Here is a 72089-nt window from a genome sequence, read left to right as displayed (position 1 = left end):
TAATAAATGCCGGCAAAGAAGCAAAGAAAAACTTAAAATAAGAGAGGACAAAATCAGTCAGCTGAGGAAACCTTTCAACGATGTTGGGTTTGTATATTAAAATTCTTTTTCACGATATACGAGAAGAAACAAGATTGGAAAATAACAACGAAGGGCCAACAATTCTGAAATCTGAAATCATAAATGCAATTAATCATCTTAAAACAAATAAAAGCCCAGGTCCAGACGGAATATACAAAGAAACGTTAAAATTAATCAGCGAAGAAAATATCAAAATATTTGTCCGTTTATTCAATCGCATTTATGATACAGGTAAAATACCCCAAGATTGGCTGGAGTCAATATTCATCCCACTACCAAAAAGGCCAAACCCACAACACTGCAATGAGTTCCGTCTGATAAGCCTTATGAGTCATGCAGTAAAAGTCCTACTAAAAATCGTACATAATCGTATCTATAGAAAGTGCGAAACAATCATCGGAGACGATCAGTTTGGATTCAGAGCCGGCATGGGAACGAGAGAAGCCCTGTTCAGTTTACTAGTTCTCGCCCAAAAATGCTACGACCAACAGAAAGATATAATTATATGCTTTATAGACTTCGAAAAAGCATTTGATAGAGTAAGACACGACCTACTATTAGAACGTTTGCAAGAAGTCGGTTTAGATGGAAAAGACATCAAATTCTTAAAAAACTTGTACTGGAACCAAAACGCCAGAGTTAGGATCGAAGGTTCCACATCCGCAGAAGTAGAAATTAGGAGGGGAGTTAGACAAGGATGTGTTCTGTCGCCTCTGCTGTTTAATCTTTACTCCGAGTTTCTATTTAAAGAAGCATTGGAGGATTCCAAGGATGGAGTCAAGGTGAATGGCGTAAATATCAACAGTATCAGATACGCCGATGATACAGTGTTAATTGCGGATTCCGACGTAGGTCTACAACGACTCATCGACAAGACCAACTCGACCTGTGAGCAATTTGGTATGAAAATAAACATTAAAAAAACCAAAGTGATGTCAATCCGAAAAAATCAAAACGTACCTCAACCTTGCACAATAAATGGGCACATTTTAGAACAGGTCAATAGATTTAAGTACCTGGGATGTTGGATCGATAGCAGCCTAAATCCTGATCTAGAAATAAGATCGAGAATAGAACAGGCCAGAAAATCTTTCGAAAAAATAAAAAAACTGCTTTGTGATTCTCGAATAAAACTCGAAATTCGACTACGTTTATCAAAATGCTACGTCTGGTCGACTCTTCTATATGCAGTTGAAACGTGGACCCTAAAAACATCAACCGTAAATAAATTGGAGGCCTTTGAAATGTGGATCTACCGGAGAATGCTCAAAATTTCATGGACATCGCATACCTCAAACGAAGAAGTGCTGCATAGAAGAGAGGCCTAGGAAGGAAAAGACTATCGTGGCTCAGAAACATCCGACAATGGACAGGGCTAAATTTTGAACAGCTAATAAGAACAGCTGAAGATAGAGAAGATTTTAAAATTGTAGTAGCCAACCTCCATTGAGGAGAGGGCACTTTAAGAAGAAGAAAGGTTTGGATCCACTATCCACGTATATTATGAACAATATTACGGCTCCTGACTGAGGATCTAAACACAAAACTAATTATAAAATTTGGACAAAAAAATACAACAGTGGCTAATATCCAAAGTCTGTAGACAAGCAAAGTAAAGACAAAGTTGTTGCCTTGCTTAAACCTGACAAAAACCCCAACGACCACAAAAGCTATCGGCCAATATATCTATTTATTTTTTCACCTATACACAATACTTCTGCATATGATCCTTAATATAAACCGATAATAGAAGGAAAACTTAAATTTAAAGATAAAAGTGGCTATATATGACAGGGTAGATCATGTTCGTCACACATACTAAATCTTGCCCAACACAACGAAGACGGATATAAAAAATATCAGACATGAGGAGTGGTATTTGTCAATCTAAATTCTGCTTACGACACCTTAAATTAAAGGACATTTCTCCAAAATCTATGTGATATCCCCTTAGGTAATAGAACAACAGAAGATTTTCCGTATCACTCAATGGTAAGAAAAGATGAAGATTGAAAACGTAGAAGAACGGTCTCCTTTGGGGTACCGTAATGGCACCTACACTGTATAACATTTACACAACCCATTCCAGTAAATACTAGGACTTTTATTATGTAGACGATACATCTATTGTTGCAGAACCACAAACTTTTGTTGCTGAAGTGGAGAAAGATCTAAATTATATCTTAAACACAATAAAAATAGATTATAAATTAATTTTAAGACAAACCCTGGAAAAATTCAGGTGTGCTCCTTCAATGTCCCTAACAGAGACGCTTTCACAAATTTGAACATATACCTGAACCAATAGTGTCATGAAATCATTAAACACACTTTGTAATTTACAGAACTTTGTTTAAAACTAAATGGCAAACTAGAACCAGAAAAATAGTACCTATTCTCCGCGAACTTGTCAGCTAAAAACAGGAAGCACATCCTTTCACTCTTAAAACGTAGACGCTTAAACTCTATGCTTCTGCTGCCAAATAGGTATACCTAGCTTGTATGGGTGACATCAATACATACTTGACACGTAGATTTAGCTATAAATTAGTCAGCCAAATTAAGCGGATATTAAGACTCTCATCCATACATAAGCTCTACAATATCGTAGTTATCAATCCACCTAATATCCGAAGATAAGTAGCTAGAGAACAAAAGAAACAAAGTCTAGATTCGTAACATTCACTCCACGAATAACAACCCATTTTATGACTAGAATCGAGGAAAAACTGGCTAGATCAACACATCTGCAAGATATACAAAAAAAAAATAAGCTGCTTCCCGCCATCTGAACCCTCAAAAGGAACTTCCTTATGGTAGTTATCTTCCTTAAATCTGCCAGGAAGACTCTTGCCTACAAACAGCGGTTAACCTGTGTGAATCTGGGGTGATAAAAGATTCATTACACTTTCTTCGTTGACTTTGCCATTCAAATCGCTCTTTTCTGAAGGGACAAGGTTTATTTATTTAAACTCAACATGTAAAGTACAGTCAGTAAGCTATTACTTATAAAGATCATTGCAAATTTAACACTAGCTTCACTTATATTGACTACATATTATCCCTAAATAGGAGATAAAACATTCAGAAGTATCTAATATGGGTGAAGTGGTATAATTCTTGTTAGATAAATTAAGCATTCTTCCCTTTTTTGTGCACTACTATCCATTTTTACACAAAAATATCTATTTAAGCAAATAAATATTTATTTTGAGATAACCTTCTATCCAGAATTATATGTAGTACACAGATAAAACCAGAAATAAAATAATAAAAATCTGTATACAAGATATCATAAAACATTGGATGAAATAAAAAAAGTTCTTATTAATCGAATTCTTAAATAAAACGTATGAAGACATACTCACGTTAACAAAATACATTAGGAAGTTTCCGCATATGAAAAAAATCCAATTTGGTAACGAAATCCTTTTGTATCTATAAAGCTATTTTTAGAAAAGCACGTACCTACCAAAAACAGGTAGTTAATAGTATACATATCTGTTACACACTGTAATGCGTATGAACGATAACAAAAATACGGAGTCCATATCAACCGTTCAGACTATACGCGAGAAGTATACAGCTTAATGGCAGAGTTGCCAAACTATCAGAGCTTACTTAAACCGATATACCTATGGTTCCAATATACAGTGAAAAAGATCTGAACGACCCCTATAAGATATACACGTGAACTATGCAATATACATTCATGATACAGGGGTACTTAAGGGCTCCACAAAATTTTTAAAAATTATGAAACTATACATGTTGACGAATCGACAGAGCCAATATTATGGAATGGTCAAGTGAGCTCCGTATATCGGTGTCCAGTTGACCACGGAGCTCACTTGAACCTGAATTTTAACATGGGCGGAGTCCACTTTATGCCGTAGATATATATATATATATATATATATATATATATATATATATATATATATATATATATATATATATATATATATTGTTGTACTTTTGAATGTCCATAAGCAATAAAAAACCGATATACAAATTTTATTACTTAAATAAAAATTAAAATTATTGATATTTCATAAAGACACGGGCATATAAATTTTCAAACATCCTGTATAAGACAAAATATGTATTTTAAGTTGTTCGAAGAATTGTTCATTAGGCCTCAGAGACAAGACTTTCAAATATTATCGATAAGAAATTTAAATAAGTCGGTTATTGTGGAATGGATTTACCCGGAATAAAAGTGTATATAGAAAGTGTTTAAACAATAGACCGGGATTTGCGGTGGTTTTTCTCCCCGAAAGATTATATCGGTAAAAGTTTATTAACAAAAGACATTGAATTGAGAAACAGGTATCGTTTGTAGCTATTAGTAAGAAATATTTGTAAAGCAGATAGATTTAGTTAGAATAATTAAAGAATGTTGTTTTCTGGAATTACCCGAATGACGTTTAATAGAGAGAGTTGGTTGGTAACGATATACGTCACAGAGGTGGATGAATTTTATTGGTCAAATTTTGGAATGCAAGGAGGTGGTGGTTTTGGCTATGAGATAGGAGAGAGGAAAAAAGTTAGGTAGTCAGTTTTCGTCGTCCAAGAAGGAAGAAGGAAGAAGGAAGGAGCTTGGTGATTTGTGTTTGTTTGAAGTCCCGAAGACGTAATTTACCGGGTGTGTTTATTTGCTGTGTAAAAGCTGACCAGTGTGAGGAACGGGGTACAGAGAGATAGAAAAACCAAAGGGTATAAGAATATTAATATCAGACGAAGCCGGAAACATTTGGAGTTATAAACAGGCGCGGAGATTGGCTCAAAAGGAGGCTGCATCGACTAACATGAGTTGTTGGGTTGCAGATACAAGGACAGATAGGAGAAAGGTGTACGTCATCTGGACCACAATAGGAGCAGAAGCAGAGAAAGGATTTTTTTTGTGGCGTGGCCATAGAATTGCAACGGCAGAGAAGGAAAGGTCAGTCAATTTTTATTAGAGCAGGAGTGTGGTTTTCATTTATTAATTAAATAAATTGAATAAATAATAGAGACAGTTAATTTTGCGATCATTTAAAAAAAAAATTATAAAAAGAGCTTAGATATAACACATATTAAAAATCAATGTAAAATAACATTTGGGTCCATGATAGAAAACAACTTCTCATATATTTAAAGTTAGTATATTGCAAATATTACAGGATTGATTGTTATATAAAATTTCATTAAAGTAAAGGACATCTCACATATAGTTCAGTTGAAATTCTATGTATTTTATTCAGGTCATATTACCTATCCCAATTAGGAAGCCAACTGGAAAATATTTTGAATCCACGATCAAAGGTCAATAGTACAAGTTAAATAGCCTGAGATTGTAATTAATTAATGCTGATTTATTGTGATTAATTGGAGATTAGATCATTTAATAAATATAGACAGGATTTTTTCTAAATAAGCAATATAATACAATTTAAATAGCATAACAATATATATATATATATATATATATATATATATATATATATATATATACATATATATATATATACACTCATGGATAAAAATATCGAATATTTTGGAATTTTTTTTGTAGTTACTATTATTTCAAAATAATTTTAGATTACTGATAATATTCATATAGTAGGCTGATGTACTCAACTGGTCTGAAATATTTTGATGTTTATTTTGACGTTTATTCAGTGGTTAGTGTCATTCGTACATTTTATCATAAAAATCCTTCTTCACGTAAAGGAAAAATCATACTAAGTCGGTTATTTTTAGTTTAATTTATTAAGTTTAATTAAATATTGTTTTGATTTAACTAAGTTTAAAACAAGTATCCCACCAATTCGGCACTGCGATGAAGTCCAAGTAGCACATATTGTAATTTTGTACGAAGAAGGATATGCACAAAAAGGTATCGCACGACGTCTCAGCAGAACTGAATCTATAGTTTTAAATAGTCTAAAAGGTACCACGAAACAGGAAATTTTGTACGAAGGCCTGGTCAAGGACGCTCAAGGTGCACAACCGCAACTGATGACCGTTTTTTGTTTCTTAATTCTACACGAAATCGTTCATTAACATCGATACACCTCAGAAATGAGCTATTAAATGTTAGACAAGGTAATGTGAGTTCACAAACATCAAAAAAAGCAAACTGAAAGCCCATACGCCCCGCCAAAGTTCCACGTCTTCTCCAAAATCATAAAGCTCGTCGTTTGGAATTTGCAAGAATACATATTTAGTGGAATATCGACAACTGGAAAAACGTTCTTTTCACTGATGAGACCAGAATCCTATTATGGAAGCCAGATGGTCAAAACTACGTCTACAGAAGAGTTGGAAAACGGTTCGGCAGCTGCAGTCTCGCCTAGACCGTTAGTTTTGGAGTTGATGGCATAATTCTTTGGGAAGGTATTTGTTGGGAGGTACGTAACGCACTTGTGGAAGTGATTGGCCGGATGACTGGTAATTTTTACATTTAAAACATCCTGCAAGATCATGTTTTGTCATATATTGGTTACATTGGATATGAAGGATTTACGTTAATGCACGATAATACTCGACCACATGCCGCTGCCATAGTGAGTAATTATCTTGATGAGGTCCAAATTCGAAGATTGGATTGGCCACCGTCTAGCCCGGATTTAAATCCAATAGAGCACATGTGGGATCACCTAAAATGTAGCATACGACAAAGAAATCCCGTTCCAAATATGTTAGAGTAGCTTCGGCTTGCTGCACAGGATGAATGGAATGCAATTTCCCAAGGATATGTCCAAAATTTACTTGCAAGCATGCTGAGAAAGATGCAAGCAGTAATAAGAGCTAGAGGGGGAATACTCGTTACGTTACTGATCATGCACTTCTTTCAGTTTAAACTAGTTGTTTAAGCAATTTAAATTATTATTTAAGTTTAGAGTAAAATAACCTAATTTACCTAATATTAAACATTTATTTTTTTCACAATTTTCTCCGCATAAAAACTTAACATTGTTAAAATAAACTCTATTTTACAATAAATGACTTGTTGTCCAGAATTTCTTTTGAAAAAAACAAAAATTTGAAAATTCCAAAATATTCGATATTTTTGTCCATGAGTGTATATATATATATATATATATATATACAAACAACACAGTTTATTAGGGTTGCAGTCAGAAAATTGGCCGGGATGTTAATGTTTCATTAACATCCCGGCCAATTTTCTGACTGCAACCCTAATAAACTGTGTTGTTTGTTTATATTGACAGTCACTAATATCCAGTAATTCTTATATATATATATATATATATATATATATATATATATATATATATATATATATATATATATATATATATATATATATATATATATAATATACTGTTAATATATGCTCCTGCACTAATGTAATATTCAAGATTTAAGAAAAAGAAAAAGTAAAGTTTTAGGTTATGTCTATGTTCTCTAATAACCGTTACACATGTGTTCAATTAATATTCTCAGGCTAATAATTATTATTTAATAAACTTTTTATTACATGGATAGTTTAATTTTTTATTTATCAGGTTATGGTCCCAGACACGGTATTACGAAATTTGAAAACTAGTCTGTCGTTCGCACCGGTGTGGTAAAAATTTTAGTTGTTTCACGTTCAAGTCGTGTGTGGTCCCGTGTTTAGTTTTCGTTACGTTCGAATCGTACAATTATAAAATAAACATTTAGTAAAGTGCAAAAATGGCTTCAGCTATGAAAATTGTTTCTGGGAATATTATTAAGTTTGATGGGTCAAATTTTCAACTATGGAAATTTAGTGTGACCATTTTGTTTAAAGCAGAGAAGCTGCTTTCAATTGTGAATGGGACAGTTAGAGAACCAGAAGACCACACTAGCAGTGACTGGAAAGAATGGGATGACAAAAATTCAAAAGCACAGGTAATTTTGTTATCCACTATATGTCAAGATCAAATACAACATTTGATAAATTGCGAAAATGCTTTAGAAATTTGGTTAAGACTGATCACAATACACGAACAAAAAACAGAAATATCTAGAGAGTTGCTATGGCAAAAATTTTATGAATATAAAATGCATGAGAATGCAAAAGTTGCAGAGCATATATCAACAGTAGAACTATTAGTTAGACAGTTAAAAGATGTTAAAGAAACTATTAGTAATAGTGCTGTTTGGTCAAAAGTAATTAATAGTTTACCTCCTAGATTTAATGCCTTTCGTACAGTCTGGGACTCTGTAACTAGTGATCAGCAAACTTTCGAAAATTTAGCAGCAAGATTGCTTAAAGAAGAAACTAGAATGGATAATAATGACTCTGAAATATCCCGTCTTGCTTTACAAGTAGAGGCTTTACAAAGTAAACTGGAAGCCACCAGTAAAAAGAAAACAAATATACAGGACTTAAAGAAGAATTCCACCTGTAATTATTGTAAACGCAAGGGACATTGGGTTAGAGAGTGTAGAAAGAGAATACATGATTCCAAAAATGAAGATAAAATCAAGTCATCAGGAAGTAATTTAGCATTAAGTTCAGCTTATATATGTGATATTTCTTCCATGTACTTGTCAACCTCCAGTGTAAATAAAAGTGAGTGGATATGTGATCTAGGAGCAAGCCTACACATGACTGGTGAAAAATTGTTGTTTTCAAAATTAGAATCTATATCTGAACTTATGTTTGTTAGAATAGCAAACGACAAGCTGATTCCTGCAGAAGGTAAAGGTGTTATTGAAATATAGGCATTTGTCCAAGGTGAGTGGTATGATCGTACTATAAATAATGTCCTATACATTCCTGAACTTAGTCACAGCTTATTTTCAGTGGGAGCTATGACAGATAAAAACTTTACCTATCATTCTCATAAAAACAGGTGTCAATTTCTAGAGCCAAATGGAAACATTTCATGTGTTGGAGTACGTAGAGATAATCTGTGGGTTATGCAATTTAGAGTTAAGCCTATTGTAGAATGTAATTTAGCTTGCAAATCATCAATAAAGTTATGGCATGATCGCCTAGGGCATATCAACTTCACTACAATTAAGAAAACAGTTAATTTGGTAGACAATATAAGAGTTGACGACAAAGAAGAATTTTTCTGTGAGACATGCCAGTATGGGAAGCAGTCAAGAAAGTCCCATAAAAGTCTTACAAGAAGCAGATCAGACAAACCAGGTGAAATGATTTACACAGATGTATGTGGACCAGTAAACATTTCTTCTCCAAGTGGATCAAAATATTTTGTTTTATTTAAAGATGATTGTAGCGGTTACTGCAGTGTTTATTTTCTAAAGCACAAGTCAGATGTTCTCAACAAGTTTAAAGATTTTAAAATACTGATTGAAAATCAAACTGGCAATAAGATTAAGATTTTAAGAAGTGACCAAGGTAAAGGAGAATATATCAATAATGACTTTCAGGACTTTTTTATTAGGTCTTTGCTTTCAGGTCTTTTGTATTAGATCTTTGTATTCAAATCTTGAATAAGTGGGAGTGTTAATATAAGCTCCCGCACTAATGTAATATTCAAGATTTAAGAAAAAGAAGAAGTAAAGTTTAAGGTTATGTCTATGTTCTCTAATAACCGTTACACATGTGTTCAATTAATATTCTCAGGCTAATAATTATTATTTAATAAACTTTTTATTACATGGACAGTTTAATTTTTTATTTATCATATACATATATGAATGTAGACGATATTATTTATCATTATTATTCACGATACCAATTCGAGCTCTACCATTTTTCTACACGTGTTTCGGGGTTTCACTTCTCATCAGGAAAACTTATGGTAGCTTGAATATGGAAATAAAATAATGCTTATTTGTATGGTTATTAAAGTAACAACGTGCCTAAGTACCCAATAGCGACCTCTTTATGAAGCTACAAGAAATCAGGAGACTTCTCTTCGATGTAGAATTAGGTGAACTGCGAATCCATGTTTGCTAAAAGCTATTAAACAATGTTAGAAATAATAGTTTATTTCGACAATATCTTTATAGTCTGTCATTGCAAAACGCCATATTTTGCACTCTACATAGAAAAAGGACGGTAAAATGAACGTAGACGGTTAAGTTTCTTTTCAGTTCAAGCTTCACCATTCTATACCTGTTTTAAAGTTTTGCTTTTCACCAGGAAGAGAATAACATGCTATTTTTTTAAATGACTGACATACCATTATAAATCCATATACAAATATATAACATGCACAAGATAATATAGTACAAATACAATACAAATACATAACATGCCTCTATATATAGCAAACTCTATATAAAGCAACATGACATGAAGTCATGAGTCGTCTCTTCATTACAATTCGAGTTACCACATGTCTTCCTGATGATAGGTAAAACCTTGAAATTCGTCTAGAAGCATCGTAAAACTAGAATTGGAAATAAACGCAATGCACATGCAAACTTTCAAAATTTTACAGACTAAATGTCAAAAAATGGTGATGAGTTATTCTTGTTCTTTCAATGGCGTACACAGTTTTTTTGTGTAAAGTACAGCTATGATCTACAAAGTTTTCTGTTTAAAAATACCAAAGTTGCTGTTTACTTTCAGTATAACCAGATATCATGTTTGGCATGTCTGTCAAAATATTTTCTTTACGTTTGTCATAACCTGAAATCTCTATACACCAAGTTTCATAAATATCGTGTAAGTAGTTTCCGATCTGCAGATAGCATATTCTTGTCATAAAACACACTGTGTATACTACTATCCCATCCCTAGCGCTAAGAAATTTCTAAACCATTTTGCTGAATTAGTCATACTAGAGCTGCATAATTTATACATTGGATATATGGACTAACAAAAAGGCAACATATTATGCAAAGAGTATCCTCAAATTAAATAAAATGTTTAAAATCAAAATCAAATTTACGTGAAAATGTGGTGGGAAAAAGAAGTGCAATTATTATATCCATTAAATTTTGTAATAAATCCTAAAATGTCGATATATACTCTAGTCACTCGCTCATTTCACAATTTTCTCTTACTTGAAATTTGGTAAGTTGATAGGAAAGTGCTCAAATAACAAAATCGATAGGGGATTAAATTGTAAGCAACTTTTGTTTCTTAGAGTTTTTTCAGGAAGTTAATACTGTTTGAGTTATTTATGGTTGAAAACAGTGAATTTTCATGGAATTAAGTCACGTTTTTAGCGGTTTTTTATAGATTACTCAAAAAATATGCCTTTAATCGAAAAAGTATACTAAATAAAAATGAAGTTTATAAAAAAAAAAAGAATGAGATTTGAAGGACGAGATGCAATTGGCGCCGGAACTTATCTATCTTTATTCCAAAACAATTTTTAACGTAGTCTACTTTCGGGGTAATTTAGGGTTTAAACTAAAGAAGCGTTTCGTCGTTGCGCGAGCAAAATCTGTGTGTAGAAAACTAAATTTTACAGGGGAGACATAAAACTGTTTTGTTTGAAAATGGTACGTTGTGTAAGATAGTTGTTTATGGAAGATATATGTAGAATAATCATATGGTTAATGTAAAAGCGTATTTTACTAAGTCTGAAATAGGCACTGAGATTTATTTTTGTTTTTGTGAAAAAAAATTACATAGCAGATTTTACTTGGGAGATTTTAGTAAATATCAGATTTTGCCTAACATGTTCAAACAAATTGTTTCTTTTATTATTGATTTAAAAATAAAACAAATGAATATTTAACTATATTTATTGATAATTAAATAAAAACAGAAACAAAAATTAGAAATTTCTAAACGAAACATTAAATTTACTGAAACATTTTGTAGTTTAGTTTGAACTTATTTGTGTGTCAAACTGTCATAGAATGCATGACTTTTCCGGTCTATAAATCTTTTGAGATCTTGCAAATTATCATATTTTTGCTTGTCAATAGGTCGTGGACTATCATAAAGCTTAGGTATAGGGTTGAAGAGTGTGTTAGGGCGTCTTTGTGGCAGCAAAGCATAGTCCTCAGGATGTCGAAGTTTGAAGTATACACACCCATCAGGAGTGTATTTGAGTGCTCGTATGTCGACAACTCGTGGATCTCCTACAGACTTCCCCGGTCTTATGCTGTTGAAATTTGATGGGACACTTTCATAGTTTAAAAAAAACTCGTAATGTACTTGATTCACAAAATAAGGCTGGCGCGGTCGTGCTGATTTCATTAGTGTTACATAGTGAGATGGCGTCCATATTGGAGCTATGAACACAGATTCCAGTGTCGAGTGAACCGAGTCTACTTCCATCATAGTATGACCAGATTCAAGTATGATCTGCTCAATTGTGATATTCAATTCTTTAGCCAGATCACTTAAAACACTGCACAAAACTTTGTTTCGGTTCTGATAATTGCAACCATCGTGTCGACGACAACCCATTTTGTATTTGAACGGTCCGCCACTGCAGCCCAGCCAGCCAGCTAGTCGGTACAGACGACAGATGACAGAATGACATTCCATCACCAGCCGTTGAGAAGCATAGAACTATTTGTTATTGTTTTCATATTTTTGTGCAAATTCATAAATAAATGCAGTATTTTAGACTATTAATTAATTTCAATGAATACAGTCCACTACAACAATAAACATTGGTCCATTCGACCCGATATTTGTGATAAAATCAGTGCTAAAAGTGATTCACAGTTAACGGTCAAGTGAAAGAACACGTGGGATTGCCGAACAATATACAGCCAAAAATACCGGTGAGTTCCCATCTGATTCCTATACCTATTTATACTGTTTTTGTTTGTGTAAGTTGCATAAAACTATTTACAATCTATATATCTATTTAAATTCAATTCGAATCTATTTGATTAATAAACAATGTCGGACGAACACTTAAAAAGATTAATTAGAAAACGTGCTGGTCATAAAGCTTCATTTACAATTTTCTCCAAATTTCTAGAGTCTATTAAATGCAAATTAGAATTACATGATGTTGAAAAAATCGAACTAAGCGACAGAATAAATAAACTAGAAAATACATTTTTAGAAATTAAAATTATCCAATCAGAAATAGAAGAATTGGCAGACGATCCCGAACCACACTTTGTGATAAGGGAAGAACTTGAAAACAATTTTTATTCACTATCGGCTAATGCCAAAGCATTGTTAAATAAATTCATTTCAGATATTGATGATAAAAAGTCGGTGACAAGCGAGCATACAAACAATAACACTTCTATTTCTGACGGGGCTTATCGTTTACAAGGTGTAAAACTGCCAACAATACAAATTCCAAAGTTCGACGGCACATACGAATTTTGGCTAGAATTTCGAGACACTTTTGAGTCACTCATTCATACAAATGATAGTATTACAAATATTCAGAAGTATCATTATCTTCGGGCATCATTACAAGGAAATGCCGCCGCAGTCATAAAACCTATCGAATTTTCCGCAAACGGGTACAATTTGGCATGGGACTCTGTATGTGATCGATACAATAATAAAAAACTCTTAATACACAATCATATTAAAGCTTTATTTTCATTGGAATCTATTCACAAAGAATCTTTTGTAAAATTTCGTAAATTAGTATATGATTTTTCAAAACATTTAAAGTCACTTCAACAATTAAATCAGCCGTGTGAACAATGGGATGCCTTACTTATATTCATTATAACATCAAAACTAGACGAAACTACTATTAGGGAATGGGAAAAGCATATTGCTACTCAAACGGAACTACCAACTTTATCCGATCTAAAAGGATTTTTAAAATCAAGAGCAGATTTTCTAGAGGCAATTGAAATGAACATTGAAACAAAAAATAAAAGTAAGGAGAACAGGACGACTAGGGGATTCTTAGCAACAAAAACAAACTATACATGCGTCTCTTGTCAAGGCGACCATAGCATTTACACTTGCGAAACATTTTTAAATTATCCAATAAACGAAAGGTGGAATTTTATTAGATCAAAATCATTGTGTACAAACTGCTTGCGATCGGGTCACTCCAATAAACAGGGCAAACTCGGGCCATGTCGCAAGTGCAAAGCACGTCACAACTCACTTTTACACAATAATACAAATGATAGGAGCATCATTATAAGCCAAAATAATTCGGGCACGTTCAATAGAAATTCGAATATATCCAATAGCAGTATTAATACAAATCCATCACAAAGTACAAGTGAGCCAATAAATCCAGGAACAAGTAACAATACATTTTGTGGTAACAGCATGCTTTATTGTTCTGATACAGGCTATGTTTTTCTCTCAACAGCAATCTTAAGTGTTAAAGATATGAATGGTAAAATGCAAAGGGCTCGTGCACTATTGGATTGCGGGTCTCAATCTTCATTTATCACAACAAACATGTGTAACAAACTAGGAATCAAACCACAAGATGTCAGCTTAAATCTTTTGGGCATAGGCAACAAACTATCAACTATTACAGGTCAATGTCAGTTAGAGATTTGCACATCTAATAATAAATTTGTAAAAATAATCAACTGTTTTGTATTGCCAAAAATAACAAATATTCTTCCTCATACAAACATTGATGTAAGCGCTATAAACATTCCTAATACAATTCGGTTAGCAGATCCTAATTTTGGCAATGCTGGATCTATTGACATTCTTATCGGCGCAGATATTTTTTGGCATTTGATTTGTAAAGGTCGCATATCTTTAGATCAAGGTCCTATTTTAACAGAAACAATATTTGGGTGGATAATTTCTGGCCCGCTGGGATCGGTTCCCCACAATACAATATCTTGCAATCTTAGCACAAATCTGGAACTAACTAAACTTCTTCAGCAATTTTGGGAAGTAGAGGAATTGCCAAATATTCCTCATCTATCTGAAGAAGAGCAATTGTGCGAGGACAATTTTCAAAAAACTACTACACGTGATCCAAATGGTAGATTCATAGTTATGATGCCATTAAAACAATATCCGCATGTGTTGGGTGATTCAAGGATACAAGCTGAAAGAAGATTTCATCATCTAGAAAAAAGATTAGCACAAAACAATCCTCTTCGCGAACAATATATACAATTCATGTGCGAATATCAGGAGCTAAACCACATGTCGTTAGCAGATATCTCTGAAAACTCTACTGTCGACTACTACATGCCACATCATGGTGTCCTAAAGGAGGACAGTCTTACAACAAAACTTCGTGTCGTGTTTGACGCATCTTCACCAACAAGCAACGGGTTATCATTAAACAATATTCAATGCGTCGGACCCAGTATACAACAAGATCTATTCTCAATTCTCATCCGATTCAGAAAACACAAATTCATCATAAGCTCAGACGTAACCAAAATGTACAGGCAGGTGTTAATTCATCCCAGCCAACGCAGTCTTCAAAAAATAGTCTGGAGGGAAAGTCCTTCAGATCCATTACAACATTTTGCTTTAAATACGGTTACTTATGGCCAAGCATCAGCTAGTTTTCTTGCTATCCGATGCCTTTTCGAGTTAGCTAACGAATGCCAATTATCGCAACCAGAAATCGCGAAGATATTACGTCAGGATTTCTACGTAGATGACTTGTTAACCGGTGCGGATACTATTACTGAAGCTTCGAACATTTGCCGTGAAGTCTCACGTATTTTACTTACAGATTGTTTTCCACTCAGAAAATGGATTTCAAATGACCCAAGAGTTTTAGAAAGGGTAAATAATCAAGATGATTCCTTTGGAATTCTAAACCTCTCTAAAGATGGAGTCACAAAAACTTTAGGACTTATTTGGTCATCCCAACGTGATTCACTATTATACAATGTACAATATAACAATTACAAGGAAACTTGTACCAAAAGAGATGTTCTTTCTTTAATTGCAAGAATATACGATCCACTAGGCTTAGTAGGTCCTTGTATCATACTTGCGAAGATTCTAATGCAAAGGCTATCGACTGAAAAACTGAATTGGGATGAAAAATTAAGCGGTTCATCACTAAATACTTGGAATAGATTGAAAAATGATCTTGCCAATCTGAAACAATTAAGTATACCACGTCATGCAGTGTGCAATAATGCTAAAGATATAGAAATACACGGTTTTTCGGACGCATCACAACAAGCCTACAGTGCTTGTATCTATTTAAGAAGTACTGATGACAAGGGAAATATCTCGGTTAAAATTCTATGTGCTAAATCAAAGGTTGCCCCTATCAAAACTCTAAGCATTCCACGCCTAGAGCTTTGCGCAGCTGTATTACTTTCGCGTCTTTTAACTAAGGTAATTGAATCCATTAATATAGACCTCAATAAATGTTATTTATGGTCAGATTCCACAATAACCCTTGCTTGGATCAATACTTCTCCTAACAATCTTCAAACCTTCGTAGCTAACAGAGTCTCCGAAATTCAGGTCTTAACAAAGTCCTATACATGGAAGTATGTACCCACACAAGATAATCCTGCAGACCATCTATCAAGGGGATTATCTCCTTCTCAAATACTAAATTCTTCACTATGGTGGGACGGTCCGTCATGGTTGTCTTTAAGGGAAGAATTTTGGCCCCTTTTAAATCCAAAGGTAGACATTCTACCCGAAATAAAATCTCAAACTATTCTCAATTTTGTTTCCTATTCTCAGCAAGAACAATGGTTTCCATTCAAGGCCTTTTCACAATATTCGCGTTTACTGCGCGCATTTGCATACATCCTTAGATTTAAAAATAATTTATTAACACCCAAAATTCTTAGAGAGTGTGGCTCTCTAACATTAACCAATATTAATGACGCTCGTCGTTATTTATTGAAGATCATACAACTACACTCTTTTCGCGAAGAGTATGATCAGCTGTCAAAACAAAAAAGCGTTAGTTCCAACAGCAAGCTCTTCTCTTTAAACCCATTTATTGACCAGGATGGTTTAATACGTGTTGGTGGTCGCTTGGCTAACTCGGATTTTCTATATGACAAAAAACATCCCATTGTCTTGGATTCAAAACATCATTTCACGATATTATTTTTCCGTCATGAACACCTGCGTCTATATCATGCAGGCTCTCAGCTGCTTCTATCTACTATTCGGGAGACATATTGGCCTATATCAGGCAGAAACCTATCTAGGTTGACTGTTAAACAATGTACTACTTGTTTACGATTTAATCCTAAACCTATACAACCAATCATGGGTGATTTACCACGTGACCGATTACTATACACATTTCCCTTTGCCATCACTGGTATTGACTACGCCGGTCCGTTTTTGTATAAAAATAAGGGCAGAGGTGCCAAATTAAATAAATGCTATATTTCATTATTCATATGTTTTGCTACAAAGGCGATTCATCTTGAGCTCGTAACCGATTTGAGCACTCAAACATTCATGCTTGCCTTGCGCCGCTTTATCGCTCGTAGAGGAAAGCCAGCCAAATTGTACTCAGATAATGGTAGAAACTTCGTAGGTGCCATGTCTGAACTTAAAAGATTTTTAAAAATTAACAATGCACACATACAAGATTCATGTACACATGAGGGTATTGAATGGCATTTAATTCCGCCATATTCTCCACATTTCGGGGGACTCTGGGAATCCGGAGTAAAATCTTGTAAATTTCACTTAAAACGTTCACTTAAAAATACAAATCTTACATTTGAGGAGTTTGCAACAATACTATCACAAATAGAAGCAGTACTCAACTCCAGACCTTTGTGTCCTATTAGTCCTGATCCTAATGATTTAACACCACTCTGTCCCGCTCATTTCCTCATCGGTAGAATGCCAACGCTAGCTCCAGAACCAGATCTACTCCAAGAGATTCCACAACGACTCAATAGATTTCAACGCATCCAACAAATTTTTCAAAGTTTCTGGAAGAGATGGTCTTCCGAATACGTCGTCGAGCTACAGAGACGTTCTAAGTGGCAAATATCCAAGGGAGAATTAGTAGAAGGAACTTTAGTCCTTATCAAAGATGACTGTCTGCCACCAGCAAAGTGGAAACTAGGCAGAATAACTCACATACATGACGGATCGCAGAATACCGCTAGAGTTGCAAAAATAAAGACTCAAGAAGGTATCATCACGAGGTCATTCTCCAAAATATGTCCTCTCCTTCCATTAAATTGAAAGATTCAGGATCTTTCAAGGCCGGGAGTATGTCGACGACAACCCATTTTGTATTTGAACGGTCCGCCACTGCAGCCCAGCCAGCCAGCTAGTCGGTACAGACGACAGATGACAGACTGACATTTCATCACCAGCCGTTGAGAAGCATAGAACTATTTGTTATTGTTTTCATATTTTTGTGCAAATTCATAAATAAATGCAGTATTTTAGACTATTAATTAATTTCAATGATTTTCAATACAAACAATAACGGAGAAAGGTTAATAGATATATGTGATCAAAATGGACTCAGAATCATGAATGGATATTTCCAACATAGAAACATTCATAAATATACGTGGACTCAGGAAACCCGAAACTTAAAATCAGTTATAGACTATGTCATCCTCAAACAAAAAAGTCGACTGAAAACAAAAGACGTAAGAGCATGTAGAGGACCCACTTGCGGCAGTGACCACTACCTCCTACGTTCAGATATTTCATTCCCACATAAAACAGAACAGAAAACGCCGCAAGATAACCATACAAAGGAGCAAGTACAAGAAGTACGATACAATTTGAATAGTTTACACCAAGAAAGTGTTAGAAAACTATATAAACGTAGACTGGAACAAAAACTAATTGAAACGGAAGATAATACCAGGAATGTTAATCAGTTATACAAAACCATCAAAGAATGTATACACGCCGCTGCCCTAGAAGCACTAGGGCGATATGAAAAGATCGGACAACAAAAACCATATTGGTGGGATCAAGATATTTCGCAGGAAATAACACAGAAAAGAAAATTGTATCAAAAATATCTAAACACAAGAAATGTGGAAGACAGAATCGAATACAAAAGAATGCAAGCGATGGTCAGAAGAAAAATATGCCAAAAGAAAAATGAATCCTGGGAAAAAAAGTGCACCATGATAAATACATACATTGGTGGAAGCCAAAGTTCAGAAAGCTGGAAACTGTTAAAAAATTTAAGAAACAACAGAAAAAGAGATATTATCCAGTCCATATCACCGCAAACTTGGGAAGAATACTTTAAAGATTTACTAACAGAGACAAGAGAGCCCTTCAAACAGATAGAGAACTATGGTTTACAAGGCGTCAGGCTGATAGGATCACCAATCAGAATAAATGAGAGAGAAGTCGAAACCGTATGCAGACATCTAAAGAATGGCAAATCACCTGGCCCCGGAAATGTAGCTCCGGAACTCATTAAACATGGACCCAAAATACTAATTCAACGACTACGACAACTTTTCCAGGAATGCATAAATAAACATGAAATACCTGAGGAATGGAAAGAATCGCATATGAGCACCATCCATAAAAAGGGAGATAAATCGAAACCTGAAAACTATAGAGGAATTGCAGTTACTAGTAGTATTAGCAGAATATATGGGAAAATAATAAAAAATCGAATAGAAGAAGAATACCAAGATATGGAAGCCGAAGAACAGGCTGGCTTTCGTGCAGGTCGATCTACAATAGACCATGTCTTCTCTATTACTCAGATAATTGAAAAGAAAGTTGCTCGTGGCCAAGAAGTCCATCTGACGTTCGTAGACCTTAGGAAAGCATATGATAGTATCCCGCTTGATAAATTATGGGAGGCACTGGGGAAAACAAATATAAATATAGAATTGATTGAAGCAGTAAAAACGTTGTACTACCAACAAACAACAAGAATTAAAACAGGAAATCTGATAACACCGGGATTCAAAGTGACTAAAGGACTAAAACAAGGATGCTGTATATCCCCAACATTATTCAAAATATACCTCGAAGCAGCACTCAACAAATGGAAGAAAAAATGTACGCATATGGGCATACCACTAATAGACTTAACTTTGTACACTCTGTGCTTTGCGGATGACCAGGTCATCATGGCACAGGACTCTGAAGACCTGAGTTACATGATGCGAAAACTATTAGAAGAGTTTACAGAGTGGGGTTTGGAAGTGAATATGGAAAAAACTGAGTACATGAGTATCGGAGGAGATCAACATAACCTTCTCGTAGAGGAAAATCAAGAGATCAAACTATGTGATGACTACAAATACCTAGGAGTAAAGATCACTCAGGACGGAAAATTAGATGCAGCCATTAAGGAACGAAATACACAGGGAAGGAAAGGCATAGCCTTAATGAACAGCGTACTGTGGGATAAAAACATCTCTAAAGAAAATAAAAGAAGAATATACAACACCATAATAAAAAGTATCACAACATATGGATGCGAAGTGTGGCCCCTAAAAGACAGAACAGAGAAAATGCTTCGAGCAACAGAGATGGACTTCTGGCGCCGCTCGGCGGGAATCTCCAGACGCGACAGAATAATAAACGAGAGAGTCCGAGAAATCATGGGGGTTACACATAATATTGTTGATGACATCAAAACGACACAACTCAGATGGTACGGACACGTAAGGAGAATGCCGGAGAATAGAATACCAAGACAAATTCTTGAATGGCAACCAAGAGGTAGGCGAAGACCAGGAAGGCCTAGAAGAAGTTGGAGAGAAGGAGTTGATAAAGAAATCAGAGAAAGAGAACTGGAGGACGATCTATGGAACGATAGAATGAGATGGAGATTGGAAATCGGAAGACGTCGAAGAACGTTGTAAACCGACATTATATATATATTAATTTCAATGAATACAGTCCACTACAACAATAAACACATCGGATACCAAAACGAGCTCTGTATAACTACGCGGACAGTTACGAATGAAGTCCACAATACATGACGTAAATTCGTTTGATGATACCTGGCCATCGGCTTCGTGCCATACGTACATGAATACATCTCTTGATTTCAGGTTATATAATGTAAAATTATGCAACTGAAGTTGCAAACTTCATTCTTCATTACAATGTGAAGATCATACTCGGACTTGCTTACATTTCTAGTTTCAAACTCAACACACTTGTCGCATTGGTCTTTGCGAGGATGATGTATGGAGATTTTCTTTTTATTTAATATTTGGCACATAATCTTACGTGACACTGAATCAATATTATTTTCTACACACCAGTGTTTGTAGATTTTGTGCATATTATTGTATGATTTAAAATTACTTTCAACATACTGATATTCTGTCTGACTCCTGCAATAATGACTTGGAACTTTCGGTAAGAGTTCAATCCAACTTTCAACATTTTTACGATTAATTTCTGATTTTGATACAGAGTTGCTTTCTTCTTCTACAGCTGGCTCTGTTACATTGTTTGTGCCTGTAGTATTTGCTGGTGCCGTCCATCGTAAAAATGTATCACGACCAAGATTAAGTGTGTTTAGAAAAAACATTCGACACACAAAGATTCGATTGCCTGACGAAGGTGATTTTAAATGACAATCACGTGAACAGGCTTTCTTCGGTTCGACATTGTTTTGATTACCTCTTTTTCTTTGTTTCGGAGAGTGTATGTCAACATTACTTTGTACGAAAACTCATTTTGCCTCCCAACTTGTTAAATTCTAAAACATAATGTTAATCTCTTTTCTTTCGTCGTCTCTTATTTGGGCACATAAATGAGTTCTTTTTGTTTTCTGTTGGACATCGTCATGTTTATATCTTGGCAGTATACCTCTCTCCTGTATTTCTACTGCCTGAGTTATCTTTCCTTTTTTCCCTTTAGCTGTCCGTCTCTTATAAGCTGGTGCTCTTTTCTTGGATAACCTAGTAATGGATTCCTCAGTTTGGTCGACCGCAGCTATGTCCTGGGGTTGGTCGACCGTAGGTGTGTCCTGGGGTTGGTCGACCGTAGGGGTGTCCTGGGGCTGTTCGACCACAGCTGTGTCGAGAGGTTGGTTTACCGTAAGCGTGTGTTTAGGTTGATTGACAGCAGTCGTGTCCTGGGGCTGATAGACCGCAGTTGTATTCTCAGGCTTGTCGACAGCTGGTTTGTCTGGGGGCTGATTGACCGAAGTTGTTTCCCCCATGTATATAGAAGCAGAATTTGGACGCGAGTGTACTTGGACAGAAGTGGTTACGATTGGCGTCCAATTTGGATCATTATAGTCATCATCCGAGCTAAAATCTTCGTTGTCGGTAGTACTTTCATTCAAAATTTGTTCCATTTCAGCAGAGGTTAAAAAACGCCTTCTACCATTGCTTCTATGAGCCATTGTCCTGAAACAATGGTCATAATAAATTTTATGCATAATTTTATATTATAATTTAATTATTAAATAATTTAGTTCGGAGCCTAATAATTGAGTAACTGAGAAAAATAATGTATAACAAGGCTATAATATGAGTTCATGATGCACCTAACCTCAAAAGAGAAAATAAAATTTTGAAATGATTTTATTAGCAGATGAATTAAAAAATTAATACAAACCTTGATTTATAAGTCCCCTGTCGAAATAGTTTATTATAAACTGAAGAGAAACACTAATTTTAAAATTGCAAAAGAATGCAAAAGAAACAAGTTATTACAATATGCACACACTGCACCATAGAACAGATAAGTTGTGTTGCGTGGTAGCGACGCACGGCCGCTAGAGTTTATAAATAATGGACTATACATTGTGTGTAAAAAGTACATACTCAGTCAAATTCATAATGAAATTAACACAAAAGAATGTATTTTTAATATAAAAGTGCCTAAAATATAGTTACAGCGGAGAATTTAATAAAGTTAAAATCTGTTAAGTGCACGTAGTCGCTCAACTTTTACAAAGAGCAATTTCGGTTATATGCAATTTTAGTACTTAGCAGATTTTACCTCACCTGAACACATAGCAGATTTTAACCAAAAGTTTATAACTTGGTTAATTCTATTCATAGCCTAGAGCAGATTATACCAATGTGTTAAGAATTAAATTTTGGGAATTTCTGTGCTCATAACTCAATTTCACCAAAAAGTGTACATAGCAGATTTTGCTCGCGCAACGACGGTTTATAAGCGAGGAGTAAATTTGTAGTTATCTTAATGGAAAATTAAAATATTTTAGTTTCTAAAGACATTTTGACTTGTTTTTCGTTTGACAAAGAGAAACCTTTCATTGTTATGGTGTTATTCCTAAAATGAAACCCTATGACTGACTTTTTTTTTTCTATCCTCTTGGTTTATTTTTCCATGTCTTTTTGCTAGTCAAACATTTTCTACAACCGTTGTGGGACTTTAATGTATCCTGGGATAATGAAACATCTGAACAGATACAATAGACCTCTGTACTTGTACGTGTTACATTTTTAGTGTTATTTTTACACAACACAATCTATCGCAAGATCGGAGCTCTTGGCAGCTATACTGCTGACTGATATAGTCACTTATGTCAACAAGTTTCGTCCAATTAGATTGGAGCTCTTGACTGCCATATGCTGATCTAGTCACATCTGTCAAAGAGTTTTTCCTCAAAACTTCATATTTAGTTTAACTGGGCGATTTCGCTCCCTTGAGCTAGTTTTTCTACCCACAAATTGTCAATCATATTAAACACATACAAGAACTGATACCACGCTCTACTTGGCATTATGTGCCTTCTAATTAAAACCTCTCTGATTGTGCTAGTCGTGTTTTATCACCGGCACAATTGTTACAATTTTTATGAAACTGACATTTTCCTACCGTGGAGCTCGTCGAAATATCATTACCCCCCGGCTATCGTCAAAGACTGTCTTCTGAAATGCAACACCATGTCGAGATTTTGACGCTGTTGTTCTTCGTGTTTTTTCGCACCCCACGGAATTCTTATAGGAAAGAGTACGCATTGTTAATCTGAGAACTGTTTCAGATGGCATCCAACAATTTTCTGTGATCAAAATATCCCCGCCGCTTATTTGTCAACCCATATTTTATTCTTACTTGATTCTTTATTAGCACATCGATGTTTTCATGTGTATCCTTTAAACTTATACTCTCAGCTGTTCTTAAAAACATTAGTTTTTGGAGCGGGAGAATGTTTGGAAAAGTATTAAGTATTTATTTACTTATATTATTCGCTCCGTGCGTGACTGACGCGACACCTACCGCCTTCATCTGACAGTTTTGGACCTACCAATTTTCAGGTTAAACATATGACATATGTTTGACATTGTTAAATACAGGCGAAATTGACAATTATTAATAATTAACTTTTTAATTATATTTTTTCAGTTTATGTACAAAATAAATGTATTAAAAACTGGGTTTCTCAAAATTCATCATAATATATCTTTTTAACCCCAAACGGAAAAGAAAAGTTAAAAATCTAGTACTGGCAAATCAAGTTTTTCACGTGAAAGAGCATATAATTAAAAACAGTAACAGTAAAAGTTATGATATAAAAGCTAAAGTCATCAGGCACTCTGCACTTAGCTTGAAGCCTTATAAAATATCATTTAAGGTAAATTATTTAAATATTTCCTATTTCAATTGCATAAAAATGAGGTTATGTGATATTTGCTTTTTCATATTAATAGCACGGATCCATCTTTTTCTTTTCTCTAATTTATATGTAATCTTTGGGAACCTATAAAAACTACACTTACTATTTTTGCTATTATTAGCACAATTAAATACGCAACATGTATTTGCACACATTTTTGATAAAATTTATGCGTAAAAAGATAGTGTCCAATTTTTTCATATTTCGCCGCTACGCACGCTGGCATCGTTTCAAGGTACACCTACCATGGTCACGCACGGAGCGAATACCCAATAGTTTTATTACTGTATTATAATATGATAGTTAGAAATAGGATTAATAAAACAGCAAAAATTAAAAAAAGTTCTGTATCGGCCTGAGGATGAAGTGCCAATTATTTACTCCGAAATTAATTCCACAACAAACAGAATTTTAAACTGATGGTTAGTTTTGATTATTACTGTATAACCTCGTTATTATACACTTACATATAAATGTGTTTCATCATTTTAACATTTTTTGTTTACTATTACCTAAAAGTTCAATGTGAAGCTAAAGAGAGCGACTTATTATTATCAAATATATTAAGCTTATCGCCTCAGGTTAGATCTACCTTAAATCTTGCAACAGGTTTGCAGCGATAAATGCAAATTATCTCTTTACCAGAAAATCTTGAAAGCTATGTACAAAAACCAAAAGCGAATTACAAATGAGGCCCAAAACGAATTTATCTACAAATTGTTGAGATTGCTGGTAATCAAATAGTAGTTAAAGTGGTTTCCTAAAGTAGACAAAAACGATCCGGTGTTTTCTCTTCGTCGGCATGGCATCAGGAAACTAAATACAAATTCCATTACTGCTATGGCACCTAAAAGTTCGTTCAGTAAAACTCTAGAACGAACAAAATTTTAATTAAATTTCAAAATAAACGCGATTTAATTGATGTCGAGGTAATTAGAAATTTAAAGCGGATTTCCGCCGTTAGGTGTTTCTCTATTTTTTGTGTAACAATATGGAAATTTCGGATTAAGTAATTTTTAAAAATTAGGAGAATGTGTGAAAATGTATAACTTGTAAACTGGATAACTCCAGCTTTGCAGCTTCGTGTATATTCTGTTAATTTGTTGTTTCTAGAAAATGTTTAGACAATAGTCAGAACAGAGCTATCATAATAATTTTTTTTATTTTTATGAAAATTTCGTATAAGTTATTAAACTTTGTTTTATATGTCTTACCCACCCAGATACCTTATTTTAATAGGTTTGGCATTATAATATGTTTTTTATTTTTTTATTTTACGTTTTCCATTTCTTATTTTACGCTTAAAGCATCTTAACACGTTCGTGCCGTTAGTACATTTTATATTATTTAGTCTTATTTTAAAACGCTAAAGCTGAATAAGAACCATAGAAAACAAGTTACGGCTGTATGTAAAGCTGGTATATGACCCGTAGTACATTTGGTTATAAGTCAAATCATTGTAGGTATTTATTATCGCAATATTTTGAAGGAAATACAAGGAAATGCATTCAGAACTCTGCATTGGAAAGAGGTGACGCGGGCAATAGGGGAGAGGAAATGTCCAAGCTATCTAATGAATGTGATAGCGGAATATTTTTCTGTGACAAGGATTATGGTTAAGAAGGGCACGCTCGTTGACATAACGACTGGAGTACCACAGGGATCGATCTTGGGTCCGACGTTATGAGATCTGGCATATAACGGGGTCATAAACTGCAAATAAGGAAAAGGTGCATAACCCCTTTGCATTTGAGGATGAACTCGCTGTACTGGTAGTAGCGCGGTACGAGCCAGATCTCCGATTTTGGGTAAGACATATAGGCAACGTCGTGAATGACTGGATGACAGATTACATACTGGAACTAGCGACAGAAAAGACCGAAACCATCATTCTGAACGGCAAACGAAGGAGACAAGGGATGGAACTCCAATGTGCAGGAACACAGCTAATATCAAAGAAATATATCAAATATCTGGGACCGGCGCTACACCAATATGGCAGATGGGGTAAGCATAGAATGGTGGTAGCCCGGAAGGCAGCGAAAAGTGATGCTGCGCTGGGAAGGTTGATGCAGACATTAGGGGACCCAAATCAAAAAGGAAGAGGGCCCTATACGTGTTGTGAAGTCAATAATTGTCAATGAAAAAGACAGAAAAGATTTTATTTCACGTTCAAAGCGTCTATGTATCTATTGATACGTATTTCGCTTTAATAAAGCTCATCAGAATAGTTATTCATAGCCGTTCTTAACGTGAAAAATAAAATTCTCTGTCTTATTAGAAGTAACAATAACATGACTTCGTTATGGACGCAATAGCGACATCTGATAGAAAAATCGGTAAGATAGTTTCGAAACAAATTCAGATTTCTGCTTTAATCTGGAGCCTTCTAAAAATTGCAAGACATGACCAGACGATGATAAAGGTGTTAAAGAAGACATGGGGAATCTAAAATTTGCATTCCACGACATGTCTATTCATCTAGGCAGAAATCCTAACGAATTTGTTTCTCGTACTCATACAGAGTAGATCCGAAGAAAATGAAAAAGACAGAAAAGATTTTATTTCACGTTCAAAGCGTCTATGTATCTATTGATACGTATTTCGCTTTAATAAAGCTCATCAGAATAGTTATTCATAGCCGTTCTTAACGTGAAAAATAAAATTCTCTGTCTTATTAGAAGTAACAATAACATGACTTCGTTATGGACGCAATAGCGACATCTGATAGAAAAATCGGTAAGATAGTTTCGAAACAAATTCAGATTTCTGCTTTAATCTGGAGCCTTCTAAAAATTGCAAGACATGACCAGACGATGATAAAGGTGTTAAAGAAGACATGGGGAATCTAAAATTTGCATTCCACGACATGTCTATTCATCTAGGCAGAAATCCTAACGAATTTGTTTCTCGTACTCATACAGAGTAGATCCGAAGAAAATGAAAAAGACAGAAAAGATTTTATTTCACGTTCAAAGCGTCTATGTATCTATTGATACGTATTTCGCTTTAATAAAGCTCATCAGAATAGTTATTCATAGCCGTTCTTAACGTGAAAAATAAAATTCTCTGTCTTATTAGAAGTAACAATAACATGACTTCGTTATGGACGCAATAGCGACATCTGATAGAAAAATCGGTAAGATAGTTTCGAAACAAATTCAGATTTCTGCTTTAATCTGGAGCCTTCTAAAAATTGCAAGACATGACCAGACGATGATAAAGGTGTTAAAGAAGACATGGGGAATCTAAAATTTGCATTCCACGACATGTCTATTCATCTAGGCAGAAATCCTAACGAATTTGTTTCTCGTACTCATACAGAGTAGATCCGAAGAAAATGAAAAAGACAGAAAAGATTTTATTTCACGTTCAAAGCGTCTATGTATCTATTGATACGTATTTCGCTTTAATAAAGCTCATCAGAATAGTTATTCATAGCCGTTCTTAACGTGAAAAATAAAATTCTCTGTCTTATTAGAAGTAACAATAACATGACTTCGTTATGGACGCAATAGCGACATCTGATAGAAAAATCGGTAAGATAGTTTCGAAACAAATTCAGATTTCTGCTTTAATCTGGAGCCTTCTAAAAATTGCAAGACATGACCAGACGATGATAAAGGTGTTAAAGAAGACATGGGGAATCTAAAATTTGCATTCCACGACATGTCTATTCATCTAGGCAGAAATCCTAACGAATTTGTTTCTCGTACTCATACAGAGTAGATCCGAAGAAAATGAAAAAGACAGAAAAGATTTTATTTCACGTTCAAAGCGTCTATGTATCTATTGATACGTATTTCGCTTTAATAAAGCTCATCAGAATAGTTATTCATAGCCGTTCTTAACGTGAAAAATAAAATTCTCTGTCTTATTAGAAGTAACAATAACATGACTTCGTTATGGACGCAATAGCGACATCTGATAGAAAAATCGGTAAGATAGTTTCGAAACAAATTCAGATTTCTGCTTTAATCTGGAGCCTTCTAAAAATTGCAAGACATGACCAGACGATGATAAAGGTGTTAAAGAAGACATGGGGAATCTAAAATTTGCATTCCACGACATGTCTATTCATCTAGGCAGAAATCCTAACGAATTTGTTTCTCGTACTCATACAGAGTAGATCCGAAGAAAATGAAAAAGACAGAAAAGATTTTATTTCACGTTCAAAGCGTCTATGTATCTATTGATACGTATTTCGCTTTAATAAAGCTCATCAGAATAGTTATTCATAGCCGTTCTTAACGTGAAAAATAAAATTATCTGTCTTATTAGAAGTAACAATAACATGACTTCGTTATGGACGCAATAGCGACATCTGATAGAAAAATCGGTAAGATAGTTTCGAAACAAATTCAGATTTCTGCTTTAATCTGGAGCCTTCTAAAAATTGCAAGACATGACCAGACGATGATAAAGGTGTTAAAGAAGACATGGGGAATCTAAAATTTGCATTCCACGACATGTCTATTCATCTAGGCAGAAATCCTAACGAATTTGTTTCTCGTACTCATACAGAGTAGATCCGAAGAAAATGAAAAAGACAGAAAAGATTTTATTTCACGTTCAAAGCGTCTATGTATCTATTGATACGTATTTCGCTTTAATAAAGCTCATCAGAATAGTTATTCATAGCCGTTCTTAACGTGAAAAATAAAATTCTCTGTCTTATTAGAAGTAACAATAACATGACTTCGTTATGGACGCAATAGCGACATCTGATAGAAAAATCGGTAAGATAGTTTCGAAACAAATTCAGATTTCTGCTTTAATCTGGAGCCTTCTAAAAATTGCAAGACATGACCAGACGATGATAAAGGTGTTAAAGAAGACATGGGGAATCTAAAATTTGCATTCCACGACATGTCTATTCATCTAGGCAGAAATCCTAACGAATTTGTTTCTCGTACTCATACAGAGTAGATCCGAAGAAAATGAAAAAGACAGAAAAGATTTTATTTCACGTTCAAAGCGTCTATGTATCTATTGATACGTATTTCGCTTTAATAAAGCTCATCAGAATAGTTATTCATAGCCGTTCTTAACGTGAAAAATAAAATTCTCTGTCTTATTAGAAGTAACAATAACATGACTTCGTTATGGACGCAATAGCGACATCTGATAGAAAAATCGGTAAGATAGTTTCGAAACAAATTCAGATTTCTGCTTTAATCTGGAGCCTTCTAAAAATTGCAAGACATGACCAGACGATGATAAAGGTGTTAAAGAAGACATGGGGAATCTAAAATTTGCATTCCACGACATGTCTATTCATCTAGGCAGAAATCCTAACGAATTTGTTTCTCGTACTCATACAGAGTAGATCCGAAGAAAATGAAAAAGACAGAAAAGATTTTATTTCACGTTCAAAGCGTCTATGTATCTATTGATACGTATTTCGCTTTAATAAAGCTCATCAGAATAGTTATTCATAGCCGTTCTTAACGTGAAAAATAAAATTCTCTGTCTTATTAGAAGTAACAATAACATGACTTCGTTATGGACGCAATAGCGACATCTGATAGAAAAATCGGTAAGATAGTTTCGAAACAAATTCAGATTTCTGCTTTAATCTGGAGCCTTCTAAAAATTGCAAGACATGACCAGACGATGATAAAGGTGTTAAAGAAGACATGGGGAATCTAAAATTTGCATTCCACGACATGTCTATTCATCTAGGCAGAAATCCTAACGAATTTGTTTCTCGTACTCATACAGAGTAGATCCGAAGAAAATGAAAAAGACAGAAAAGATTTTATTTCACGTTCAAAGCGTCTATGTATCTATTGATACGTATTTCGCTTTAATAAAGCTCATCAGAATAGTTATTCATAGCCGTTCTTAACGTGAAAAATAAAATTCTCTGTCTTATTAGAAGTAACAATAACATGACTTCGTTATGGACGCAATAGCGACATCTGATAGAAAAATCGGTAAGATAGTTTCGAAACAAATTCAGATTTCTGCTTTAATCTGGAGCCTTCTAAAAATTGCAAGACATGACCAGACGATGATAAAGGTGTTAAAGAAGACATGGGGAATCTAAAATTTGCATTCCACGATATGTCTATTCATCTAGGCAGAAATCCTAACGAATTTGTTTCTCGTACTCATACAGAGTAGATCCGAAGAAAATGAAAAAGACAGAAAAGATTTTATTTCACGTTCAAAGCGTCTATGTATCTATTGATACGTATTTCGCTTTAATACCTTTAACACCTTTATCATCGTCTGGTCATGTCTTGCAATTTTTAGAAGGCTCCAGATTAAAGCAGAAATCTGAATTTGTTTCGAAACTATCTTACCGATTTTTCTATCAGATGTCGCTATTGCGTCCATAACGAAGTCATGTTATTGTTACTTCTAATAAGACAGAGAATTTTATTTTTCACGTTAAGAACGGCTATGAATAACTATTCTGATGAGCTTTATTAAAGCGAAATACGTATCAATAGATACATAGACGCTTTGAACGTGAAATAAAATCTTTTCTGTCTTTTTCATTTTCTTCGGATCTACTCTGTATGAGTACGAGAAACAAATTCGTTAGGATTTCTGCCTAGATGAATAGACATGTCGTGGAATGCAAATTTTAGATTCCCCATGTCTTCTTTAACACCTTTATCATCGTCTGGTCATGTCTTGCAATTTTTAGAAGGCTCCAGATTAAAGCAGAAATCTGAATTTGTTTCGAAACTATCTTACCGATTTTTCTATCAGATGTCGCTATTGCGTCCATAACGAAGTCATGTTATTGTTACTTCTAATAAGACAGAGAATTTTATTTTTCACGTTAAGAACGGCTATGAATAACTATTCTGATGAGCTTTATTAAAGCGAAATACGTATCAATAGATACATAGACGCTTTGAACGTGAAATAAAATCTTTTCTGTCTTTTTCATTTTCTTCGGATCTACTCTGTATGAGTACGAGAAACAAATTCGTTAGGATTTCTGCCTAGATGAATAGACATGTCGTGGAATGCAAATTTTAGATTCCCCATGTCTTCTTTAACACCTTTATCATCGTCTGGTCATGTCTTGCAATTTTTAGAAGGCTCCAGATTAAAGCAGAAATCTGAATTTGTTTCGAAACTATCTTACCGATTTTTCTATCAGATGTCGCTATTGCGTCCATAACGAAGTCATGTTATTGTTACTTCTAATAAGACAGAGAATTTTATTTTTCACGTTAAGAACGGCTATGAATAACTATTCTGATGAGCTTTATTAAAGCGAAATACGTATCAATAGATACATAGACGCTTTGAACGTGAAATAAAATCTTTTCTGTCCTTTTCATTTTCTTCGGATCTACTCTGTATGAGTACGAGAAACAAATTCGTTAGGATTTCTGCCTAGATGAATAGACATGTCGTGGAATGCAAATTTTAGATTCCCCATGTCTTCTTTAACACCTTTATCATCGTCTGGTCATGTCTTGCAATTTTTAGAAGGCTCCAGATTAAAGCAGAAATCTGAATTTGTTTCGAAACTATCTTACCGATTTTTCTATCAGATGTCGCTATTGCGTCCATAACGAAGTCATGTTATTGTTACTTCTAATAAGACAGAGAATTTTATTTTTCACGTTAAGAACGGCTATGAATAACTATTCTGATGAGCTTTATTAAAGCGAAATACGTATCAATAGATACATAGACGCTTTGAACGTGAAATAAAATCTTTTCTGTCTTTTTCATTTTCTTCGGATCTACTCTGTATGAGTACGAGAAACAAATTCGTTAGGATTTCTGCCTAGATGAATAGACATGTCGTGGAATGCAAATTTTAGATTCCCCATGTCTTCTTTAACACCTTTATCATCGTCTGGTCATGTCTTGCAATTTTTAGAAGGCTCCAGATTAAAGCAGAAATCTGAATTTGTTTCGAAACTATCTTACCGATTTTTCTATCAGATGTCGCTATTGCGTCCATAACGAAGTCATGTTATTGTTACTTCTAATAAGACAGAGAATTTTATTTTTCACGTTAAGAACGGCTATGAATAACTATTCTGATGAGCTTTATTAAAGCGAAATACGTATCAATAGATACATAGACGCTTTGAACGTGAAATAAAATCTTTTCTGTCTTTTTCATTTTCTTCGGATCTACTCTGTATGAGTACGAGAAACAAATTCGTTAGGATTTCTGCCTAGATGAATAGACATGTCGTGGAATGCAAATTTTAGATTCCCCATGTCTTCTTTAACACCTTTATCATCGTCTGGTCATGTCTTGCAATTTTTAGAAGGCTCCAGATTAAAGCAGAAATCTGAATTTGTTTCGAAACTATCTTACCGATTTTTCTATCAGATGTCGCTATTGCGTCCATAACGAAGTCATGTTATTGTTACTTCTAATAAGACAGAGAATTTTATTTTTCACGTTAAGAACGGCTATGAATAACTATTCTGATGAGCTTTATTAAAGCGAAATACGTATCAATAGATACATAGACGCTTTGAACGTGAAATAAAATCTTTTCTGTCTTTTTCATTTTCTTCGGATCTACTCTGTATGAGTACGAGAAACAAATTCGTTAGGATTTCTGCCTAGATGAATAGACATGTCGTGGAATGCAAATTTTAGATTCCCCATGTCTTCTTTAACACCTTTATCATCGTCTGGTCATGTCTTGCAATTTTTAGAAGGCTCCAGATTAAAGCAGAAATCTGAATTTGTTTCGAAACTATCTTACCGATTTTTCTATCAGATGTCGCTATTGCGTCCATAACGAAGTCATGTTATTGTTACTTCTAATAAGACAGAGAATTTTATTTTTCACGTTAAGAACGGCTATGAATAACTATTCTGATGAGCTTTATTAAAGCGAAATACGTATCAATAGATACATAGACGCTTTGAACGTGAAATAAAATCTTTTCTGTCTTTTTCATTTTCTTCGGATCTACTCTGTATGAGTACGAGAAACAAATTCGTTAGGATTTCTGCCTAGATGAATAGACATGTCGTGGAATGCAAATTTTAGATTCCCCATGTCTTCTTTAACACCTTTATCATCGTCTGGTCATGTCTTGCAATTTTTAGAAGGCTCCAGATTAAAGCAGAAATCTGAATTTGTTTCGAAACTATCTTACCGATTTTTCTATCAGATGTCGCTATTGCGTCCATAACGAAGTCATGTTATTGTTACTTCTAATAAGACAGAGAATTTTATTTTTCACGTTAAGAACGGCTATGAATAACTATTCTGATGAGCTTTATTAAAGCGAAATACGTATCAATAGATACATAGACGCTTTGAACGTGAAATAAAATCTTTTCTGTCTTTTTCATTTTCTTCGGATCTACTCTGTATGAGTACGAGAAACAAATTCGTTAGGATTTCTGCCTAGATGAATAGACATGTCGTGGAATGCAAATTTTAGATTCCCCATGTCTTCTTTAACACCTTTATCATCGTCTGGTCATGTCTTGCAATTTTTAGAAGGCTCCAGATTAAAGCAGAAATCTGAATTTGTTTCGAAACTATCTTACCGATTTTTCAATAATTGTCCTTTACGCGGCACCAATCTTAAGTAAGCGGTAGAGATACCGACCTATAGAAGGCTCATAATACTAGTCGACGAAACGAGTATGTTGCGAGTAACATGTGCCTACAGAACTGTATCTGGGTTGCTCTGGAGTGCTCTGAAAGTGTCGTCAGCCATATCACTTTCGAATTAGAATACGTGCGACACAAGTAGAAGAGGGTGGTTTTTAGTTGGTATATAGAATAACAGGAAGGCATACGTTTGCCATACCTTCTTCTAGGTAGAAATGAGCTCGGATGTACTTCTCTAAGCTGATTCCAACACACGCCAGCCATTCCTAGGGATGGGTTAACCTGGTACGGTTTTTAGAAATTTTCCATCCTTAGAAAAAAAACTAAATTACTAATAGGACCATGACACTTCATTAAAATTATAGTTACAACAATACTAGTCCAAACAATACTAGTATTAAAGGTTGATTATATGTGTCGCGAAAATGTCATTTGGATAGGCCAATATCTGGGTAGATTTATTAAATGTTGAACCTAGGTTTTTTAGGTTTGCATATCTTACAACATTTTCTAGCGCTATGTTAAAACAAAGGTACATTTTAATTCTTTAGTATAACTATGTCAGGTTTTTACTTTATATACATCTGTCATATGCTGTTTGAAATCTATGAAGAGGTGAAAAGTTGCGATGTCAAATTCCCTCGTTTTTTCAAGGATCTGCCATAATACAAATATCTGATTTATTATTTATGAACCAGGTTTAAATTATATTGCAGAGTATCTGATTTATCTTATTCAAGAGGTAATTTGTCACATTTAAGTTAATCACCTTTTTTGTGTGAACAACCACAGTGAACCGATGACGATTTATCATAGTTATTTTTGTTCTAAATCATATTTATTAAATGTAAAAATGAAATACATATAACGTATAAATGAAATATATGAAATAAAAGTAAAGTTCGAATAAAAACAATATTTATTCGCTCCGTGCGTGACTGACGCGACACCTACCGCCTTCATCTGACAGTTTTGGACCTACCAATTTTCAGGTTAAACATATGACATATGTTTGACATTGTTAATTTGTTAAATACAGGCGAAATTGACAATTAATAATAATTAACTTATTAATTATATTTTTTCAGTTTATGTACAAAATAAATGTAGTATTAAAAACTGGGTTTCTCAAAATTCATCATAATATATCTTTTTAACCCCAAACGGAAAAGAAAGGGAAAAATCTAGTACTGGCTAATCAAGTTTTTCACGTGAAAGAGCATATAATTAAAAACAGTAATAGTAAAAGTTATGATATAAAAGCTAAAGTCATCAGGCACTCTAGAGTTAGCTTAAAGCCTTATAAAATATCATTTAAGGTAAATTATTTAAATATTTCCTATTTCAATTGCATAAAAATAAGGTTATGTGATATTTAGTTTTTCATATTAATAGCACGGATCCATCTTTTTCTTTTCTCTAATTTATATGTAATCTTTGGGAATCTATAAAAACTACACTTACTATTTTTGCTATTATTAGCACAATTAAATACGCAAAATGTATTTGCACACATTTTTGATAAAATTTATGCGTAAAAAGATAGGTCCAATTGTGTCGTATTTCGCCGCTACGCACGCTGGCATCGTTTCAAGGTACCCCTACCATGGTCACGCACGGAGCGAATACTGTTTTAAAAAAAATAGTTATATTAATGTTTTTTCTTTATCTTCAGTGTCTAAAAATGTTCCTTTTAAAACTTACTCTTTTTTCTATATGTTTCACAAACAAATTTTTTACATGAAAACCAAATAACACTAAATTTTTTTATGACATTCCGGAACACTTAAAATACTTGCCACGTTTCTTCTTCTATGATCGTCTTTGCTGATTTTGTAAGTTTTTCGGCGTAGATGCTCACAGTCCCTAAGAGCTGATACGATATGCGATTTGTGATTTTTATATTTGGCCTTCAGTTCCATAGTATTGTGACTAAGGAATATTTCTAACTGTAGCAAGAAAGAAAGTCGTCGCCAACCACAAGATTTATTCCAATATGGATTTTTAACACATATGCGTTTACAGTATACAGACTTAGGTATACAGAAGGTAGATCAATGTCATAGAACCAACGAGCTATTCTCTTAAAACAAACATATTCTCTGATGAAATTAAAAGCACTATTTACACCACTTTTAGTTTTGTTATAGTGTAGGATCATATATAGCTTGTTGTTCTTCTCTGGATAAATTACATGTACTAACATTAAGTTGGCTGGTAAGAACACGTCCCATACTGTTTTTCTTAAGCTTGTAAGAAACCATCGCTATATATCTGGTGAATACAAACATTTACGTTTCTGCTGGTAATCACATTAAATTCAACTGTGGTGAAGAGTCTGGTTTTTCCTTTGTCAAGTTCCGAGAATAGTCAAATTTTTATTAAATAAACATTGAACCAGTAGTTTAGTTATAAAAATGTTATCTATTGTAATCTCTCACCAACTGCTATACTAATGTTTCACCAAATCTTTGACTACACGATTTCCTTGATTCCGTTCTGCTACACCATCTGGAGACTTTTCAGTGTAAACATGAGTATTGCACAAATATATAATATTTTAACATCAGCGGTTTTGATACCCTATTGACCTGGTTTAGATTAAACATATTGTCTACAAGAGCAACTCCATATGAAGCATACTAATTGCTCATCGATCGTAACTTGTTTTTAAGTGTCCTCTGTTTCAGACGTAATTCCAAGATAATGTCTTAAAAGTCACTATTCGGGTTTTGAACGCACTCATCCTCGATTTCACAATGAGATTCATCATGTTAATTTAAGGTATTGGCAAATATTTTAAGTTCATTTTGTGGTAAAGGCCGATAATTTTTCCACGAATTTATTTTAAATGCAAATTAAAACAAAAATAATTTTTAACAAAATAATGAATACGCACTAATCCCTAATAGGGTTCCTTAAGAGACCCCACTTACCTAAATAATAAATTCTTTTAAAAACTAGCACTGGAATGTCTCGTCATATTAACCCTTAACTAGTCGCTACATGGTCAAAAGACCGCACGTATTAAAAATTGCTAATATTTCGGAAAAAAATTACATTTGGCAACCACGGCCTTCAGTAGCTTACTCATTCGATACAAGGAGCCTCACTGCCTCAGTACTAAATCAGAGTAGCGGGAGGCTTGTTGATTAGGAGTTACAGCGCAAAGGTCATAATTTCCGCGCGCGTATAGTCAGCTAAAAAGTTTTTATAAATCGTTTTATTGTGTTTCTTATCACCTTATGGTATGTATAAACGCTAGTTTTTTTTTTAAATAATATACTATTATACTTTTGTCTTATTGTTTGGTAACCGTTTGAATATACCTTTCTTTCTTTTACTATGTAATTAGTCATTAAATTTTAAATTACTTGGCAGCAAATTACTATTACGATATTTCATAATTTTCTTTGTTCTATTATTGAGAATGAAATATTAATTTTTTTAAATTTTAAGCTACAGTAAAGTTTTATATATAACTTGTTTGAATTTATTTTTGGAATGGAATATGAGAAGGAACAAAGGAGACTTCAAGCCCTCATGGAAGAAGAACAGCTTGATATAGAATATGACGACGAAGATGACGAGAATGGAGTAAATCTGGAAGTTATTGATGAGAGGTCGAAAGATTCGGAAAGCGAACAAGAACAGAACAGGATTTAGAGGAAATAGGAGAAGTTTTACTGAATAATGTACAAGAAGAAAGTTTTATATAGTTTTTAGGGGAAAAGATAGTACAGTGTGAAGAAAGCATCAAAGAAAAAATAGAAGGGTACGTATGAGCAAGCCTAATTTAGTGAAACAATTAGCTGGGCCAAATAGATTTACGAAAAAGTTGAAAGACATTTATGAAATATGGAGTTATTTCATTGATGAGGACATGATTTACATAATTGTAGAATCCACTAATAAATACATTAAAAGTATAGCAAGCAATTTCTCTAGGGAGAGTGATGCAAAGCTTACAAACCCATCTAAAATTCGCTCTCTTATAGGCCTTTAATATTTGGCAGGGACATATAAAGCCCATCACCTGAATACAGAAGATATCTGGCAAACTAATGGCGAAGGTATCGAAATATTTAGACTAGTTATGTCCTTATCCCGATTTCGGTTTCTTCTAAGATGCATTATATTTGATGATAAGGTCGATCGTGAAGAACGTAGAGACTGGATAAGATGGCCGCCATCCAAGTATTTTTTGACAAATAGAAAAGTGTAAATCGGGATATAACTCTGCAAAATTTAACATGCGATGAAATGCTTCCTGGTTTTTTAGGGAATTGCCCTTGGATACAATATATTCCAAGCAGACCCTCAAAATATGGGCTCAAAATTTTTAGTTTATGTGATGCTGAAATGTATTATACCATAAATGTGTAGGTTTATGTGGGTCGTCAACCAGATGGCCCATTTACTGTAGACAATTCCCCGAAAAAAGTTGTAAAAAGAATGTGTGCGCCAATAAAGAATTCTGGGCGCAACATTACTCTAGATAATTGGTTTATTAGCATTCCTCTAATATATGTTTTAAAAAAAGAATTTGGATTGACTGTTGTGGGGACCATTAGAGAGAACCAAAGGGAACTGCCCCCTGTTTTACTTCAAGGATCTCGTCCTCTAAAATCAAGTATGTTCGCCTTTAGCGATAAATGTACCTTAGTGTCGTATATCCCCAAAAAGAAGACAGTTGTATTGCTTGTTTCAAGTCTACATGATGACGACGGTATAGATAGAGAAACATTTGAACATTATAAACCAGAAATTCTGACGTTTTATAACAAAACAAAAAGCGGGGTTGACGTCGTTGATCAGCTATGCTCCTCTTATGATGTTTCGCGAAAAACAAGACGTTGGTCCATGGTAATTTTTAACACCATACTAAATATCGCAGGCATCAATTCGCTAGTGATTCATGCAAGTAACAACCTTGCTGATACTAAAATGCTTAGAAGAAAATTTTTAAAGCATTTAGCATTTTCTCTTATGGATAAACATCTACGGGTCCGAGCAACAGTAGACAATTTAAATAGAGATCTGAAGTTACGTATAAGGCCATATTATATTATATTAAGGCCGTATTATATTAAGGCCATATGTAATATTCCTAACACAGACGGCACTCAAACGAATGAAGGAGTACATGGTAGATGCTACTTTTGCGACCGTAAAAAGAACCGGAAAACGACTGTTTCCTGCTATAAATGTAAAAAGTTTTTATGCAGAGAACATACACGTGCAGTATGCAGAGAGTGCCAAACTGAACTTATTCAGATTAACTAAAAATTTCGTTTTTTTTTATCGGAGTAGAAAATAGTTTTTTTAATGTTCTGTCCAGTGTTTTTAACATTAGTTTATTTTTTATATTATTTTGTAATATGTTACTACTCTACTTATTAAACCTTAATAAAATCGGGTTTTACTTAAACTGGTTCAAAATACTTTTATTAACACAAACTAAGTAAAAGACCCAACGGTCGTTTCGACCGCGCGCGACTACTAATTTTCAAAAATTCCTAGCGACTGTTAAAGGGTTAAAATAATCCAAGATTATACTATAATAATAGCTCTAGGATCACTGCTCATTGTGAGACCCCCATGGAGTTTTAAAGGTTATTTATTTATGGTTAATGATCGTTTAAAAATCAGCTAAACTCTTCTCATCTTCGATTAGACATACATGAGGTAATATCTTCTTTGAATATAAGGGTGCTATAAGAAGTCAGATTAATAATGGCGCTTTCTCAAATATTACGTTGTTCATAATCACAAAAATTATATTTGTTTTAATCTGGCATAGATTATTCGCTTTATAGCGTTGTTTGACATTATTATTATATTCAACGAACTGTTATATTCCATTTATTTGTAGTTGTCATTTTATTTTATTCTAGTATTTATTTTATTCTTGGTCTGTGTCTATTTTTGTCTTACCACATTTTATAGATATATTGTGCTACGTATTTTCATCATGTTTGATATCTAATTCCGTAAAACCCAATTCCTGCCATGAATATATTATATAATTATTAGTTTATTAATATTTTTATGACGATTTGTAATTGAGTTCGACATTACATATTCTTTATATTTAGTTCGTAATAAAATTTAGTACCTGTTGCTTCTTTTACATCATTTTTAATTTAGCTATTACCTGAAGCTTCATTTTTACTGATAAGCGAATTCCACCACGCTCCCGCAAATTGTTAACGCCACCCCAAAGCTACATACTCATCGACATCAATTCATTTGTATACGTTACAGAAGTTGTCAATGTAACATCCTAACACTTGACCCCGCCCCATTCGTTGACTTTCGAACAAGAGAATAACGACAGACCAGTTGATCTAGCAGCCCGAGGAAAACAATGGAATGTCGTTGTATAGTTTAGATTGCGGGTGAACAATGCGAAAAGGGCTGGTTCGGAATGGTGTTACCTAACAATGGGGTCAGAGAAGTTGCGAGAATTGTGAAAAAATTTAAGAGAGCAGGGACGTGGAATTTTATATTTCTCGACTGTGCAAATTTTTTTCGAAATGTATTTGTTTGGAAACTACTCGTATATTCGTCAGAGCTCATTAATTTTTACGATTTATATATTATGGTTGTTATGCAACCGTATTTGTACAACAAATAACGTTTTTTTTTAATCCATATTTACTGTTACACAGATACTAACTACATATTACTAAATTTTAGAATATTATTTAAAACAATGAAATAAAAAAAATTTATTTATTTTGTACCTATTTTACCAAAGAATATAAATTATTTTTTTTTTCAAACGTCACCAAAGTATTAATTTTTGTGACGTGATTGACAATATAAAAATGTTACTTTTATGTCTAGACATAAAAGTGAAGCACTTTTACACCTAGGCACAAAAATGTAACAAAGTCAAAAGCTCAATAGCTTCGTAAACCGCAGTGAACTTGGTAAGCAACGACCTTCGGTTATAGTCTTTGTAATACACAAAATATCTGGAGGAATACGCGATGCCGTGGGATCTTCGGAATCAAACATACTAACTACTTGTACTTTTGGGCGACTTCTTCTTCTTCTTCTAGTTCCATGACCGTTATCGATCGTTGGATATCATGTTGGCTACCATATTCGCTATGCAATATATAGGCAGCAGCTCTAAATAACGATGTAGTTGATTTTCCATACCATTGCCTTAAATTTTTCAGACATGATGTTCTTCTTCTATCAGGACCACGATTACCTTGGATCTTTCCCTGAATGATCAGATGTAAAAGATCATATTTTTTGGGCGACAATAAGTAAAAACATTCACAAAACAAGTAGTGCAAAAATCGAAGATTTTTCTTACTTGTTAAAGTAACAATCAATCGAAATAACCATAGTAACAAAAAATGATTTGCAATGTTAGAAAAAAAAGCATAGTATGTTCTATTCAGAATAAAAATTACGTTTTGTGCCTCGGTTTAATGTTGGATTCGCTGGTTCGTCCGTCAAACGTACAGCCTCCCCACAAAAGTATCATTTTTATTCCTAATAACACAATATACTATTAGTTGGACCATAATATAGAGAAGAGATATATAAAGAAAATTATTTTTTCTGTCAGTTGAAGTAAAGTAAAAGTTGCAATATTGAATAACTTCTCAAAGTAGATCAACAAGTTTACAAATAGATTTTTTTAAACCAAGGATATCTTCTTATTTTTTTTTTCTAAAAATAAAGAAGCTCTTAGAAATTTGCTTTTATGCGGAATAGCTTTAGTCATTCTACAAGTGGTCCTAACACTAAACACTAAACTTTCTTCTGTGCAGGACAAAATGGATTAAAAAATTCTCATTCCCTCACAAAATACTTCTTCTTCTTCTTTACGTAACATCTCCGCGACGAAGGTTGGCAATCATCACTGCTATTCTAACTTTTGACACTACAGCCCTAAAGAGTTCAGTTGAGCTGCATCCAAACCATTCTCTAAGGTTTCTCAGCCAAGACATTCTTCTTCTACCTATGCTGCGCTTTTCTTGAATCTTTCCCTGCATTATTAGTTTTAGGAATTCACATCTGTCACCACGTGTTATAAGACCCAGATATTGTAGTTTTCTTATTTTGATGGAATCCAGTATCTCCCTGCTGTTCTCTATTATTCTTAGTACTTCTTCATTGGTTATTCTGTCTGTCCAGGAGATTCTCAGCATTCTTCGATATGTCCACATTTCAAGTTCTTCCAATTTATTGAGACATTGTTTATTTAAAGTCCATGTCTCCACATCATACATAAGAACAGAAAATACATAACACTTTAGTACTCTTATTCGGACTTTAGGGTACTTTAGGACTAGATTTTAGTCTGAGGTCTCTACAACATAATATTTGTTTCGTATTATTGAATGCACTGCTAGCCTTTTCTATTCTAACTTTAATTTCTTTGATATAATCGTTTGTTTCATTAATGTTTGCCCATAAATAGTTATAATTCTGAACTCGTTCTATCGTCTTATTATTTACGTGCAGATTGATGTATCTAATATTTTTCTTTGATATAAACTTGAATTTTTTTTTCTTTATGTTTAGTGACAGACCAAATTCTTCACTCGCTGCAACAACCTTATCTAAAATTCTTTGTAGATCTGTAATATTTTCTGCTATAAGTATTGTATCATCAGCATATCTAGTTTCACGTATAGGTAGGCCATTTATTTTTATGCCTGCTACTGCATCCTGTAATGCTTTTTTGAATATTTACTCTGAGTATGCATTAAAAAGTGATGGCGACAAGATACAGCCCTGTCTTACACCTCTTTTGATTTTTATTTTATTAGTTTTTAAATTATTTATTCTTATTCTTATGACAGTTTCTTGTTCATGATACAGATTATTTATTATTCTTATATCCCGTGTGTCATTGTTATTTGTTCTCAGTAGTTTTATTAACGGATTATGTTTCACTGTATCGAATGCCATGTTATAATCTAGGAAGCAGACATAGATGTCCTGGTTTACATCTAAACATATCTGTATTAGCACATTTACTGCATATAATGTTTCTCTGGTTCCTTGAGCATTTCTAAATCCAAACTGAGTTTGTCCAATGTCTTGTTCTAACTTTTTATATATTCTACGATGAATAATCTTTAGGAATACTTATAGTTGTGGCACATTAGACTGATGGTACGGTGACGCCACATTGTCTGGCGTTTTTCTTTTTCGGTATAGTCACGAATGTTGCTAGAAGCCATTCTTTAGGTAACATACCTGTTCTGTATATGATATTAAATAATTCGACACTAACATATATATTGCAGTCGGTGATAAGTTGCAATATTTCTGTCGGTATTTCGTCTGGTCCTACTGCTTTCCCAGTTTTTATTTCTTTAACTCTGTGTTTTACTTCATTTTATGTGTTTCTGGTCCAGTCTTTTCAACGAAATATTTGTTATCTATTTTGTCTCGTTTGTCGTTAAACAGCTGTTCTATAATAATATAGTTTATCCATACCATCAATTTGTTTTCTGTATCCATTACTGTGTCTTCCTTTTCATCAACCAGTATATGTTGTTTATATTCCGTTCTTCTAGTTAATTCTTTTATTTTCCTGTATAAATTAAAGTTGTCATATTTATTTTGTAGCATTTCTATTTCATCACATTTTTCTTTTAACCAAATTTTCTTTTGCTATTCGAATTTGTCGCCGTATTTTGTTTTGTATTTGCTGGTACAATGATTTATTGTTGTCCTTATATACTTTTCTTTTGTGCATCAAGTTTAGTATTGTGTAATGTAAGAGCAATCTTTTAGTTTGTATTGAATAGATAGTTATTGTCTTTCTGTTCCATTGTTTTAATCTTTTCTTCGTTTAACATCAGCATTATTACATGATGTCAAAATGAAATACCGACGTTCAGATCACGCCATTTCCCAAAACTTCTTGTTTATAAACTCTCTTCTTTCTGCAGTAGTTTTCTGTCCTTACTTTTATTTGCAAAAAGCATCAGCGTTTTCGTTTCTTTATCTTAAGTTTTTTCCTTTCTTCCAGGCTGGTTTTAAACCTTTTTCTTTTTGTTTGTGACAGGGGTTAATTGATTTTCTATGTCGATATTGTTAATATGTTGGTCTGCATTGTCATTACAATATAAATTCGTTTGTTTACTATTTTCACTTGCAGTTGGCAGAAAAGCAACACTAGCAGCTGGCAAACCTAAATCTTCTTCCAAGTTTCCAAGTATCATTGTTTGGTTGGACCACATTTGTAAATAGATTATCAAATACTTCAGGTACATCTATAACTTGGAGGTTAGTACGTGCTGCTAAATAAACAGATTTACTAACATCAAATTCTTCTAGTAGATTGTCTGTTACCTGTTGAATTATACTGTCAGATAATCTAACATCTCCAACTTTATCTGACAACTTAACAGTGGAGCTAAATGATTAAGGTCCTTCATTATCTTCTAATACATTCCTGGAAAGACTTTTGTAGGTAAAATTAGCTTTAATTTCTCATCTTGTTTAACTCTTGCGTCAATCTTGGTGCTTTTAGAGCTAAGTTTACAATAAGTTCAGAACGGGTACACAGTATTACTCTTTAAAGCACTTATGTTTCAAAACAAAAATTAACTAAAACTAATTTAACTTTAATAAAATAAAGGCAGATATCGAGCACAGTTTTATTAATTAAATCTTGCCCAAGTACTTTCGCTTCCTAGAACATCGTCAGGGGCATCTGAAGTAAGCCAAGAAACGTTTTTTTTTAAATGAAGAAATTGATTAACTTCGATGGAACCTCGAAGTTAATGGATGATAAAAGATTTTTTTATTAACGTTTTAGACTTACTTCGTCAATTTTGGGCTATCCAATAATCACAGAATGTCATAAACATAAAATTAAACAAAAAGATAAATCAAACGATTTCTACCTGGTGAAACCGATAATACCGTCATTATGTTATAAAATTAAACATAAAATTGTACATAACACTACACTAAACAAGGACAAACAGTTTAAAATTATTTAAAAATTGTCGAAGCTACATTCTGGTCGTCAAGTAATTTATATACTTTATTAACCATTGCAACAAAAAACAAATATTGGCTTATTATAACCTAAACTAAACACAGCAAATTATTGGCAAACTCGTGTGCTACAAACATAACCTCACAATTTACAATTAACATAAATAAAATGCAGTATATACATCAGCTGTTTAAACAACCACTAAGCAAGACTGCAGTAAGTCCAGTGTACTAAGCTAAAACGCAGTATGTGCAAAGAAGTTACTGCATTCTTGATTAGTCTATTATACTTACGGCAGTCTTGCTTACTATTTTGAAACTTTTGATGCACATACTGCAAAAAGTTCTTTTATATCTCAATCACTGTTGAAGATACGGCAATTTTGAGTAGCCAATATTTTTGGACTTACGGCACTTTTCCTTAGCTGAGCAGTAATACTTCTTTTGCCCAGTATTTTTCCTTATATAATGATCTGTAGCAACGCATATCTCTCACCTCTCATAGAAACTGCAATTTTCTTATTTTGATTGTATATTTAATTTAATTTTAATAAATCAAAAGTAGGAAAAGGGAAAGTATTTTCGAATTGCGTAAAAAATTTTAATTCCAACTGAGTGCTTTCGGCTCACAAGTCCATCTTCGAGCTATGGTCAAATATTTAGCATCTTACGAGAAGATATCATGTGGTAGGCACAAAATTGCTGGATCTATTTTTTTCTTTTCTTTTTAAACAATGAAAAAAATACACAAAGGACTGTACATTGGACTCCACAAAAACACATTAAATTTTTTTTTTAATTATGGTACGGCTGTCAGAACCCGACCATTTTTACTGGAGTTAAAGCAGCAGATACAGTACTCTATCTGCATCTCTTTATTATAAAAAGAATTGTACTATATCTTATTAAAATGTAGTTTTAATTTTTATCATTTTTGTAACTCCATTGGAGAATTTTAAAATAATTTTAAATAATCCCGATATGTGAGTACTTCTTCGTCCTATCACACATAGAGCAGAATTTTTCCCTCTTCTTTTTAATGTTATTTATCATTTGTTTATGTCTTTTATAAATTAGTTCCATTATAACATAATTTTAATGCTTCTGGTAATTCATCCGTATACTAAAATTCTTATTCTTCTTTTTGTTTAGTGTATATACCTTACATTATCTAGTAACTTCGCTTAATATTGCTAAAACTTCCACTTTATATGGGCACGAAAATTTTTCGCTTATTAAAGTATTTCCATTTCTTTAAGTGCGCCAATGCGGACAGTAGCACACAAGCAAGCGGTGATAATTTTTCACTCGTGAAAAACGTGAAAAACCGAACGGTAGTTTAGAGGACACAAAAGAACATGCTTCTGCAATTTGTGGAACCGATGCGATGGCATAGATATTGAAGTTAGCGACCAAATATGAGTCATTTTTCTCTCTACACTAAAAAACCCCTTGTGGAAGAACGAGCGTGGTTGTGAAATTACACGTGAATGGAATGGAATTTACTTGGCGCATTTTGTAGAGGTAAACTGAATAACCGGCGGTTGTTTTTAACGAAATTATTACAATAAAACTTCAAATTTCTTAAATTTTAAGCTCTTACTTTAATTTTGTTAATTGTAGTAATTGTAAAATCAATAGAGATATTAATCTATTAAATATAATTTATAAAATATACTCCAAAATTATTACGAGTAGGATTAGATCAAAATTATTATAGAAGCCATTATAGGAAAAGAACAACAGAGTTTTCGAACGGCCAGAAATATTTACGACAAAAATTATTACTGAATTGTAATGTGTGTTCATAAAGTGTTGAAATGGCTATTATCTCATGACTTAAGTATTTTTAGAGTTAAAGCTCTGACAGATCGATTTTTATTTTCGATTTTTAACCTTTTGGAAAAAAATAACTTTTACCCCCACTATCTTAGCAGACGTCATCAATATTTTTTTTTAATTAGAAGGGCATATTTTTATTTAAAAATTAAAAGCCCATATTTCGAAACTAGTGCTCGCATTTCTTAAACTTTAATTCAAAATTTATTTTAAAAAGAAAATTATTAAAAAAGTCATTTCATATTAAAGACAAACAAATACCATAATTATAACTAGACTTAGGCAAATATGCAAATTGCATATTTTGCATATATTGCATAAAAAATGCAAAAATGTCAAATTTTGTATATTTCTATAAAGGTGAGCATAAAGTGAATATAATTTGAAAATTTGGTGTTAACTATATATTTTTATATCCAAACTTACAGATAGCATGAAAATGCCAATATTTAATTTTGTTTTATAATCACTTGGTATTCAAATTCTTGGTATAGTAACTAATAAAAGACAGCGGCTTGTATGTCCTGGAAGTAAGGGTTTGGTTTGCCAGTTTATGTCTCTAGATAAAAATTTTTGTTTTGACGGTTAGTTTTACTTGGTTTCACTTTGAATAATAATTTTGCTTTGAAAATGCCGAAAATAAGCGATGTTTCAACTTGGATAAAACCTTACAAAGAGCTATCTATGGATATGGATAAAGTTTATTGCTTATGTTGTGTCAAAACCGTAATTACATACGTATTATTTTTTATTTTATTTTAAAAATTTACACGGTGTTACAAACAAAGATTTTAAAATTGGAGATTACGTTTAAGAAAAGTACCGACACAAGGCTAGTTCGCAATAAATCGATGTATTTTTTCTTTTTTTAAGCATTTTGCAAACTCCCTGCGATAAAAAATAGGATACCTATTTAAACTTCAAATCATCCAATAGTCTACTGAAAGGTCGCTTACATTTTTTTTCTAACAATAGCATAGTTTGCTTTAATTTTGCTAAAAACAAAAACATATATTGGACTTACTTATTTAAGTGCTTTTAATTTATGCTCACAGTATTTTTTCTTTAAATGTAAACAGAAAAGACCATGAGCCTCTTGTAAATATTTGGGGGTTCTTCCTTCTTGCACAGTCATTTCTTGACATTTTCAAGATTACTACACCGATTTTTATTTAATTTAATTTAAATTAGAATTTTAATTGTTGTGCAAAAACGGTTCATTTTTAGTTTATTTTTACAATCTTAGATTTTAAAAATGGGTACATCTATAGAATATTTATATTCTTTTTTAGATTTCATCTAAAAAAATTTCAAATAGATCAGCATGTCAGAACCGCGAAACATTTAGCTAAAAAAGTAAAAACCACATCCGGTGAAAAATATCAACCTTCAGTCTCCAAGTGCTTTCAGTCAAGTTCCAAAAACAAACCGAACAGGAAACTTTTAACGATGACTTGTGTCGTGCATTATCTTTTAATATACCGCTTTCAAAATTATCTAATGAAAACTTTAGTTCTCTAAAAAAAAAAATATTGCAAACAAAACATTCCCGGTGAACGAACTCTAAAGAGAAATGATGTCAATTTGTTATAATTCTCAGTTATCCACAACATAAAAGACGAAATAGGTAATAATTACTTTTACAATGTGTGGACGAGACCACTGACTCGTCAGGAAGATACATTATGCACTTATTGATTGGTGTACTTAGCGATGAAACCTTTCCAAATCGTATTTAATTTCCTGTAAGCAAGTGGAAAAAACCAACACTCTAACAATATCACGGTTTCTACAAGAAGCACTAGCAAAAATTTTTCTTCCTGCTGCTGTGCCTAATGACAAATTATTGCTTATTTTATCTGATGCCGCACCATATATGGTGAACGTAGAACAAAATTTAAAAATATTTTATCCAAACCTAATACATGTCACTTGTTTAGAGCATGGACTAAACATATTTGCGGAGGAAATAAGAAAAAAATTTCCACTAGTTAACAGTTTAATAGCGAGCATCAAAAACGTATTCCTGAAATCACCTGTAAGTATACAATGTTACAGAAATATGCATCCTGCTGTTCCACTGCCACCGCAACCCATTTTAACACGTTGGGGAACATGGTTGGAAGCAGCTAATTTCTATGCTGATCATTTTGTTGATTTAAAAAAATATTTAACCTTTTAACAGATGATAGTTGCCAATCTTTATTGGAAGTTAAGCAAGCCTTCCAAAATAACATCCTCCAACAGCAACTGGCATTCATAAAATCAAATTATAGTTTTGTCCAGAAAACTATAACTCAATTAAAATCCTCCAAATTATCATTGTTAGAGAGTACAGTTTTAATAAAAGAATTTGAGTCACTGTGTCAAAACGTTAAAGGTACTATTATTGGAAAGGAAATTTTTCAAAAATTTAAGGTAACCATGGAAAAAAATAGTGGTTACCAGGTTCTTTCTGAAGTGGTTCAAGTACTAGCTGGGACATTTTCCGAACCACTTAATTTAGAACCATCTATTATAGTAAATTTGAAAAATGCCCCAGTTACATCAGTTGATGTCGAAAGAAGTTTTTCTATTTACAAATATATGTATTCAAATAGAAGCCATAAGTTTTTATTAGAAAATTTTGAACATCATTTGATAATCTATGTTACCACAATTCAAAATAATATTTTTATGTTAAAATAATTGTATAAATTATGTATTTATAATATTGTTAGTATTTTTGTAAATAAAAAAATATTGTAAATATTTTATATTGCATGCCTATTTTCTAGATAAATATGCATATTTTGCAGTTTAAGTAAGTTTAGTTATAACAAATGCTCGAATGGAGTAGCCTATTATTGTACGATACTGAAGGTAGATTCTTTGTCTATTAAAGATATGTATTTATTATTATCTATTAAAGATATTAAAGTATATATTATAGAAAATCGCTATGATCTTTTTGAAAACGCAGATGTTCTTTAAAAAGAGACACTAACACTCAGAGGAACCACTGATGTTGTAAAATATTCCCATCGAATAGAAAAGTGATGCTAAATTCCTGGGAGTCATAATGAATTAGGAACTTACTTTTAAAAACATGTAGACGCCACATTAGAAAAAGCAAATATGGCAAAAGCGTCAATAAGAGAACGCGCAGGTAGAAAATCAAATTAAGGATAAAAATTAAAATAAGACTGATAAATAGCATCACACTGCCTATATTAACATAGGCATTTCTCGCATGGGGATACGTCTGCAAACAAAATAAGAAAAGGATACAAACGACCCACAACAGCAGCATAAAAAAAGCAGTAAACATACCCAGATACGTCGCTAAACGTTTTCATTTTAGTGAACTCCAAGAAGTCAGAATAACTTAAATAATGGTGAAAAAAACCAGGATAAAATTCATAGAACTAAAAGACCATCCAAGTTCGATATAACGAAAAACAATAAGGTATGATGCATTCCAACGATGGAAGCACAAACGTCCCAAACAACAGATACTGGCATAAACGCAAATATGTAAAATCAGAGGATAGTTGGTAGCTCTATCAACATAAATACCCATAATCACTGTGTTGGCCCACTAATATTCTCTTTCAGGAAATTCTTCAAGAAACATAAAAACGGGTTCGGTCATCACAAAAATAAAATGAACTACTAACAAAAACCAGCGCAAATCATCAAAAAAATTCATAAAAACCAAAAAACCCGAGCACGTAGGGTCCAAATTCCCGAGCATCTGGTCTCCGAACTGGGCGTAATCTGAAGCGCAGACTTGAGGCCCGTGCAAGCAATTTCAGATAAGTCGCAAGTGCGGCGGATAAGTCACAAGAGGATAGCAGGAATAAAGCGCCTAACGCTAGCTTGCATTTGGTTCGGTTGGGGAACCATGTTGGAGTTATTGTAAATACGAATCCCACATAAAGACCGTTTGGTTGAGAGTATGCCCTTATTAAAATTAAACTCCTTTGGGATGTGGTGCTACAGGAGAATCCACAGAATATCGTGGACTGAAAAAGTAACTAATATAGAGGTGTTACAAAGAATGAAGAAAGCATGTGAAGTCATAAAAACTGTTAAAATTAGAAAGATTCAATATCTGGGTCATATAATGAGGGGCGAGAAGTAAGTATTACTTAGATTAATTATGCAAGGGAAGATACAAGGGAAGAGAAACCCAGGACGACGCAAAATATCCTGGCTAAGAAATTTGAGAGAGTGGTTCGGTTGCAGCTCATTAGAATTATTCAGAAGCGCGGCCAATAAAATTAAAATAGCGATGATGATTTCCAACCTCCGATAGGAGAAGGAACCAGAAGAAGAAGAAGATGCCCTTATCGCGCATCAGAGTGCTATAGTGGTAAGGGGATGGTCTGCAGCATTGGAGCACAGTGGAGTGATTCCTGTTTTATACACAAATTTATATACCTCGCTTTAATGAACTGTTACATTCGAACATTCGAGCGTCATTTCAAAAGGTAAACAAGTCTCTCAGGTTGGGTTTAATGAAATTGCTTGTTTACTTGGGGATTATAACTTCCGGGAAAACCAACTTTAGTTTAAGAAAGTTTAAATTTATTTTCACTTTCATTTTATAATAACTACTTGCTAGCAAAATATAATGGAATGCTCTAAAACTTTTGGTAAACGTGGAAAACCTGTATTAGTAGGGGAATCTAAAAAATTTACAGACAAAATTTATACTGTAGCAATTATAAACAGAGTTACGAATGAAGAAGTCTTGCGAAGGCTTTCAAAAGAAACAGAACAAAATAATGAAATAATGAAACAGAACTAAATACCTTATCCACGTGATGGGAGAACAGAATACTAGCAGAATATCATACAGGAATAGATTTTAGGAAAGCATAGCGTTGGAAGGCCACGAATGGCATGGCTGTGCAATCTCAGTGTGGTTTACTTGATGGCCTAACCAGCTACTAACAGCAGCAGTGAACAGAATTCAAATAATCATGAAGATCGCCAACACTCCAAAGAACACGGCACAATAAGACGAAGAATGCTTAGTTTTACATATTCAATCCGTCTTGGAGCAGGTCAAGTGCTATCTTTATATTAAAAACTATGTTGTTTAAGGAGAATAAACCAATTCTAATACAAATTCTACAAAAAATAGTTTACCAACTATATGAGTAGATTATAAAATACAATTTTATAGAATTGCAATATGAAAATACAGTTAAGATTTGTTTTTGTAGCTCTAATTATTACAAATACTAGACCATTTTTTCTCTAAATTATTGTGCATTTAATTTTTAAATTTATTTATTTATATAATATTATATCCATATTATATATATATATATACATATATATATATATATATATCTATATATATATATATATATTAATATATATATATATATATATATATATATATATATATATATATATATATATATATATATATTTTATTATATATATATAAGCGGATACTGGAATGGAGACCAAGAGATGATGCCTACCGAAGCAGAGGTCGTCCACCAACACGTTGGACTGACGATCTAAAACGTTGTCATAGGAATTGGATGCAAGAGGCACAAGATCGAAATAGATGGAAAATTATGAGGGAGATCTATGTCCAGCAGTGGATAAGCGAAGATTGAATGATGATATATATATATATATATGTGTGTGTGTGTGTGTGTGTATGGATATAATATTACATAAATTAATAATCTTAACTTGAAACAACATGTAATTCCAAGAATAAATCCTTTGTCTCTGCATCATTTTAAGATTTCATGTAAATCCTGTATACGTAATTACGTGCAATACCGCAGCCCATTCGATCCTGCTGACTATAATACCATTATTAGCTGTTATAATTATCCTCCTCTCGAGCACAAAAGCGAACATGGAAGAAATAGCTGTGTTTACCCAAAACGAATTCGAGCATTAATAAACTCATTGGAAAGGGCCGGAATTGCAGCACTACGTCGAAACGTTTGCACTGGACCGTATAATCCCATTAAGGACAACCAGACAAGTCGAGGATCTTTCTTTCACCTCCAGCTATACTCCAATATCGGGTTAAACTCATTATAACCCTACGGACGGAGAATCTTCGACGAGACGCCATTATTGCCGTTAGGGGTTTGGGTTTTTTTGTCTTCGTGACAGTTTACACGGTTTTAAAACTTAATTTTTGATTCTACGAGGGTTGGCAGTTTAAACGTTAATTTATTTAATACGTGACGCATAAAAATAATGCAAGAAAATATTTTAATATCAACTTGTTAAATTGTTGAATTTTTTGTGCCTGCTAGTAGATAATAGAACTTGAAAATACTGAAATTATACAAGTAGTCAAAGTCCAGAAGAACTAATGTGCAATCACGATATGCAGTAAAAAAATTAGAATGGGAAATGAAAATTAAAAGACATAACTTTGCAGTGAAATCATGAAGCTACCTAAACTTGGCACTAGCAGATGCCTCTACAGAAAAATTTAAGAAATTTCTGGGACACTGGAAACAAAAAACCATTTATAATCCAAAAAAATTACCGAAATAAACATTAAAACAATATACATTAAAACTGAAGCTAAACGCGCTGGCTAACAAATAAAATAAAATAAAATCAAGAGGCTAGAAAAAAATTTAAACAATTTAAGTTATTTATTGAAGAAAAGCTTAATAATATTTGAAGCATTTCTTTTATTCCCATATAATATTGTCTGGTTTATAGCGTCCTTCATCATTCTAAATATAAACACAAATTCGCTCAAAATTCAGTTTTTTGTATTTTCAAATACTACTTGTGCGAATTTTTTCGAGAGGCAGAGTTTACCCTCCCTTTCTTAACCCTCACAATGTAGTTGATAGGCTTGAATAGCTCTCGTCACCATAAAATAGGTTAAGTAAAACTGCTAATTATTCTTCTTCTTCTTTATTCTTCTTTTTTTATTATTTGGTTTGGCTTTTTTATTTGGCTTTGGTTGTTCGAATTTGCAGTATTGCAGATGCACATTCTTTTCGTATACGTATAAAATTTCGAAGGTTGTTCAAAAATATTCGTATACGAAATTTTTCATTCGACTTAACTCGTATACGAAAAAAATCGAAAATACGATCCCAGGTTTCGCACTCATAAAGCGAAAAGTGTTTTCGCTTTTAAAAATGCTGTTATATAGCTAAAAACTTTTTTTTCGAACGAAACGAAATTTTTGCCGCGCACTAAATTGGCAAATGCAAAGACAATGGATTTAACAGAATCAAACAACGAACCATATGCCTCCTAGGATTCCTTTACGAACATTTTAAAAAGTGAACAACTTCTCTTGGAACAGACTTCGAGTAAGAACCCTTAAGCTAGTGGAGACACGTGAGCGGAGTTCAATTTAACTTATGTCATATTTTTCACCCACTTTTTACTAATTTAATACCGCCATTATAATTTTTCACCCCTGAACCATCCTTAAGGGGAGCGATTCTGTTAACTTAGGGTTCAAGCTAGGAGAATTAAAAAAAAAAACATTTTACATATGGCATATTTTTTCACTCATTTTTTACTAATTTATTACCAAACCAATAATTTTTCACCCTCAAAACTACCCCTAATTTGAGCGATTTCGCTAGCTTAATATCTAAGCTAGCAGCATAAAAAAAATATTTATGGTATACCACAATTTTTATACAAACGTTTTTATTAATTTATTATCACCATACTACTTTTTCAATCCTTAACTACCTTCTGTGAAAAGTCAATCAATCTGTTAGGTTAAAATTTAATGTGAAAAAGTCTTTTTTTTTTACAATTTCGCTGTTACAAGTTATTACCATCCTAGTAATTTTTCTTTCTTTAACTACCCTTCATAAGAAGCCAATAATTTTGCTATATAAAATTTAGGTGATAAAAAATCTGCTTTTACAATTATTTCACTGTACTTGAATTGTTACTAAAATCACAAATTTCTCTGCCTAATTTTTACTGAATTTTAACTAACCTCGTAATTTTGTACCCCCTAAGCCTTAAAAATAGCAAACATTCCATGAGCTACAAATTCATGCTAGATGAATGCAAAATCTTTTTGAAGATATAAACGTGCTCTGCTTGACTTTTACTATATTTTTACCAGACTAGTCATTTTTTTTTCTCAACTACCTGAATTGAAAAGCATTCTGAAATGTTACTCTGTGCTAACCAATATATATTTTTTAAATGTCTTAATATTGGTGCGTAAATCAAATACATGTATTAAATAAAGAGATAGATTACAAAAATTATAAAGTTGAACTGTTTTAAAATTACTATTAATTATTAAATTAGTTATAATTAATTTATTATACACAACACTAAAATTAACAGCCAAAGTGATAACAAATAAACTGAATAAAATTGTAACAATAGCAGAAGAACAACAAGGTTTTAGGTCGGACAGATCATGCACCGACGCTATTTATAATAAGGTAAGTCCAAGAGAAATCATTAGAATACAACAAACCGGCATACCAATGTTTCGTAGACCTTAAGAAGACATTTGACTAAGTCAAATTAAAGGACATTATCCACTTATTATACGCAAGAAAGGTAACTCTAGGAATAATAAAAACGATCGAAAATATCTACAAAAATAACACAATAAAAGTAAAAGTAGAAGAAGAACTTAATGGCCCTATTAAAGCTGGCAATGGATGAGATAATGAAATTCTCTGAGACCTCTATTGTTCAACCTTATTATGGATAAAATATCATATAAAGTAAGAACTAAAAAATAATACCAAATGGGAGAAAAATAACTTAAAATACTCTGCTATACAGACGACGCAATAATACTCTCAGATAATAGAACAAGTGATGGAGTTTAAATATCTAATACGGAAAGCTCGAAACCGAAGTGGAAGATCAAGCGAATAGAGCCAACAGAGCCACAGGTTGCCTGAATGAAACAATATATGGAGAAATAAAAATATCGGGAAAGAAAAGGCAGAATTTACAAAACAGTCATTAGACCCATAATTATATACGCAGTAAAAACAGGACAATCAATGATATTAAAAAAAAACTGAACCAAAGAGCCATATTTATTAAAAACTAATTTTTTCAAAAAATTGTAATCGTATGAAACAGGTCATGAAAAGTAAACTTTATTATGCGTAAACCAAAGAATAACAAATTTGGACTAGTACTGCAATATCATCATCATCATTGGCTCCACAACCCATAGTGGGTCTTGGCCTGCTCAAGGATAAGTACTGCATTATTCTAATTAATTTATGAGCCTAGGTATATAAACTCTCTTACTCCTTCGAAAGTATATGTTCCGATCGTTAGATCTTCGAGTTGTGCTGCATGTATATAATTTGATACTTTCATATACTTCGTCTTACTAGAGTTAACCTCTAGTACCATTATTTTTGTTGCTGCATCAAGCGCCTTGAACGATTCGACCCCGCCGGCTTTCTTCTTGCAATAATGTCGATGTCATCGGCGTACGCTAGTAATTGTACGCTGCGAATAATAATAGTTCGTCTGGTTGTTATTCCAGATTCTCTTATCGCTTTCTCTAGTACAATATTGAATAGAAGGCATGATAGGCTGTCTCCTTGTCTAAGTCCTGTATGAGACTGGAACGTTCTGCAAACTCCATTCTGCACTCTAACTTTCCACTCGACTCTTGAGAGGGTCGCTTTCACCAATTTTACTTAGTGTACTGGTATGCTGAATTCTATCATAGCCTTGTACGTGCGTGTCTTTCAACACTATCATAGGCACATCTAAAATTAACAAACAGGTGATGAGTATCAATGCCATACTCATATGTTTTTTCCAGAGCTTGCATTAGAAGGAATATTTGATCGGTCGTTAATCTTTCTTTACGAAACCCACACTGATGTTTATCTATTATGTCTTCACAATATCCCGATAGTCGATCGTAAAGAATATATGCCAATATTTTATATGTTACGTTTAGGAGGGTTATTCCTCTGTAGTTTTATTGTTTGAACATATTGTTTGATCTCCCTTCTTATGGATAGGTACAATTATACCTACATTCCAGTCTTCTGGCAACTTTATTTGCTTCCAGATCAGTTCTACCAGTCTACATATACAGTATGTCAGATTGTTTTGCCATGTTTTAAAAGTTCTAAAGGAATGCCATCTACCCCAGGAGCTTTATTTCTTTCAATTGAAAGAAAATTGAAAGTACTGCAATATAGAACACCAAAACATCTTTGAACATATAAATGTTAAGTTTAAAGTGATATTCTACATCTTCATTACAGAAACCTATTTTTTAAACAAATAAGTTCTTTCTGTTGGATTAAGGAATTCAGAATAGGGAAAAATAGCAATACTATCACTCACTTTAACCGAAAATAAATTTATCATTTTCGACCAGTTTAAAGGCCCTTATTACTTTATCCGTAGATTTATATGCTACAACGTCTAGGTCTTTTTTATTTTGTTAAAATTTGTTGAATTTTAGCAACATAGCGATAGTTGCTATCTTTGCTCTTCCTTATTTCTCCCAATATTTTTACTAACAGAAAAACTCCTCTGATATCATTCTTGTTATAGGCAAAATATTCAACCCCATCATTATTGTCAGACTCATACAAGTTAGACGTTTCACTTTCTGTTTCTTTATAACTTGGTGGCTCTTTTTTACTGTCGCTCTTTCAGTTATATCAGGTTGCTGAGCTACAACACTTTTTTTTGGCTCGACATTTAGTTTTGTTCGCTTAATATTTCGTCTGGATGGTGCAGCTGAATATCCTTTCTCTTTGTTGTGGCAAAATAGCTGATTTTATATTTTCACTCACATTAACGAAGTATTGTTTAATAGATTAATGTGGCTCGATTTTTGCCATGTTTTATGATTCTCATGAGGTCAATACAATGTATACCTTTCATTGACCGGCCGCTATTGATTTTTCATAACTAAAACCTAATCTTCAAAACTTATAGCGTAAAATTTTAGTATTGAGTTTTGGCTACAAATCTAAGGCATTTGAAATATGCTTAAAAAACGCTGAATTTGAACTTTAACATTACAAACGATTTTAAACGTTTAAAACTGCTCTTTTTTAATTATACTAGTACGTTTTTTCGTCTGCTATAAATTACACCCAAAACCGTCTTCTTGGAAGCATTTTCCGTGACGTGCGATCATTTGTAATGTAAAAGTTTAAATTCTGCTTTTGTAGTCATATTTCAGATGCCTCATATTTGTTGCCAAAAATCAAAATTGAATTTTTATGTAATAGCTTTTAAAGACTGGTCTCCTACAATATTTCACTGCGATTCATCGACGAAAGTAATAAATTTTATTGATCTCACGAAAATCGTAAAAAATGGCAACAATCGCGCAATGTATATTTATTAAACAGCTTTATAAAAACTGACTTTATTTGCGGCAAAATACAAAAAGCTCATACGAAAGCTGCACTCTTTACCTTTAAAACAAATTTTGACTATTGTCAATACAACACTCTGATCAAAAGATATCGACTTTTTACCGTCGAGGTGATACAAATTTTATTTTAAGTGTTGTTTCTAAGAGGACGGTTTATTCTCCGCAAAAACAACCAATAAAAATTTTTGTTCAAAATTATCTCAACTACATTTTTTATTTGACACATTTTTTTGCGTTTTTACCCCACCACGAGGGAGGTATTAGGGGAAAGTCCAGGGGTTAAAGTGGTAAACTTTTACGCATCTCTTTTGGGGTCACAAAATTAATATTCTCGGCAAAATTCAGCTTGTTTGTATGATTTTTATAAATATGTGGGCTATAAATATGTTTAGTTTCAGTTTATTTTGGCGAATACTGTATCTACCTAATCAGTTGTTTATGTATGTAACTTATAAAATATATAAAGTCGTATAGATACAAGGGACATTTCTAGAGGCGCTATTCCAAGATTTGTTACAAATGCTTATTGTAGAAGTTGTTATTAAGGTCGCGACCGAAACGCGTCGTTATTGTGACACTAGGTAACAGGAAAATTTCCGGCTTGTTAGAGGTGCCTTAGGGCATAAATATTTCAATTAGAATTCTCTCTTAGGATAAGAAGACTCCTCGTATCTAAATTAATTCGATAAGAATGAGATAATCTATAGTAAATATTACACTGTCTAATTTGAAAGATTCTTTTGAAATTTTTATTAGTATGTCTATTATATAACCGCTTTAAAAAATAAAATTTAATACTTAATAATGAACACGGTCCTTGGTTAACATTTAAAAATAAAAAAAAGCAGAAGTAATTGTATTTATCTTTAAAAGCTAATTTGTTTATTATATACTATGCGAATTGGCCTTTTTCATCTCCTTCCAATTCGATGATAATGATAAGTTCAACAAAAGGTTTGGATTCTCTATCGGCTCACCTAGTTCAAATTCTATTCTGCGAAGCCCCATAAATTTTTCACCTGACTTCATATATTGCATTAAAACACCTGTAATCAGAAGAAAACGTTTTATTAGATTATAAATCGAAAGAAACAGTCTGGGCGTCGTGGCTATAAATTTTCTAACCAAACTCACTTCTCGGCTTTTCTCTTTCTCTTCCAGAGGCGCAGTCTGTTATTAAGTGATCAAAGGTTCCTAACGGTTTACTAAGTTGAGAGTTATTTATATAACATTTTCTTAAAGCAGTTAGTTTCAAAATGTAAGAGAGCTCTTTCTTGCAAGAATGGAATATCATTATATATATATATATATATATATATATATATATATATATATATATATAAATATATATATATATATATATATTATAATATATATATATATATATATATATATATATATATATATATATATATATATATATATCATCATCATCATGTGCAGCTTTATCAACCGTTTCCAATTACGGTGCAGCCTCCCTTATTTCAATGATTCATAAGGGGTCGCGAGGCATATATATATATATATATATATATATATATATATATATATATATATATATATATATATATATATATATATAAATTAAGGATCACTCAGAAGAGTGGTGGGTTTTTTCGGTCAAAAGGTGGAGAAAAAAGACAAAGTTGATGGCTACTTCATCTATTTATTGAAGACGTTTCGCTTTCTTAATCAGAAAGCATCATCAGTTCATCTAAAAAGAACAATATGAAAAAACCACACAAGCATGGAAAAGTTGTTACATGTGTTACCTTAAAAAGATATGTAGCAGTCAGTGATAACAAAGTTGTAAAGACACTTAAGTAAATGGACATTATACGTTTATGATGTATAAACAATAAATTGAACTAGATAAGTTAACAATTTGTTCAAACTAAGCACAGCAAAAAGAACATGTGGTTTTGTTTTTTTATATAAATGTATAAGTTAAAAAAAAACATTAAAAAAGAGAATGAAGAACTAAGAAAATCAAAGAAGCACTTCCAACAATATAGCAATAGTTATGATTTAATTTTTACTTTAGGTAGCATTATTAAATTAATTAATATTGAAATTGAATAATTTAATGTATAATGAAATTACCACACCTGGCTTCTTGAATGCTGCCGGTAAAATGGTGTTCAATTAAGACAATCACGCCATCAACGTAAAAGACAGTAAAAACCTTGAGGTCATTATTTATGACAGAACAGCAAGGTGAAATACCAACCCTAATGATAGAGCGGTTTATTTAAATGATAGGATGAGTTTGGGTGACAACCTGCTTGTAAGGAACCAATAAATGAAAGGAAAGGTGGTTAATAACACCAAATTTCCCCCATTGATCGGCTAAGAAAAAACAAACAAAACAAGTGAGGTCAAACCAAAAACTCATATATGTATCGTCAACGTTGTGGATGAGTAATCAGCCACAGGTGAAGATCAATTATAATTTCCAACAGTCCAAGGTTCATAACTTGGAGCTGCAAATGAAAAAAAGGATTCTATGAATCACATCAATTATATAACTGTTTTGAACTATTTGATTAAAAACAGTTAATATAAATCTGTGTATATGCAACACGAGACTAGGTCAACAGTAATGCAAGTTGTATACGTGTAAGTTAATATAAGTAAGAAATATTTCTTGTATTCTATTTTATATTAAAATTATTATTATATATATATATATATATATATATATATATATATATATATATATATATTATATATATTATTTTATATATATATATATATATATATATATATATATATTATTATATATACATATATATATATATATATATATATATATATATATATATATATATATATATATATATATATATAAGAATTACTGGATATTAGTGACTGTCAATATAAACAAACAACACAGTTTATTAGGGTTGCAGTCAGAAAATTGGCCGGGATGTTAATGAAACACTCTTACGACTTTTTGTCTAGCTTTCGGAATCGTTTTGTTCCTTTTTCAAGACATAGTCGTTGAGATTATTTACAAAAGCATAGACACTCAACATTAATAACAACACACATAAAATATAAAATAGTGGACAAAATACATTTAAAATTCTTTAAAATTTAGGTACAAGTAGTAAAAATTTTGTTGTCATCTTTTACTAGTGTGTTTTAACACACATAATATTGCGATAAAAACACAAGTTCGCAAGTTAAAACCTTCTTTCACTAGTGCTGGTTGCCAACAACTGGTGTGCCACTGAGTGATGCCACTATGATGTATATAAATTATAAATATTACATTACTGGTGGCGCAACCAGAGCGGTGGAACCACCATATAGAATATACGAACGCTACTCGGCTGGTGACGCACCGAAATGGTGGAGGAACCAAACCGACACCAAGAAAGATATTCTCCTAATCATTACAAGTGTTCTGAGTGGTGTCGCCACTGGTTGCGCAACCGTGGTGTCCTCGTTGGATATGGATCTTAATTTAAGCAATCACAAAATCTTTTCGACCATTTAAAAGTTATGCAATAGAAAACCACCAAAAATAAAGAAGAAATCGTGGATGACAAATGAGATTCTAGATATGATGGAAGAGAGGCGAAAGTTCAACGATCAAGACATGTCATTATACAAAAGAATCGATAAAAAGATCAAAAAAGCTATTAGAATAGCTAAGAATACACATCTAAGAAAACAGTGTGCGAAAATACAGCAATTGCATCATAAACACGATTCATTTAATATGCACAAAAAAGTTAAAGAAGCCGCAAGCTTATACAAACCTAGAAGAGTTGGGTGTTTGGCAGATAACCAAGGCAAACCACTGTTAACTGTGGAAGAAGAGAGAGTTAACTCTGGAAGAAGATACTTGAAAGAATTATGTGGAAGTAACTTTTGCAGATGAAAGGCAGAATACCATTGAAGACACTGAGTGCCAAACAGGACCCCCGATTACCACTGAAAAAGTCACGTCAGCTATTAAAAGAACTAAAGATGGTAAAGCGGTAGGGCCTGACGAGTTTTGTGCAGAATTCCTAAAACTTATGGATGAACAGAGAATAAAATGGATAACAACTGTATTCAACAACATATACGTAACTGGAAAAATACCCCAAAGCTGGTTAAAGTCGACCTTCGTGACCATACCAAAAAAAGTAAATGCCAAGACATGCGAAGACTACAGAACAATTAGCCTAATGAGCCACTTACTTAAAACGTTCTTGAAAGTGATACACGGCAGAATATATAAAAAATGCGAAGAACAAGTATCATGGACGCAGTTTGGATTCCGCGATTCCTTAGGCACCCGCGAGGCTCTATTCGCTGTCCAAGTGCTTGTGCAAAGATGCAGGGATCTTAACTGTGATGTGTATACTTGTTTTATCGACTACAAAAAGGCATTTGATAGAGTAAAGCATGATAAACTTATAAACATCTTGAAAGAAGTAGGGTTAGATGATAGGGACTTAAGAATCATCTATAATTTATATTACAACCAAACAGCCAATATTAAAGTGGATGACTAATTGACAGAGGCAGTCTCCATAGATAGAGGAGTGAGGCAAGGATGCATTCTGTCCCCGGTGCTATTTAATATATACTCTGAATATATCTTCGAGCAAGCGCTAAGTGAACTACAAGAAGGCGTATTAGTCAACGGAATACGTCTAAACAACATTAGATATGCCGACGACACAGTAGTTTTTGCGGATAGTCTGGACGGTTTGCAAAGAATAATGTCGCGTATATCAGATATAAGTAGAGAACACGGACTTGATCTTAATATGAATAAAACAAAGTACATGGTAGTCAGTAAGCGCGAAATATTAAATACACAGCTTTTGGTTAACCAACATCCAATTGACAGAGTGGACAGCTACACATACCTTGGTACCAACATTAACAGCCAATGGGATCACTCCAGTGAAATAAAACAACGCATAGGAAAAGCGAGATCAGCGTTCATAATGATGAAGTCTCTTTTCAGAAGTCACGATTTACCACTTGCTACCAAAATCTCTCTCATTAGATGCTATGTATTTTCTACGTTATTATACGGAGTAGAGGCCTGGACACTTTCCGAAGCTTCTTTAAGAAAACTCGAGGCATTCGAGATGTGGTGTTACAGACATATTTTAAGAATTTCATGGGTGGATCGTGTGACTAATGTTGAGGTCCTATGTAGAATAGGCAAGGAATGCAAGAATATTAACACCATCAAAGAGCGCAAACTAGAATATCTTGGCCATGTTATGAGGAATGACCGGAGATACGGCTTGTTGCAACTTAATCTTCAGGGCAAGGTATTTGGAAAGAGAGGACCGGGGAGAAGAAGAATATCTTGGCTTCAAAACCTGAGAAAGTCGTTTAATACATCGACAACCGGACTATTCAGAATAGCAGCAAGCAAAGTTAGGATAGCCATGTTGATCGCCAACATCCAGAACGGATAGGCATCGTAAGAAGAAGAAGTAATAGAAAAAAATTAAAATATTGTCAAAAATAGGTACAAAGTAATCCCGTTTTATTAAAAATGCAGGCTAAATATATAAAACAGTACTTTAGGCTACTTAGAAAATGTATTTCAGATAAAAAAATGGAGATTGTGCAGCACGGTTGTACCACGTAGCCTAAAATATACTAAGGGTGTAAAATGCAACGGTGCTTCTAGGAACATCAGTAAGATCAGTGTATGAGATGCACACTTGCTTCTCGCACTAGTTGTCTTTATTCTTCTACTTCTCCCTTCTTTTCTTACGTGGCTGCTAAAATTTTCAATTAGTAGAATATTTTCTTTTTCTTTTGCCTTGTCTAATCTTCCTTTTTCCTCAAAATCACATTGTCATTCATTACATATACTCTAACAATTATTGATGGTTCTCCAAATATGTTCATCCTAATTTCATTTTAGTTCATTTATTTGCATTTTTCTCTTAACCATTTTTTCCTTTTTCCTACTAGCTACCTTTTTACAAGTTTATGTCTTTCTCTATATTTTTAGTTAATTTTATTATTGTGTTTTTGTGTGTTCCTTTAAATTTAATTTTGGTGTCGTATCAATCTGCTTACCAAAAATAATTGAGATTTAAAAATTTTTATAAACATATTGAATTTAACAAAACACACTCTTCAGAAAGTTGAATGTAGAATACGAATTCAGGGGGAACTGTCTTAACCTTTTAACACAAATATCGGGCTGCGCCAGATAGACCCTCTTTCTTGTATAACTGTTCAATCTGGCACTGAAAAAAGTAATACGTATGTCACAAATCACAACAATTGGTTCAATATATATCATAAATTAGTGCAAATCTTTGCCTATGCTAATGATATCAATATTGTTGGAAAAACGTAAAACGCTGTATGAGAGCCGTATGTAGCATTAAAAGAATCAACTACAAAAATGGGTTTTGTACCACGCAACCACAAAATCCGACTAGTACTTGTTACAGAAATACAAAAATAGAACTCTACAAAACAATAACAAGTCCTAACATATGTTTCAGAAACCTAGACTCTAACAAAAAGTAATGGAAACATTTTGGGATGTCTCCAAAAAAAAAGTACTAAGGCGAATATATGAAGCAGTGAATGACAATGGAGTGTGGAGAAGACTATACAACTTTCAACTTTATAGAATAAACCAGGAACCAGATATCGCAAAACATATTAAGATATGACGTCCGAGAGGGATAGGGCATGTAATGCGGATGAAACAAAATGATTCAGCTAGAAAAACGCTACGTAGTAGATCCATTGTTCAGAGAAGAACAAGACTCAGAACAAGGGTCTTGATAACATCGATAAAGATATGAGAAATATGGAAATACGTGCTTGGATATTTATACGTCTGCTCGAAAGGCAATGAATAGGGACGACTGGAGAGATTCTTGAGGAGGCTAGGACCCAAGCAGGGTTGTAAAGGCAGAACGATGATGATAATGATAAACATATTAAAATAAACTAGTTATGAGTTACTATTTTTAAATTTAGTGTGTACTATATCTGCTACTACTATATCTGATGCTACTACTCATTTTCGTAAAAATTTAATGGAATTTTGACAATGTATTCTTGTAAAGAATTTTCAATCTCCGAAAATTTTGAATAACGCTGGGCCCATAACGGTTTCTTAATATTGTTCTGAAGCTATTTTCTTGTGGCATGTTAAAGTAATTACTATTTAAATGGGAATAAGCCACAGTTAAAGGTTAAAATACGTTTATTGACGTTTCAATTTCCACTTCGGAAATCGTTCGAGAACGATTCCGAAGTGGAAATTGAAACGTCAATAAACCTACTACTCATATATCTGATATTTCGTCCTATTCATTTTTACAAAATAAAAATATTTTGTTCGGTTTATGTTTTTGGACTTTTAAAATTTTATAAGAAGTTTATAAAAAATTATGTATACATTTTTTTAAAAGCATGACAAAAATTTAAAAGTATTTATTTACGATCCTTTAGCAATGCCCCGCTTTATGGTTTTCCCAAACGGGCTAAAATTATTGCACTTCGCTACTATGTGAAATGCTTCCAGTATTCTCTAATGGAAAAGCCATAATTTCTAGACAACAAACATATATTAAATAGAATGCAGTTGCGCCACTGGAATTTCTCTCGCGCTTTGCAGGAAAAGTGGAAACTCCACTGCAAGGAGTTTATGTGTGTTCGAAATAATATGGTTTTCACAATTTAAAGCGCAAAGCATATCCTTAAGCTCTTTATTTTTGGCTTATGTATGCCTTGGATTGCGGTCTACAAATAAACATGCGGTATACTAAATGAGAAACTGTCAGGTGGTAGATATTCTTGATGGATTTAGTACGTGCTTATAAATCACTTGTATACCTTAAAACGTAGGATAATTATCTCAAGCAAAAATGGATTAAGCAGGGTTAGTTTTCTGATCCTAGTAATAGAGAATCTTTATTGTCTGCCTTAAGTGTATCTCCGTAGACTGTCAAAAAAAGGAAATAAATAATAAAAAGGAACCGGTTCATTTTTGGGTTAAGTGCTACCATATCGATTATTATATTGATGATATAAGTATGTTAACTTCGGTTTTTTTCAAGTACACTTATTCATCATCTAGCCTATATTTCACACCCTTATTCAAAAAGAGAAATAACTCAAAATGCGTTTATTGAGTTTTCATCATAAAGTGAAATAACTATGCAAGGAGAATGTCTAGTTCAACCTTTGGCGCATTAGAAAAATGAAGGAGATAGATGACAGTGTTTCTCTTTTTGACTAACAGGTGTGAACAAGTTGATACCGATAAAGTGATCAAATTCAGTAATGAGCCGGTGGTTATGAGAGCTAAGAGCTGTGCAGTGAGTTAAAAAGGTGGAGTAATTCGAAATTATTTGGTGTTATACTAACAGGTAATTATTTAATATCCGTTTATTTCTTCCAACAGCGCATTAATTTATAGTTGTTTCACTTTATTAGAAACGTTGACATCGTATTTTTAATAAATACTAAATAAAAATACTAGAAAAATACAGTGCTGAATTCTAAAAATATTTCATCGGATTATAATTCAACTGAGAAATCTAATCACGAGGTGATTATTTAAAAATTTTACATGATATTTAACTGAGCATTGCCTCTAATTCCTCTTTTGATTTTAGTTATTAAGTTAAAAATAGTTTCGTTCTGATCCAGAAGAATGTTAACATGGAGGTTAAAATGGTAACGGAACCAGTGGATAGTTTCGATAACTCAGTTAAAGTAGCTGTAATAGTAAGTACTTAAAGCTTGTAAACTGAATCACAAATTTACTGTATTATTAGTATTTTAATCCCATAACCATAAATTATCATAATTATGCTGTTTAATTACAGAAATCTCAGTTTGCAACCATACAACCCTTGGTACCTTATGATGACACTGACGGTATTTTATCTGACAATTAAGATATTGTTACTGGATGCTTAACTATGGAGGAAAGACATCGTCTAATTCAGTCTTCATCAAATAGTTCATTATCGTCAGCTTCATTTTTGGATTCATCCGATAGTTCATCTTCGGGATCGTCCAATTATTCGCCATCACCAGTAACCCATATTACTAAAAACGTGACTGTTGATGAACTGGACATGGCGTTGTAGGTTATTAGTTATGGCTGTTGATAGTTATTATAGATAATTTATACTATTAAATAATATTGATCTTTTAGGTAGTAAATTGTCGTCCCAGGGAGTTAAAAAAGGTTCAAAATTATTACACTTTCCCTTTATATACTGATGAAAGTGATGTTGACTTAAGCGATACAGATCCAATATTCATTAACATTGAACCTAAAAGAAAGAGAAACTACTTTTTTGAAAATTTGAGATCTTCTTTTACCAGTTCGGCAGATTCCTATCTTTCTTCTGGTAATTATATTCCAAAAAAGGGACGCTTACCAACTAAAAACCCTTCCCAATGGAAACAGAATAAACTTAAGCGCAGGCGTAATACAGGAAAATCATATGTATCTAAAATGTACATTGCTATTGTTGGTCGGAGAGTGAGGCTAAACGTGGGGCTATAGAAATCGGATCATGTGTATGAAAAGCTGAAAGTCTGAAAGCTATAACTGATGAAGACGATGATGAAAAGAAAGTAATTTTTCTATTCGGACAATAGTTGTGGCCAGAATAAAAATAAATATTTAACATCTCTATATCTATCTTCATGCTGTGCAAACATTGGCAATAAAAAGTATAACACATAAATATTTAATAAGAGGCCACACGCAGAATGAGGCTGATCGTGTCCAAGCCTAATTGAAAAGGAAATTACAAAAAATTTAAAATCTGGTCCGATATACATATCAGACCAATATATTGCTTTAATTAAGAATGCCAAAAAGTCTCCACCTTCGATAATTGTTCATGAACTAAATTTTAAATCATTTAACGAGTTAAAATTATTGCAAGAAGAATGGGGATATAATTATTCAACTAATACAAAGGGACATAATATTAATTGGAACGAAATTAAAATTTTTAAAATCGCTAAAGAAATTCCTTTTTCTATTTATTATAAAACATCATACAAAGATGAAAATTACCGGGAAGTAAATGTTAGAAATCAACGGAAGAAAAAAAAACGAATTACAGAAATAGAACTTCAAGCAGCATATTTTGATAAACACAAAATAAGTGAAAATAAGAAAAAACACTTAAAAGAACTTATTTCAAAAGGATTAATTCCTTCTTTTTATGCTGGGTTTTATAATTCTATATTTTAAGTTTTTTTAAATATACTGATTATGACTATTATGAGTATAATCAAATTTAGGTATAAATTGTTTAATAAAAATGTGTTATTTTTGGACAATATTTTTTCTATTTGTGATAATGAAATCAAAAAAAGTTAGTAGCATTAATCGTTTTAGTTTACCGTATCCAAATGAGCCCATAGCCACTTCTGCGTTATCTTCTTTAAATCTAAGTTAGCGTTAAAATCGTTCATTTAGCTTAGGTGGTGAGTTTTATCTTCTTCCATAGCATAACATAAAACCACAAAACCATTCTTATGAGTAAGAGGAGTAAAGTCAAAACGAGGATTCAGGTAAAAAATAAAGATATTAAACAAGTTGGACAAAATAAAGTACTTAGGAGTCTGGATTACTGAAAATCTAAATCCGAAATAAAAAATTCGATCAAGAATAGAACAATCAAGAGCAGCAGCCTTTTTAAATATAAAAAAAATTGATGAGTAACGAAAGACTTAATCTGCAATTTCGATATCGGATGGGAAAATGTTATATTTACTCTATTCTTCTTTAAGGTGTCGAAGCTTGGACTGTTAATGTTGACTTAATAAGAAATCTACAAGCTTTTGAGATGTGGCTTTTAAGAAGAATTTTGAAAATACCATGGACCAATCATATTACGAACGTAATGGTGTTGCACAGAATGAGAAAAGACAGAGAAATTTTAGACCACTATTCAAAGGAAAAAGACATCATACTTGCACATACTTAGAAATGAGAAGTATGAGTGTTTGCAGCTGATTGTAAAATGTAAAATCAAAGGAAAAATAGGTCCTGGCAGACGACAAATATCCTGACTGAAAAACATTCGCAACTGGTTCGGGTTAAACACTCAGATGCTATTAAGAAAAACAGAAGATAGTGACGAATTTGCAATGGCTATAGCCAACCTTTACTAGTGGAGTCAGGACTAGAAGAAGAAAAAGACTCTCTTTAAAACTACACCATCTTCTACTTCTACTTACATATGTTCTGTTCCACTAACTTTAAACAATTTATTGATGTATTCTGTCTTTTATCTTAATTTTTCGTAAGTATTTAACACTAGTCTCCCATTTGTATCTTTCAGTATTCCTCGTTTTTCTTTTTCTACTGTCGCGGGCTAATTTTTTAACTTTTTTGTGTGCGTTAAAGCTATCGTGTCTTTTGTGGTATTCTTCTGTATTTGTTAATACACTTTTCTGTACATCTGATTATCTTTGTTTTTTCTCTTTGATTTTCTCAATTATCCATTGTTTATTTTTGTATCTGGTTGGTATTAGAACTTATTTTTTATTTTTATTTATTTTTGTCTTTATTAATAACCGTTTTATATCTGTTTCAGTATTTCGAAGAATTTTTTCTTTAATATTTGTTATTCGATTATTGATTACATCTGTACGTAATTTTGCTATTAATTGCTTATTTAAATTGTACATAATTTTCTGTCTTTTTTATATTTCAGTTTTATCATTATTTGCCCTCTTCGAAAGATCTCACTTCTGCGGAAAGCGATCTATTTATTTTTCAAAATCGGTGCGCATGGCAATACATTCAATAAATAAAAGTTATCTGAAAACCAAACATGTTTTAACGAGAAAGTTCGAAATCTTTCCAAATTCGAAGGATTCCTTTTGTGCACGAAACACTTGAGAGGAGATACCTACCAAAAAACCTTAAAAATAAATAACAATATTAGTTTTCGCTTTTCGATCGCGGTTATGGAATTTCATGCCGTGCGCAGAGAAAAATTCGATGGCTTAGAAAATCTTCTATTTGACCAGTGCCGGATTTAGTTATGTGGCAAGTTCTTGTCAGTTATTTTTTTTATACGCTAAGGTGGTTTACAGGATCGGAAGGAAGTTAGACAAAAAACCATTTTTTTCACATCATTTTTTATTAAAGGAGACATCACAAAACGTTTACGAAATTAGTACTATCATCGGTGCTATCTGGATTTACATGTTTAAAGCCACTAAATATGTGGGAATTGATAACATGGTAACGTAGAAAATCCACTCGGGTTGCTAGTCCTAAGACGAAGAGTCTGAAAACTTACAAACTTAAGTTATACACAAATCTAGAATTTTGTGTATAACAATGAACAAAATTTAGTATCTCAATTATTTATCTGGTTCGTTGAAGTAATCTTTTAAAATTAATTTTAATTAATTTTCCGGAAAATCACATATTTTATTGAAATTAAAGACAAATGAAGGTGATTTATTTTCTATTTTGTCTTTAATGGTTTCTTAAGCGAAAATGACATCTTTCGGGAAGTTTTGGAAGAAGATTTTGGCCTTCTTTTGGTTTGGACTGTTTAGGGGCATTGAAAATGGGTAAATCGGTTTTCGGATTGTCTTTGTTAATTTCAGGAGATAACATGTTATTTCGTTTTAGCAATTTGGAATTGACTACATTTTTTAGGGTTAATAATGTTGCTGTTATTGTAGTATTTTTGATGTTATCTACTAACGGTGATGTTGTTTTAGAAGAAGAAGACGAAGTGTTTGGATTATCTTAAGATATGTTTTTGATGGGGTCGGTATATATAGATTGATATATTTTATTTTGAGGTTAAGATAATAATGATGTGGTTTGGGTCGAATCTAAGAGGGTAGTTGAAAGGGTTTGGTTTGAAATGTATGGTTTTACATTTGGAGCAGCTGAATCCGTCTAAGGAAAGATATAGCCGGTATAAAGTATTATCATTAGTTATGTTGAAAGATTTGGGAATGGACAAATTTTTCAAAGGTGTAATGAACGATTGCCTTCTAAAGCTAAGAACATGGCCGTACTCACTTTCAGGAATACACACTCGAAAAAAGGTCATTTTGAAACAGCATGGATACCAAATTTTTGTAATTCTTGTTTAATTTTTTCATTAGCGATTGTAGGTCATGCATTAGATATTATAAGTCTCTAGTCAGGAGTAATAAATCCTCTTCCTTCAACCTATCATCAATATATTTTATACATATATTGTTATGATGCATTTTTTACAATTTAATAGATCTTATTTTTACTTGAGCTTACCTTTATAAAACAAATATATTTTAATACGATATTTCAAGGCTCTTTTACTATTTAACAAAAAACGTGGCTTCAAAGTGTTTTTTATAGTGGACCTTGAGGAAAAAGTAGAATAGGAAAATAAATTTACAAAAAAAAACTATAAAATTATGAAGCAAGTGTTATATATTTTTAAAATAAATCAAGTATTATTTTTTTTAACATCAAATATACCATACATTATTATCAGAATATAGAAAAATCAAGCATCCATCAAATCATACACCCAAAATTAACTATAAAAAAATTAAATAAACTTATATGCAAATCAGAGACCTGTTATTTTATTCTTTCATTTACTTTTTTACCAGTGACTTAAATATTTTATATTCACTTTAATTTTCAATTAAGAAAAACAAACGGTTAAAAGCAAATAACTTTAATATAAATAGATGCTCGTGGTTAATAGTCTCTGCTAACTAAATAACAAAACTAACCATTCGCCTTCAAAACGGCTAACTCCACCTTATTTTCCTTCAAATGTGACCTTTCCACCTCGCTTGTACTTCCCACTTTCTCCAAATACGCCTGCTCTC

This window comes from Diabrotica undecimpunctata, chromosome 4 (assembly GCF_040954645.1).
Source record: "Diabrotica undecimpunctata isolate CICGRU chromosome 4, icDiaUnde3, whole genome shotgun sequence".
NCBI lineage: Eukaryota > Metazoa > Arthropoda > Insecta > Coleoptera > Chrysomelidae > Diabrotica > Diabrotica undecimpunctata.
The sequence above is the reverse complement of the archived record's forward strand: the minus strand, read 5'-3'. Positions refer to the sequence as shown.